Below are 72089 nucleotides of genomic sequence, written 5' to 3' on the forward strand. Positions count from 1 at the left end.
TGTGGGAGACAGATTTATCCTTTTGATAGACTTTTCTGTGTGAGACAGATTTGTTTATTATCAAGTCTGTGATTTTGGGTTGCAGCAACTCTTAGTTGTGGGTGAGATCAGCTAGGGGAATCAAGTACGCAATGTCCTGCTGGGATCAGAGGCGTAGGAGTACAACTGTACCTTGTATCAGTGGGATATTGGTAGGGGTTCAACTATAGATCATACTGAAGTTAGTTTACAGTAGGCTAGTGTCTGTAGCAGCTTAATACAGTGTGTATTCAATCTGTACTAGGTCCTGGGGGTTTTCTGCATTTGCGATTTCCTCCGCATTATATTTTATATAATAGAATTAATACAGGTTGTGCGTTAACTTCATCAAATTCTCTAATCCAACCTTTGGTTGTTGATTGTAGTTGATTGATCCTTGGACATTGGTCTTTGGTACCGTCCAAGTTATCTCTCTTTGAAAAAGACTGGAAGATTTCTATTTGCTTGAGTAAAGATCAAATCGAGAGATTGAGATATAAACTCTTTGATATATCTTTTTATTGAGTGAGTCTGATTGTCTAGTTGATTCTCATAAAAATTATATTGGAGTTTGTCCATACAGATTGCTAAGCAAAATATTGGGTGGTGTTGTTAGATCCCCGCTTTTTCAATTGGTATCAGAGCAGGCAAACACGTTAAAGACCTCATCAGTCTGTGTTTGTAGCGATCTGACTCGATGGACAGAGGTAATATCTCTATTAACGTACTACCAGTCTTCGATGGCTCAAATTACTTATGGTGGAAAATTGTTATGCGAGCTTTTCTTCAATCGCGTGATTTTCAATCATGGGTATATGTACTCAATGGCTATGATGCCCCCATTGTTGCAGGCGGAAACAGAACTGTTCTCAAGAATATTGGTGAATATAATGATGCCGAGATTCTTGCTGCAAAGCAGAATTCTGAAGGGTTGAATGCTATCATACATGCCATGCCCCAAGTCTTCAACACCATGTGTCTAATTGCACTAGGTATAAAGATGCTTGGGATATCTTAGAAACCTTATTTGAAGGAAACTCCAGTGAAAAGGAAGCTAGGCTTCAAAACCTTAATTCCGATTGGGAGAACCTTCGTATGGCAGATGTAGATACACTTGATGAGTTTAATCACAAAGTGTCTGAAATTTTTAATGTATCTTTTGCATTGGGTAAGACTATTCCTGAAAAGGACATTGTGATGAAAATTCTCAGATCGCTGCCATCCAGATACGAGTCTAAGAAGCATGCCATCGTTGAGGGGAATAACCGTAATAATCTCTCCAGAAACACCTTGGTTGGGAAGCTAAAGATCTTTGATCATGAGCATACATCCAAAGTCGGTAAGGATGTTTCCTTTAAAGCACAGAAGAGCACTAAATTACTTTCCAAAGGTAAAAGTGTCCACGTCTCGGAGGATGATCAGTCTGAGAATGATTTTTTAGATGAAGACCTTGACAAGTCGGTCTCCTTGGTCACAAGACAGTCTAGGGATATTTTGTTGAAGAGAAGTAAACGGTTTTCAAGAGACAAACCTAGGTCATCAGACAAACCTCACGGTCGCGTACCTCCTAAAAACAGGGATGCTGACGAGGCTGCTGACGAGGACATGCCTCAGTGCTTTAAGTGTAAGGGGTTTGGCCATTTTGCAAAAGAATGCCCTAATCGCAGAAAATACACTGGGAACAAAGGTCTAGCTGTAGCACTTGATGAAATGTCTGATACCTATGATTCCGATGAAGATAGGAAATCAAGTGTAGGGCTTCTTGGTGAAAACATCGATTTTGATACTTGTAGCAATACATATATCAACCTCAATGGGTTCAGGGAAGAAGGAAACCCAATCAAGCTGGAAGATTCGATTGATTTATCCTGTGGAAACTATGATCGTGATGTTTCAGGATCTACTATGTGTTTAGCTACTGTCGCACCACAGATGCCTGAATATTATCCAAGATTGACGTGCTCGTTTTGTTCGATGAAGGGTCACGAACTATCAAGATGTTATAAGTACAAGCATCAAATGAGGCACGCTAACAAACTTCAACGAAGAGCAGACCGATTAGAAAGAATTGGAACTCGCTCAGAAGACGGCCAAGGTATGTAGGATCTTATCTTCATCGAAGAAATTGGTTTTCAGGGATAGAATTAGACCATTTGAAAAAAATATGGTCAAATCGTTTTGATAGACAGAGCCACAGATTCCTCTCTTGAGGAAAGTGGTGGACAAATTATTGTTCACCACAACACAAATTAATTGTGTTGTTGTGCAAATCTTGTCTCATGTGCCTGATCGAAAAGAGCCAAGATCGCAAACGTGCAGGCTTGTAGAAAAGTTTTTCTTTAGAGTTGTTTTTTTGTATCAAATAAAAGAAAGGGTTATTATCGACAATTCTACTCTTTATAGGGTTTAGAGTTAAACGACCACGAACCTGTTTATAGGTTTCGAACCCTACATTCCTTTTTCCTTATTGATATCCTTTTTATCTCTAGACCTGATGAGATTGTGAATTCCATCCACAAAAATCAGTTGGTTATAACTGTTCTCAAAGCATGTCTATGGAGATAAGTGATGTCAACATGATTGTTAAGCCATCAATCATGGAAAGAGAAAAATCTCATGTAACTCCGTCCCGAAAAAGAAAAAGGAGGAATACAAGAAAGCCAAAGGCAGTGTCTTCTAACTCTCAGAAGTTTTCCGATGTTATTGATGAGTTAAAGGAAGTAATAAAGGAGATTCGTGAAATAAAGGCTTTTGTGTCAAAGTCCTTAGAAATTCAGAGAGCCCTGGTACGACATAGTCAGCCAAGACAGTTCGTTGATATAAACTCCTATCTTCGTGAACCGTATGTTCCAATGGTTGTTGACAACAAGGAGTTCGGGAATGATGTTGAATTTCTCAAAGGCATTGTCGCCTAGGATGTCTTCTTTTTGGATTAGTTAGAAGAATAACTAGTGCTTTGGATAGCGATGATTGTGACTACACATAGCTATTTTTTGTTTTCATCTTCTTATATTATTTTTTAGGTTTATTGGATATTAAATTCTAAAAATATTTGGAGGATGATGTTATTGCAGTATTTTAACGGTTTGATATATTGCAATATTTTTATAGGATATGTATTGTTTGCGTCCGTGAACTTGAAAGTCCCGTATTTTTTCAAAAGTAAAGTCGTTCATGAATTAGTATTGATGAAAGGACGGATGGACTTTTGACATATACAAAAGTTATGCCTATGCAATCATGTATTTGATGGAAAATAGGATTAAATCTTTTGTGTGACAAGGATAAAGTCTATTACGTTGTTATGCATACAATGATGCAAAGATAGAATAGATCCTTGTGTGTTAACCACGGTATTGATCTTCATTGATCCATCTTGCTATGTTTTACCGTGATGGCTCCATTGTGTGTCTTATGTTGAGCACCTTACAACTAAGTCGATTAACCTTGGTTTTGCTGGTTGTTCCGTAAGATGCTATGTGTTGAGAATTATGAACTAAATTAATCATCCTTGGTTATTTAGTTTGTACTCCATAAGTTTTCCTTCTTATGTTGAGTACATGCACGGTTAAGATGGTCATGTTCCATGATAATCTTAGTCGGGGTTCCGTAATCTCTTTTATGTTGAGCCCAAAATAATTAAATTGATTACTTTAGTGATTAGTTTGGTTGTTTGCTTTTCAATTAGATTAATTATAGGGTCTATTGTAATTAATCTAGTTGAGTTTTCATATATTCCACAAGTTCTTGTGTTGAGTATATGAACGACTACACTATCATGTTCTATTGGTTAATGTAGTCACGTATTCCGTAAGGTTTTCCTTATGTTGAATACTTGAACGGTTAAGTTAGTCGCCTCCATATGATTAACTTAGTCGTAGCCTGTTGCTCCGTGAGTCTCCTTATGTTGAGCACTTTCAATTAAATTGATCACTTTTGTGGTTTTGATTTAATTGCGTATTCCAACTAGAATATTCATGGGTTTACTTGTGAGTATTTTGGTTGAGTTTTGGATATAAAAAATCATTCACATGGTTTTTAGTGTCCAAATAAAAATCCTTCTTTTATTTTGAAATTAAGGTCGCTCTTGTTGTTCCTTTGGGAATGACATCGAATGGGGGAGAGTTCTTTTGAACTTGTGTTTAATGGTAATATCTTGCGGGGAGTGCAGTTGTGGAATTTTATAGGGGTTATCTTGCGTCTTAAAAATCCTTGATGAATGTTGTTAGCTTCGGCTATAAGATTGCATCTAAATTAAGATGATTTGTTGTCTTTCTTTTGGTCATGAAATGTCTCTTGTGGAAATTTCATTATGAACTCGTTCTTGTACCTTTGCCAATTTTATTGACAAAAAGGGCGAGAAATATTGTAGGTCACACTACAAATACATATGGTTTTCGGATCATTGTGTAAGGGGAAGTGGTTTCCATGATCGAGATGGAGTATTGACTAAGGGGGAGCGATACATATCACCATAGTATTATTGTTAAAGTCGTGATGCAATTGGACTTTGATGTTCATAATAATACTATGACACTGTATAATAATGATCGAGAATCTCGATTTCTCTCATTGTTATAGCTACGGATCTTCAACAACGGTGATACTAAACTTACAACCTTTGGGATCATTGGAGTACTTGGAAGGACGAAGATTTCAAGGAACGTTGAAGATTGGACTATGGAATAGGAGCCACTAAAGTTTATCTTTTTTGTATTCCATATGTATTAATAGTTTTGTCACCAAAATTGACAAAGAAGGATATTGTTAGAGCATAGCTCGGTCAACCTCGCATGCGTTGCTATATCAAGCATGTTTGTCAATGTTAGTGATCAAAACTATAAAGTCTTGATTTTTAGCCTATTAGCTAAGTCTCGGACTAGGATAAGAAAAGTGTAGTTGAGCTCAAGGAGTTCATGGTGATTTAGCGACAACGACGAAGATCTACACCATGGAACCGTGGAACTTCATCAACAAAAAGGTATGTGAAGACTTGAACTTATTTATCACTCAAAAGTCTATCTATTCTTCTCCTACTTCTAATGAGACAAAAGTCGTATGCTATATAGACTAGATCATATACACTTGATATTTCGAGCTGAGTATTCATTGCTTATCTTTTACTCGAAATCATGTGTTGGTAAAGCGTTTCGCTTTGATCAAGTTTATCTTCACCTAGTGACGAAAGTCATGAAAGTTTCAATCACTTTGGAAATTGCTCTGACGAGAAAGGTCTGTTGTTCTTCACGACTGAATATCGCCCTCTGAGAATGTTTCAATGATTGAAATGAGAGTTTAGCTTATATAACCATGTATTCCTTGAATCGAAGTTTTCGAACTTTGTTGACCAAGATAAATCGGTAGGATTGTGGAATTGGCTTGCCAAGTCCGCGAACCCAGTCCGCAGACTCAATCCGCGAACTGACGGAAGTTCTCGACCGAGAATTTCTGCTGGGATTTCCAAAACTCGTTTGTGTGCTAAGTCTGCGAACTCAGTCCGCGAACCCAGTCCGCGAACTGGCGGAAGTTCTCGACCCGAGAATTTAAGCTGAGTTTGGAAAACTCAAATGATTAACTTAAGTCCGCGAACGTGTTTTTGAACTTAAGAGGTTATGATCTAAAGGTGTGCTCTGAACATGAAACATTAATTATTAAGGAATGCTTTATGCAAACCGTGGCTATAATGTTCATGAGTCGATTCTAATCGAATCGAATCATCTTTGTTTCAATTGTGTCTTGTGTAGTTACATAAGATCTCATAGCAATTTAACAACTCTTAACTAGTTTATTTGAGTCAATTGGACTAGTTATGGTGAAGAAAAACATGATTAATATGAGATGCTCATATGGTTGACCTTTTGGGTTATCATGTTGAACCAACATACGTGTACTCGTCTGGGCTTGGTTTTCTCAAACCCAGTAAACGTGTACCCAAGTGTGTGTGACAAGCTATGTCTTCCGATCTAACGGTTGAGAGATATTGGCTTGTATCTAAATCAGGTTTTCATCTAAAGGTGGATAGAGTTTGCTTTGTGCCTAAGGAAAAACCCTGAATTGAAAGGATATATATATGAGACATCTAGCTAGAGCAAAACTTAATCCCCACATGTCTGTGTGCTACTAGTGCGCTCGCTAGAGTCGATATCCATTAACCCTTGATTTTCTTCTCTAAAATCGGGTTAACGACTTAAAGACTTCATTGGGATTGTGAAGCCAGACCGATACTACTTTTATCATAGTCGTGTGATCTGATCTTGCATCTTCTATCATACAAGCACAATATGTGATTGGCTTGAGATCGTGAGAGTTATCCGATAGGCAAGATAAATAAGTCACAAACATCTTCGTCTCACTGTTTGTGATTCCTCGACAATCCGCTTGTGTAGTCAGGAAGGATTGCAGAGAGGCGATTGATTAATCTAGGCTGTTCTTCGGGGATATAAGACCGAATTATCAATTGGTTCTTGTTACCTTGATTTTATATCTAAAGACGGAACAAAACCTAGGGTTTATCTGCGGGAGACAGATTTATCCTTTTGATAGACTTTTCTGTGTGAGACAGATTCGTTTATTATCAAGTCTGTGATTTTGGGTTTCAACAACTCTTAGTTGTGGGTGGGATCATCTAAGGGAATCAAGTATGCAGTGTCTGATCGCTGTCGTATGCGTCAAAAATAAATTCACTTTCTCACTCAACTAGATATAAATATAGTACGTGATAAGAAAGATTTCGTTCCCACATAGAGGACTAGGTTGTCAATATGTTTCGGTTTCTTATGTAAATCCAGGGGGATTTTCTGATTTTTATATACTAAAATAAAATAAAAGCAAAACAAAGAAATAAAGCACACAATTCAAATATGTGAAAGGATTGGTCAAGGATATCGTTTTTATCCACAAACATGCTTTTCAACAATAACTAGAATTCATTTTAATCTCAACTTTTATCAAAAGTCCTAGGATATCTTGACCACAAGAATATCCCGCTAATTTCCTCTTGTCATCAACAAACACATTAAAAGATGCGACAGTGAATTCTTCCTAGAAAGCAACCTAAAGTGTAAAAGCACAATTAAGTTGAACTCCCTAAGAGCACTAAGTTCTATGAAATAAGACTAATCAATGCAAACGAACGTGTAAAAGCACTAATCCGTTTTAACAAAGGTTATGACTCACATGTGACTTCTAGGATGTATCACTACAAGCAATAATCACAATTGTGCTACTTGTATTCAAGGTGTGTCACGTTTACGTATAATAAACCCTAAACTAGCAATAGATATGATTACGAGTTCTACCAATTTGCAACTTGACGAAACTAACAATCAATCATACATGCGATATTTCTAGTGAATCATAATCGATAATTGTGAGACAAAACTAATTTATTGAATGAAAACCCATATTTGGAAATCCAACTTATTCCTTAACCAATAATAAAATCTAGGTACTCATGGCATAGGAGTTCATCACAAGAATAAAAAGAAGTTTCATGTTTCTAAACCCTAGAACAAAAGTATAGAAGAAGATAATCCCTTATGGAGATATCTAGGTTTAGAGAAAGAGTTTCCTATTTATATGCTTCTTCCAATCCAAAAGGATACTCTTTCCAATATTAGGTCTTCTCAAAACCCATCTCCAAGTGGTCCACCAAGCCCATGTGTGAGAAATACATCTCTGGAATTTTGGGTCCAAAACTGGTCGTCGGATTGCTGACGTCATCTCCGGAATCTGACCGGAATTCGCACCGTCGATCACCTGAGAACTGCCGCCGGCTACTGGAATAGGCCAGAAACGGCACCGGAATCTTCTACTCTGCTGATGGTATATTTCGTCACCGACCGGTCAAAGTTAACGGTCAAGATAACAGTCTTCGTTAGTCCATAATTCAAGGAAGATAATGAGTCAGCCACTGAGTCAGCTGTCTACCTCGGCTAACTGGTCTAACTGGTCTGAGTCAATCGAGTTGAGTAGGCGAATCACTGAGTTAACTCGCCAGTAAGAAAATCTGGCAGAGTTCCATTTGTTTTCTGGTATTTCCTGGCCAAATACAAGCCATTATTTTGAGTCTTTTCCTGTTAAGAATCCTAACATACATCTAGTTCATTCACTGCAGTATCAGTAACATCAGTTCTTCTCAGGCCTTCCTTGTTCTTGGCAGAAAACCCATCTTATTTGAGTCTTCAAATTCATCCTCATACCCATGAAAATCAAAAACATCAATTGAGTTCTTCAATTCTCAAAACCCATTCTTCCTCTGAACCAACAACAACTACTTCCCATCAGTGCTCAACCAACACCATCTTCATTCGCCAGTCTCAAAACCCTTTACTGGAACCACTGCCATACAGCTTCAATCTCTATTCCCTGTAACAAACCTAGCATACATCTACTCAATTCAAACATTCATTCTCGTAAACATTCATCTATAACCCTTTTTTACCAACGACCCAATCTTGAATGAGCAACGACAAGAGCTTCAACTCATCACTTCATCTTGAATCCTCTCTTCGATAACAACAGCAGAGTTTTCTTTTCTCGATTACAATCCCATCAGTTCTTCCACCAGCATCGAGATTCAACGGCAGCAAATTTCGGATTCTAACTTGTGGGTGCCGAAATCACCATCTAGCTACTCCAGATTCAAATCCATCTCTCTGTTGAACTCAGAATCGGCATCCATTTCTTCTTCATATCTGTGCATCTCGATCATCTTCTCTGGATCTCAACCACAGGACCTTCTTCATCTGATTTCGAGAACAAACCCATGTTTCATCTTCCTCTTTTGGTAGCAGTAACACCGATTTCTTCAATTCCCAACAATCAACACAAACCCATCTTCCTTCAATTGAATCTCGAATCAACCACCAACCCATTACTTCATTCTTCAACTGCAGCGACCACCATTAGTATCACATGTATCTTCTTCTTCCTTCGATTCCCATCTTTCTTTTCTCAAACCCTAATACATCTAGCCACTGATTTATCCATCTGTTCCATCATCAATTCATAGTAACAGCCCATTTTCTCCAGTAGCGTCATCGCCATCTCTGCCATTAATCTTTCTCTTCGATTTCCCGATCTGGTATTACCAGCAGCAGCTGCTGCCTCCTTTCTCTCTTGGATTCAGGGACGAAATGATTGAGAGAATAAAACTTCTCTCAATTTTACAGGGGGTTAGTCGTGGGAGAGTTTGAGAGATTTTAATGTATCTAAATCCCTAGGGATTTAGAGGGAGTGTATGAGAGTCTAGACAATTTGGGGGAGTTTAACCCTAACTCCCCAGAAATCTCTTGTTTTTTGAGAGATTTGGTCCAAGCACAAAAACATTATGAAACTCCCTCAAACTCCCCCAAATTGTAAACTCCCTATAACTCTAGTGTCTTACGACTAACAGAGAGTTTAAGAGATTCTAATCAAATCTCTCACCACTAACAGGGGAGTTTAAGGGATTTTGAGGTAGTTTTAGAAACTCCCTAGAAATCTCTCACCACTAACAGAGATTTTAAAATATTTTGACAAACTACCCCACGACTAACAGGGGATTTTCCAACTCTATTGAAATACATTGAAATCTCCCACGACTAACACCCTATTAGGTTATACAAATTGGGTTTGGACCTGGGCACTAATATGGGCCATCCAATAACATCCCAAGCTAGCTTACACAGGTGCCTTGAGTATCTAACCAGATGCCTTTAACACTTAAATGGGTTTCCCCTTATCCTTAGCTGAGATGTCTTTAATTATTTCCTAAAAGAGAGTCGCCCCTTAACCTTGACCCGGCTCTAATAATGTTAGCCCAGGAAATGACCTTTTTGCGCTTTCAGCTCAAATTGAATGATTTCTCCTTCTTTTTCTCCGTATGACTCCAGAGTACCTAATAACTCAAAAACACGCGTAAAATACATAATTCACAATAAAAATATCAAAGAAAGCATAAACTCTATATAGTAAATACGGTGTATTCTACACCTATCAGTGTCCTGCTGGGATCAGAGGCGTATGAGTACAACTGTACCTTGTATCAGTGGGAGATTTGTAGGGGTTCAACTATAGATCAGTCCGAAGTTAGTTTGTAGTAGGCTAGTGTCTGTAGCGGCTTAATACAGTGTGTATTCAATCTGGACTAGGTCCCGGGGTTTTTCTGCATTTGCGGTTTCCTCGTTAACAAAATTTATGGTGTCTGTGTTATTTCTTTTCCGCATTATATTTTATATAATAGAATAATACAGGTTGTACGTTAAGATCATCAACTTCTCTAATCCAACCTTTGGTTGTTAATTGTAGTTGATTGATCCTTGGACATTGGTCTTTGGTACCGTCCAAGTTATCTCTCTTTCATAAAGACTCGCAAGTTTATATTTGCTTGAGTAAAGATCAAATCGAGAGATTGAGATATAAACTCTTTGATATATCTTTTTATTGATTGAGTCTGACTGTCTAGTTCATTCTCATAAAAAGTATATTGGAGTTTGTCCATACAGATTGCTAAGCGAAATACTGGGCGGTGTTGTTAGGCCCTCGCTTTTTCAGAAAGTCGCAACTTCTTCCATGGGAAGTATTCATTTTAAAATAATCATATCTTGGCTAAATACATCTCTACCTAGAATCGCACGATAATCTTGTATTTACAGTATTTTTATATCACTAAAAAGTTTCATATCATCTTGAATTTAATTTATCCTTAATTTATAAGGATAATATGTTGTACCTATAACTTGCATTTACTTTAAATATTATGAAATTACGTTGATCCAAATGAAAGGGTAGAATTTATACTTGAGTACAAAACCAAATGTAAGTATGCGTAACCGGGACGTAATAATCCTTAGTGTTGTGTTCACCGAAACGGCAAAATACATAAGTGGGTTGGTTGAAATCGATCCTTTCGTGTTTGCTCCCACAGATGGTGAACTTTTTATTACCAAAAAATAAACGGTAATTGTATAAAGATATTTGTATGGTCAAGGTGGATTAGGTGTTTTTTACATAAAAATAACTCAGGGTTTATATTTTGTTGATCACAGTGAAGGCACAAAAGTTTCCACGACAGTAAGACTTCAAAGCAAGTGCTTGATTTTTGGAACTGTTGAATATCGCAAACCTCGTAGCCCAAACCCGAACGGACCTTTCGCAAAACATATCAACGTGTGGGCACCTTAGGTTCCTAATAACACAGAGAACAATGAATTCGTCCATAGAGCTCCCAAGAGGCGCCGAATTGAATCATATGCAAACAACTTTTTTTATTCCGCCATGAGTCGGTCACCACGATTTTTTTCTTATTCTGATTTTATTTTATTTATGTCACCATGATTTTATTTTCTTATTCAGAATTAACACGCATCCACAACTCTAAATAACCAAATATGACCAATATGAGATTTTATTAGACAACATCAAAATCCATAAACAACTAATCGTCTGCACTGAAATGAAATACCATGAACTGTCTATAAAACCAACAAACCAAATAATCTATAAGTTAGAAATAAATTGGAAGAGCATAACTGGTTATAAAGCAAGATTACAAAATCTAAACCAGAAAGAATGGTGAATAATTATAAAACCGATACACTCTCAGGTATTCCCCGCTGGGTCTGCCCTTGCGAATCGACTTAAAAATGTACCCCCGTTTTTTTTTCATTTACAAACATAGGCCTGTTGGATGGTTTCCATCCAAAAACGTTAGAAAAGTCAATTTCTTTGTTATATGGTCAATTTATCCTTGACCGAGATTGCCACGTGTTTGTGAAAATGATGCCACATGTTTCTTTATCATTAGTACGACTTGTCACAGATCTCGGAAAAACATCTAGGTCAAGGAGATCCCTAAGATATCTGATGATATCCTTAAGGATATCCCTAGATAATATCTGTAAAAAAATTACACCATTTTTAACTTTTTAACATCAGTTCCCATAATGCTAGTACACTTCAAATAAAAGGAATAAAGAAAGTGGGTATGAACTTAAAATTATCTGGAATCTAGATTATTCTTTTTGGGCCTAAGCTTCAATTAAGCTTCAATCCTAAAAATCTCTAGATAGTGAATTGACAGATTGGTTATCTATATTATATGCTTTGGTTATCTACAACTTGGAACATTTCATTAAATGATTACAGTAGTTCATTGTAAAAATAGGAAAGGCGACGATTCTGTGTTTGATTGTTAATTTGTTAGTGTTCCTTTGCTAACGGTGCAACTCTAATCGGCCATGAACCATAACCAAGATGATATATGACAATCTTTTTGAAAATCTGGGCATGTACTTCACTTGAGCTAATATTTAGTTTTAATCCTACTAAAATAGTGGTGCCATCTGCGAGAGTCGAACCCACAACTACGGTATTCAACTCTGATCCAGGGTACCCGAAGCCCATTTTTAATCTTTAATCTCTTGAATGTAACATTTTGTCCAAAAAATAAAAAAACATATTACAATAAACAATAACTATTTGCTTATCTGAATTGGCAGTTGAAAAGAAACTGGATTCAATTGTCAATCAGGATCAAGCCAAACTAAACACAGATTACTTTTATGAGACCAATTTAAGTTAAAATAGCAAGAAAAAAATTGGTTTCTTTAATTACTGAACATTGCACATGTATGGTGTTGCCAGTATACATCTATCACACTGCACAAAGTGCAAAATAATTAAAAAAAAACAGCATAAACAAAGATTTGACCTGCTAAAACACTTAGAAAACAAAACGTTCCTATATATTAGAAAAATGACATTTAGATTACAGGCACTTTGTATCCTCTATACTAATATGCAGTAGCCATTGTTTAGTGAAATTCAAATTTTCCTTTTTATTAGATTCTATAAAAATTACTCCGTGCTAACGTTAAAAATATGCGAGACAAAATCCTTATTTTTTGAACAAACTCAAAGAGTTCCCATCTATTCTGCCAAGGCCTTCCTTCGTTGATAACAACCTTAAATATTATAAGGAAGTCGTAGAAACTCTAAAGAACAGGAATGCTAAAATTATTTCATGATTCAAGTGGAATTCAACATACCTAGTACAACAGCGGTGATCCATGACAGACATCCAAATTTCTTGGCTAAAACCAAAAAAAAACAAGAGTATGTTATAAGAAGCTTTGTAAACAGACATAGCAAATGTTACAGACGCTGCAATGCGAGTGCAACATATCTCGGTTGCATTCTCTGTAATCCCAGAATACTAATTTTTGAAGCATACTTCTTATAACAACGCATCATAAAACCTTTTAATATACATAACTTATCGTTTCGTATGTTTTTGTGATTTGGATACCTTGATGCAGGAAAAAAAAAGATTCAAGCAGACCATTCAAGTAACCAAAATCTAATGTAGCTTTAAGATTAAAAGCCAAATTTTTATGATGATACTTATCAAGCAACATAAAGCCTTTGAGTTGCGTGGTGTCACCGTACTAAAATAAAATGCTAAGAATTTCATAGAAAATATAGTAAACCATGTAAATATGTGAATTTAAAGTTTAGATAAAGTATAAATTGGCCTTTAGCTCATCACATGGAGAAGTTACAAATATTAAGTAAACATTATCTAAAAAATCACAAAAAATATGTCAAAAACAAAGTACACAATACCTATAAAAAAAGATAATCAGGTTGGGAATCATAACTATTTTATTCGCTCTGAAAATATTAGAGTCTACTGCTCCCAAGATGCATTTACTCATACGACAGGAGATCCATTTGAATAGAAAAAAAAATAGACTAAGATCCTAGCATTATCAGTAAAATATCAATATGCTTCAAAAAAAAAGTAAAATATCAAGTTGACTCTTCTATCCGGTTTAAATCAATGATGAATTGATGAGTGTGTAAAAGTGTATTGTACGAAACGCTTACCTGCACTTGTCCAATCTGTACCAGCTACAATGGCTTGAGCAGCAATAGACCATTGAGCATTTTCACCCCTTTGAACATTCGATACCATAATAGCACCAACCCTCATCATCTGCTTACTGATCTTTGGCTTCTTAGATCCCTTAAGAAAATAGATCCACTTGAAGACATTAAATTTATTACATGCATTATTGGAGTAGAAAAGAAAAATAGAAACACCCAGTTCACAAAACCAATTACTGTAAGTGATTGAGAAGAAAATTAAATTTTAGGCGATAAAAATATGGAACCTATAAGGTTGTCGAAGAAACATAATTCTTTATTATTTGCATGAATTTATCTATAAGTACTGCACATATCAGAAAACAGTTCTACAACATTTTTGTACGTTTGGAAAAGCACAAACTAAATCTATATGTAAAGACAAATCAGTTGACATTTTACTGCATATATCAAAACGTACAATATATACTTGTGGGAGTTGCAAACAAAGTTACAACACATGTAAGCTTCCACAGCTTGATAAGCTGCAGCCTTTGAATTATAAATTTTACTGATAATTAAAGTTTGATTAACTTAAATGCCAACGTATATTCAATCTGTTATCATTGCCACATACCCATACCCATAATAGAAGATGTCAAGATCCTAAAATCAGGACGACCCATTGTATCTACCTGATATCTATTAAACAACAATTCAAAATTGTAATAATAATTAAATCTTAGAGTAGAATAAATATTGGACCACGGTCACACGCAAAAGTAATAGAATGACGACTTCCATACTTGCTAACAGAGAGATAAATGGTCCGTCATTTCAACTTATATAGATTATGCAACATGCATTAGAAAAGCAGTTGTTTGCGCATGTTTTTCCAGCTACATTTCAGTTAGTATTCATATTTCCTATCGAGAATACTTAGAGAAGCAATAAAGAGAAGGCATGCAAACACTAACGTCGTTTTGTTACAATTAGTTTCCCCCTTAGTAGAAAGCAAGTAATTAATGGAGATGCTGAACTACCACAAACCTTATGTTCTTAATGGAATTGCTTTCTAGTGTCTTATATTCCGAATGGAGCAACAACCAATGAAGTTCGCAATGGATAGTTTAGAGGAGATGCTAAAAAAAAATGCGGCAATAAAACAGATATACCAAAGTTTGCAGTTCTAGAATGTAGACTAACTTACATTGAGTACAAAGATACGTTCTTTGGAAATTCTAGTTCAACCAAATAGCAATATGAGCAAATGGCTTCAGGTGAAATCAGCTGAATATAACTTGATCACTGGGAACATATTTGATTTCAACATGAGTTTTTTTTCCAACCACAAAAAATTTATTACAATAAAGAAGTAGGAAGAAAGCTTTTCCGCATCATCTGCTGCAAATATTATAAAAAAATTCAACTTATCAGCCTTGTTAAGCAATAAGCCTTCTTCAATTAACTCCAACAACAAATTAGTGTTCAAGCTTTTGTTCAAGCTTCTTTCATGAGCCTCATCTACAATGATGCATGAAACCCAAGTCAGTTTCTCATCATTCATGTAATGTTGCAGTAATCAGTGATAGAACTATTACCTTGAAGTTGAAGTCGAATTTCTACCTAGATGAGCAAGACTGGTAACAACTGATAGAACTATTATGTATACCCATTACTTTTTTCCTCTACCCTTTGAGCCAGTAAATCAACAACGATTTGGTGAGGTTGAGTGCACGCTATACATAAATCCTGATTTCATCGAGTTACCAAAAAAAAAAAAAAAAAAATCTGAATCACCCAATTACCATGACATTCTCAACTAAGAAAATTTTAGAGACTTAGCCTGTATCGTGATCATTGCCACTGAAAACACCTCCACAGTAATATATCGAAGTGGAGACATATAAGTTCTTCTCAACAAAAAAAGCACTGAAACTAACATAACAAATGATCAGTACAAATAAAGCACCGAAACTGCAGAAATATAGAGAAGAAGAAAACATTAGGGGTTAGGTTTCTCCTTTGTCGGTAAGAATTTCAGAGAACCAACAAAGATGATCTGTAAACAAAATCAAAAATTATATTAAAAGGTTTGAGTGAAAAAAGTTAGGTAAGTTCGCATTTCAGGTGTATACACACTTTTGATTTAGGAAATTTAGCCTATTCCAGAAAGTAAATATACATGCCAAAATTTCATTTATTTCCATTGCCAAATTTTGCATAAGTTGCCACGAAAGGACCGTCAGATTTGGCGAAATATAGCAGCACCTACATTTGCTTCCGAAAATATACTATGAGTTAGAGAAAAAATCAAAAAGTTTTTTTTTTTTTTTTTGAAAGATCAAAAGTATCTTGATTTTAATGTTATATATAAAAAAATCTTATATTTCCTATAATATTAAATGTTTATCAAGGAAAAAAAAGATAAGAGAAAAAATATACCGAAAGAATAAACTATAATTAAGGAAAAAATATCCAATATTATTTATTTGGAAATCTTCGGATTTTTCAAAAAAAAAATTGTTTTTCTCCAAAAGGTTTTCTTAGATTTTTCTATATATAGCATCTTGTTTGCAGTTAATTTTGAAGATCTGGATTTTATTAAAATCATGTAAACGTGGGGTAAAAAAATCCCAACCATATCGATCAATATGGAACATTAGATCGAGCCAATTTTATTAAAAATTAACGACCACGAAATGTAGGGGGTATAAGTTGCTTTTCGGCCAATCAGAAGCGATGGTTTTGTTCACCGGCCAATAGGAGGGGAGGTTACCGCAACTCTCGACGTGAAGCGAGAGGTGGCGTGGGATTTTTAGGTTATTGATGACTTTGTAATCTTGGTATGACCGGTATTTGAGCCTTTAAGTATCTGTTTTGTTGGAGCCACGAAGAATCACTACCCATTTCAGTAGTTCATATATATACCGGCCCATCCCATAAATCACTAAGCCCATAATCATAGTTGTAAGCATCCTGATCCCATGTTAAATTATACTCTTCTCCAGTGCATTTTAGGTACTAACAACAAACAAAATGAAATATGAATTTAATATTTTTCAAATACAGTAAAACATCTATAAAATAATAGGCTTCGGACCACCCAAATCCTATTATTTTAAAGAGAAATTACTTAATCGATGAAAGCTAATATTTCTCTCAGCTGCGTTCATGGATATAAGTATATTTTTTCTTTAAGTCAATTTTATTATATTTTGGAAATTTACACAAAGGAGTTTTTAGTTGGTAACCGAGCAACAAGTTGGGCAATTTTTATTATATTTTCTAATGAAATTATTATTTTATATTATATAATAATTGGGACCTATTAATATAAGGGAACTTTTGAAATATATTATATTATAGTTTTATCAAATTTATCATTTTAGCACCAAAATATGCAGAACAACTTTGATTGAATATAGCGTTCATGGGAGATCTTTATCGGAGATTAAAGACAATGATGGTCAAAATCACCAGGCATGGAAGAGAATGAATTTGCCAAACTATTTGGGTGATTAATAAATCGAGAATGCAAAAATAAATTTTATCTTCCTAGTTGTAAACGAGATCTTCTTTATGGCTTAAGACGGCTATAGAGGAGGGGTCGGAGTTCTTTTCTACCTCCCTACGATTACGGGTATTATATGGATTCCTCGATAATTCGCGGATTATTCGTGATCGCCAGTAATTCACCGCACTAATTCATAGCATATTTTAACACGCTTTAACACATTTCCAGTTTTTTAACATTTTCACACTTAAAATATAAGAGCTCCCAAGAGAACAAATTCAAATATTATATTAAAAAAATCAAAACTTTTCCTTTATTTAAAATAAACTCAATACGCAATACACCATATCAAGTGCATGAAATAAATAGATTATTTTATCATATTAGTAATGGCAAGAGAAATTCCAGTCAGCTGGAAGAAATCGCCATTTTGTTTGGTCAATGGAGAAGGCAAAGCGAGACCAAGAAGAACTTCCTCGAACTCATATTCACACATAATTGAAGCCTCCATGGCAGCACTCATTTGTATATTTGCACTACTGAAATCCTTAGTTTTAAAACTTGAAGTAGCTTTTTGAACAGAACGAATAGCATCCCGATATCTATTAAAACAACTGTTTACGGATGACTTTGGAATCGGTTGTGTTTTTCGGTCTTTCAAGAGTTGACCGATATAAGAATGAACAGAAGTTGCATTTTGTAGACATGTCTGCATTGATATTACTCCGAGTCCCCGAAGATCAGCATCTTTACTCTTAGGGTTTGCCATCAGAGATGCGACACAGAAATCATATTCAACTTTGAACTCTTTGACTGGAGGCGTGTTTTTGGAAGCATTCTTGCATACATCCTTAATTAAATCACCATTTACATTATGAAAGTTGAGAACAAGAAAAACAATGAAGAAGGAGGGTAATGAGAATGATGGATTCATCTTTTTGTTTGAACTTTTGTCAAATATGGTCTTTTATTTTTCCCCTCTCTGTAGAAAAACTGTGACAATCTTCTAGGTCGATATTTATCTACATCTATAAACCAAATTTGCTATATTTAAGGCTAAATTAATAAGGTATTAAAGAGGTAAAATTGGTATGACCACTATTTAAGAGTTGGAGATCTCAATAAAGATATTATGATGAGTAATTGGAAAATATCCAATCAAGGATAGTCAAATCGACATATATAGTATATATTCCCTAAATGGATATACGATATATATCTTCTTCTAATCAAATAACCTTCTGGCAATTTTACCAATTTATATATCCTTTCCTTATTAGTTCTTTCCTCTGATTTTTTTCTTATTCATAACGCTCTAAATAAAATACCAGTGGAAGATTTTTTATTTATTATTAGTAATTTTTTTTTTTACTCTAAATAACTTCCAGAAATCAAAAGATAAATTGAAGGGAGTAAATCACGAGGCAGCAGATCCTCTGGTGCCGGATTAGTACCTGTCCCTCTGTCCCCACCTATCAAGGCGGTTTTAATTTCAAAGTTATATAGTAACCATACAAATGTTCTTCAATTCATTCATTCATAGAAGAAAGAAAGGCTTCTTTTTTTTCTTCTTCTATCAAGGAAACATAGATTTCTGATTTATGTTTCAGTTTGGGTGCTGCTGAAAAGGTATTCGTTTCGAAACCCCAGATCTATTTGTTCTTCATAGAACAAAGTATATTTTCGTTACTCAATGATGGAACAAAGTATCATTGTTTTGGTACAATTGCATGATTAGGGGTTTTATTGATTTTTGGGCTTTTGATTCCAGGATTCACTATTAAGGTTATTCTCCATCTCTACAACGAAAAGGGTGGATTTTTACTCAATCTCTTCTTAGTTTTTCTTTTATCGCTCTTTCAATTCAACTGCGGGATTTTAATTTCAGGGATTTTTGGTTTCAGGGTCACTGTGAAGAGAAGAGCTGATGGTAATAACTAAACTAATCAAACCTATTTTTGATTCTTCATTTTTGATCATGATTTTAGGCATTCTAGAGTTTAATTTCAAGTTTAGTTTTGGACTTCTGGGTATGTTTTTATTTGATCTTATGGTTACGTCTATGTGGGGTTGGCTGTTGGCAGTGGACAGGGGCGGAAGCACAGCAAGACTTCCCCTGCATTGTCGAAGTGTTTAGTCTTTGCCAGTTCTGTGTAAATTAGGATCATGCACTTTAGTTGTTTGTGGAAATGCCCACGAGAGGGCAGTTGCAAGGGTGGGGGTTCTTGCTCGACCAATAATTGGTAGAGAATACAAGGAATGCTTTAGTGGAAATCATAATACTGGTAATTGTTTCCTGTAGCTTTATAAAATGAATGTGAAGTTGATAATCAGCCACAATTTGGGGAGCTATATGAGTACTGTTTTTCTCGAACTCTGCTCACTGTATTAGGCTAGCAGATAGCAATTCTTTTGTACTTTTGAATGAGACGAATATGTATAACATGTGTGCAATTTGATCTAAGAATCTCACTGAAATACTTAAATATTGGGACAACTACTAATTATGGTTCGTTTGCAATAGTGTTGGAGTAATCTAATTTTACTGCTTTATAGGTATCCATCAAAGAAGTGCATTAAGGAATCGCTGCCCCATATTTGTTGGAAACAGCAGTCGTCGTTAAAGAGAATAAGAGTGCCCGAAAAAGAACATGATGTACAGTTTTGCTATTAGGACTTTCCGATGTTCTTTTAAGAGGTAATCTTTTCTCTTTGCTGGTGAGCAATATTTTTTTCCAACCCCCCCTAGTCTTGAATCCTGGTTCCGCCACTTGCAGTGGATGCTTGGGTGGTGGTTGTGAGTGGTGAGGACAGTTGCAGTATATGAAAATCAAGAGTGGTTGAAATTGTACAGCCTGATTTTTTCATGTATTGCAATGGTAGTACTTGTTAGATGGTATTCGTGATGTTTCTTGGACGTGGGATATTGTGTTGTATCGGTTTGATATATATAGATTAATGAGTTTTTGATTGATCGTCAGGGAGAAGCTAATGATGGCTAAAGAATACCTGCGCAAAGGGTAAGAAACTTACTGTTGTTTACTTTTATTATATGTGCTACATTGATCTTCTGTTTGTCATGTGTTGTAATCTTGTTTCACCTCATCAATTAGTGTTGTTGTAATTTGAATCATTTGTCCTACTTAATGCTTTAACAACAAAACTTCTTGTATTTCTAACAAGGCATGCAATTATCAAGTATTTACCCCCTGGATTTTCCTATTGTGCGTGCAGTTAGTGTATCAAAACCTTCATACCCATCCTCCAAATCAGAGTCGGACTTGTTGATTGGGACAAGTTAAGAGGCAGTAATAATATTTTCTAACTCTGATCCATGTCTTTTTGCTTTCTTTTGTGATGTAAATTACCTGTTGACACATTGTTCCCTATACTGTGTTAGTTTCTACACATTTGTTTCATGTCGTTGCTGATATGCTTGTTGGTTTGAAGGTCAATGACTCGGTTGTGATATAGGTAGAGAAAGGAATTCATAATGTTGATGATGATGCCAAGCCGACATGTCTTGTTCAAGTTTGTGTAGCATCTATATGCTTGACTATGTGTTGTGATATAGTATAAATAATGTGCATTACCTTGTCCTGAATTTTCGTGCAGTACTACATTAAATTGAGCTGATTTTGCTGAATTTTCTTTTAGTTAAGTGGAAATATGAAGTACAGAAACTTGGCTTTTGGTTAGACCTCATATTACCTTGTAGTACGTCTTGAGATGCTTCTCTTTTAGCTTATGCACCCTTAACACTGTACATCTACATGTCTTGCATATATAAAATAAAAGATTCGACTATGTTCATTTGGAATTGAAGATTTTCCAATTTTAAGACTGAATTAATCTTTTTATCTTTTTGGTTTTAATTTAAGCTTCATTCCCGAGATCTCCCAACAGTGAAGGAGGATCTTATGACGTCAATGGAAAAGAGTTACGCCCATCCTTGGGTTGGACCTCAGAGATGGGTTGGACTGCACCCATATCCAAGGTGATTTTATATCGTTCATCTTTACATTAGATACCCCATATGAATAGTACTACTTCTATGTTAGTAACCAAATAAACCTTTTATGATATCTGCATGCAAGTACTGTACTCAAATATCATGATTGATTTCAGTAGAGTTCATTTTAATATCTATCTTATGGTTGGTATGTTGGTTATCTGTCTGCCTATTTAACCTTATTATTATGCAACAATGCATCAGAGGAATACAGGATGAGTTGGCGAATGAAAATGCAGAAACATCCAATCTAAGAAACAAGCTTGACTGGATAACTTTATGAGTGCATTTATTTACGGTTGGGTTTGCAAAGTGAGATTATTGGCATTGATTGAATATTATTTTCTCAGGGGATTCATGCCTTGAGGGCTCAACTGGAAGCAGCAAAATATGATGTGATTAAGTATTGCACTGGTACACCGTACACTCGTCTTTGTCTCTATGGTCGGTTGTCAGTAACTTAACTTAGAAACTAGAAAGTGAACAGATTCTGAGATCTTCCTGAGTACTTTTTAGATTTTAATATTTTGGTTATTTTTGTTGTAGGACTGAATACGATGATAGATGTGTGAATATTTTCTCAGCTGAAGGGAGAGTGTTTCAAGTTTAAGCTATTAAGGTAAACAACAAAACAGTAAAGACGTATTTCTATTACTTTGAGTCAGTCGATCAAGTTTTTCATGGATTATTTCTTGCACAAATTGATCGATGAAATTGAGTCGGAGATCTCAACAAAGATATCATGGATGATTAATCGGAAAATATCCAATTAAGGACAGTCAAATTGACATAGGATATATTTGTATTCCCTAAATGGATATTTTCTTCTAATCAAATAACCTTCTGGCAGTCATGATATTAATGGTTATATATCCTTTCGGACCTTTCCTTATTAGTTCTTTTATGTGATTTCTTTCTTGTTCACGACGCTCTAAATAAAATACCAGTGGGAGATTTTTTATACCTGGCATTTTTAGGGGCGACCCAAAAGGAATTAGGGGTGACACTAAAAGATAAAAAAGGTCACCTAAACGTAATTCTAAGCTACCTCTTATCTCTGATTGTTCGAAATGGCCAATACGCCCTTATATAATCGGGAGCATACACCACAATCGGTAGGTTAGAGGTGAATCGGTAGGTTAAATTGGAACTGTACCTACCGATTATAGTGTAGATATTTCGGCTAATAATACCTTTTATAATCGGTAGGTTATCCAACATATATGACTACCGATTATAAGTTGCCCAAAAATGAGTTTTTTTCTAAAATCCTTCATGTATTGAATTTTGAAACCTGGTATAATCGGAAGGGAATACAACTTAACAACCTACCGATTATAAGGAGTCCCAGATCGAACCCTTGCCATATTCCATAGGTTTTGAGTGTACACAGCCAGCCATAACCACTTGGTTCGTGTTTTGGACGCAGCGTTAATCGAGAGTTAAATATATTACAAAACCTACCGATTATAAGTTGCCCCAAAATGAGTTTTTTCTAAAATCCTTCATGTATTGAATTTTTAAACCTGCTACGATCGGAAGGGAATACAACTTAACAACTTATCGATTATAAGGAGCCACGGATCGAACCCTTTCCATATTCCATAGGTTTTGAGTGTACACAACCAGCCATAACCACTTGGTTCGTGTTTTGGATGCAGCGTTAATCGAGAGTTAAATATATTACAACACCTACCGATTATAAGTTGCCCCAAATTCAAATTTTGAAAGCTACCATAATCGGTAGATATGCTAAATACAATACCTACCGATTATTGGTTTCTCCACATTCAACTTTCGTCAAATTAGCCGTTGGAGTTTTTGGGAAAAACAAAAAGAGCCCTTGGACCCTAAACCTATATAAAGAAACTCATATCTATCACCCCAATTGCACTAAACTCTTTCCTCTCTTCAGTTTTAATTTTCATAACAAAAAACATGGATATTACTTTTGCCGAAGAAGAAGATTGTGCTATTTATAGAGCGTGGGTTGTGGTAACTGCTCATGATCAAGTTCACAAGCTCCACAAATCGGAATCCGAAGAGCAGATATGGAACCGTATCTTAATGGTATTTGAGGCCTTAGATGGTAATCGAATTCGAAGATCATAAACGAACTAAATCGGTAGTGTAATCTAATTAATAACCTTCCGATTAGCTATTTACAATCTGGTACAGTGTAGCTTCCGATTATGTAAGGGCATTAACGTATTCTCCGCGTTTTTGGACATCCCTTAACGTAGTGTATAGGTTGAGAATAAAAACGTCGCCCCTAATTCCTTTTAGGTCGCCCCCAAATGCCAGGTTTTTATACTATTAAGATTTTTTTTTCTTATTATTAGGTTTTCTTTTTTTACTCTAAATAACTACCATGATATGGCTTCACAAAAAAAAAAAAAAAAACTACCATGATACGAATGTGTTCAGTTTTTGGAAAAGAAATCAAAAAATTTAATAATTCAAGGAAGTAAATCGGAATAACAAGACCTTGTTTGTTTGTTGTTTGTTTGCCGCTGACTCGGCATGGATTTGATACAATAATCAAAGGTAGGCCTATCAATCTATGGCTGTTGTTTTGCTAAATAACTTTGGTTTGCTATTAATTTGAAGAAATTTTAATGAGAATCAAACTTTCACTCGTTCATTTTATTATTTATTTTTACTTCATACATAATACAACTGCAAATAGCCTTGCAATAATGAAAGATTTATATTGGCGCCATAATATCCCCAAGCTGCAGGTTTACATCACCTGATAGGAACAACTTCATTCTGACCCTGGATGTACATGTTTGCCCTCATCGGCACTGGGATGCCCATGTTCATGCACTTCTTTCTTAGGCTGATGTTTATGGCTCTGATTCTTAAGAACATATTTGGAGATGCCTCTAGCCATATTAACAAGGGAATCTACACTGATAAGAGGAGAAACTTTCTTCGCAAGTTCATCGTCGTTGATTTCATATTTTGTAGTCGATTTGATAGTGCATGAATCACAACCAACTTTCTCAATGATATGGAAGCTATCCATATAGAATGTTACCCCCATGTCTAAGTATCCTCCTTCAATCTGTTGCACTTCTCAAACACACCTGGAAGTAAATCGACGATCAGTTTAGGAAGATTAGGAGAGCTATAAACTTCCCATACATCGTCTGCTGATGCATTCACGTCGAATTCGTTCATAAGCTCATACCTCATTTTTCCTTGCAAAGGTTATCTTATTAGGCCGTATCTACGTATATTATTCTGTTTTGATGGATGTGTTCTGCTCTCGTAAAATATTGTGCTATTTATAGTGTAGTTGTCATGCTCAAACTGATTGAACAATTGGGAAGATGCATTTTTATCTTCATACTTTTTTCTTTTGAAGCATATTTTCGTACTTGATTATTTCACGGCTGTTAATGGGGGTGCTAATTTGCTTGGGGGTGTACCAACCCAAAAGCAAATTGTTGTTTTGTCTTATTTGTAAAGTGATACACCCCAAGTAATTTGGTACCCCTATTAGCAATCTGGGATTATTTTCACAAAAGTAACACGACAATGTTTAAAGTATATCGGCCTGAAAAAAGTGTAAATTGTTTAAGCACATGGTCATGGTTAGATCGCCAGCACAAGAGCGTTTACCGACTAGTCAAGTGCGTTGAGAATTTACTGACTAGTCAAGTGCGTTGAGAATTTACCGACTAGTCAAGATAACCGGGTTCTATGCTGTCAAGTAAGTTTGTAATGAAGATGCCTTTGATGATATGTTAGTTAAATTTGCGAGTTCCATGCGCTGGAAGTTTAAACCCTGAGATATGTTATTCCAATTGGTACGAACTGGATATTATTATTAACAAACACTCCAGTCATTTTTTGAAATCAGGCTATAATCAACTGCTCCCTGATATATAGAGATTTTGGAGGAAGAAGTAAAGACTCCCAGTATCCAGCACAAGAAAAGAAGATGAGACGCAACAAAACACATAAAAATACATTGTAGTGAAACATCAAACACAAGGCCCTAGATCACACGTTTATTTTTGAGCCCTTGCTTACCAGCCAAACATCACATTTGCATGTTTGTTTTATGGTTAATTAATAGAAAAGCAAGTGGACTTTCTTAAACACTACCAATGCAAACACGAGTACAATCTTTCTTTTGATGGTCCTGCTGCCATAAGCTCATAACTTTAGCTCGATGACACCTTATACATCCCCTTATTATCTGCAAAACCAAACAAACAGAATAATAAACTTCTTACTCATTTTAAGTACCAAATGTGAATTCCAAGAACAGTAATGATAACCAGAATAAAATGCCTGTTAGTTTGCGTTTCAATGATTCTACTTCTAGGGTGTGTTAAAGATCTTCCTCTCGTTACCTTTTTTTTAGATGCAAATTTGCTGGTATTAAGAAACACAAACACAAATAAAACGGAAAATACTGCATAGCTCATACACAGTTGCACCAATGCTTGGTTATAACCCTTGTAACCTGCACCGAAATAATTTCAGACAACAGTTAGTAGAATAACCCTAAAGGCTACACTTCCCGGGAATTGTGAAGTTGATTCGCGTACCACATCAGTCTTTATATAGACATGCATATTTTTTTCACAAATTTCGATCTGGGTTCCATGGTGGTGGTGACTTCAATTTCCCAACATACCGACTTCAAACAGTAGTCAAGTGAAATCATCTGAACTTTCACAAGGAGCAGCATTCCCTGTACTATAATTTCCAATTGGAACATGCTATAAATAAATATTTAGCTGGGGATGCCTATTTTTCTCATTACTAGCTTTTTGTAATATTTTAGTTATGCTCATATCTTGAGTAACCTACGCATAATCAGTATCTTTTTTGATGCCCATGCAAAATATTCTCAGTTCAATTCAACCTTTCTTTCTCTCTCATCTCAACAAAAGGAAGAAGTAAATCTTACTAATTGTCATCGAAGACAAAAAGGACCGAACAAATTGATGAGAGTTGGCTCTATTACTTGATGAATTGTATATACGCACACAACTACATAGTGTTTGTATATATGGTTGCTGCTATCTGGGATTGCCTACATAGTATGTAATCTGACATGATAGGAACCAATTTCAAGATATGATATTGTGAGCATACCTCTTACAGTTGCAGTAGTTATAGAAAACGAAGCTAAACCTTATTCTTAAAAGATTACATCACATACACAAAGGTATGTTGCACAGCCGAAAACATGGGATGAGTGCATGCATCTAGCAAGGGAAGGTGCAAGTCTTAACTCAAGAAACAAGTCTCTACATAGTATGTAATCTGACATGATTGGAACCAATATCAAGATTTGATATAGTGAGCATACCTCTTACAATTGCAGTAATTATAGAAAACGAAGCTAAACCTTATTCTTAAAAGATTACGTCACTATGTAGCACAGCCGAAAATGTGGGATGAGTGCATGCATTTAGCAAGGAAAGGTGCAAGTCTCTAACTCAAGAAACAAGGGTCAAAACTAGTTAATACCATAGTGTAGTGCCCTCAGACCAGCTTCTGACATTCATTGACAGTTGAAACTAGAGGGTCTCATTGCAGGCCATTATGCCTCCCATCACGGGATATTAAGAAAAGTGGACCGATAAGAAAATAAGTTATGGAAACCCACGCAACCGCTCGTCAACGTGAATTTTCCATCATTGCACAATGAAGAGTGCCATATATTACTAGATAATAAATTAAGAACAATAATTCAAGAGCTAACCTGCAATTGCAATGTGAAATCCTTGCAGAGCTGATACAATCACATCTTCCTCTTCGGTTCTTTAGCTCAAATACCCAGTCTTTGCTCATAATAACCTCTTGTCCCATGGCAGTTGATTTCCTGATGCCCCCAGATCTCATAGCTATAAAAGTCATTCACAGTGTTTGAGCAAAGGAGTTTTCATAACAAGCCTGTGAGCAACCTTCAGGAAAGAGAGAGAGGAAGGAAGAGATAAAGGTGGAGAGAGACGGACAGAGGGATTGATAAGAGATGGTGGTGGTGGTGATTCAAGGCTTGTGACGAAAACTCCACGCAACTGTTCAACAAAGCGAATTTATCATCATTGAGCAAAAAATGACTTAACTAGGTCAAATATTGCATGCAGATCTTTGTCAAAGACAAAATTCATCCAGAATTTATGGGTCTGAAATATCAGTTTCTCTTAAAGCAAATTAAAACCTAAAAATAGATACAACATAGTAACAAGCTTACGTCAAGGCGCTCGTATATTTGGTATATTTGTCCTGATTCAATTAATTTAATATGCATCTCTTTCACATGCGTCTGATCTGTCGTTTAGAATACTAGCACTCCAACTCAGCTGATTTGTTTTTCAAACTTACACGCATGTCATTTGGACTCTGTAGACACAAACCACTGCAAGGAAAAAAATCAAGCTTCATAATGCCAACCATGACTAGGGATGTGTCATATAAAATGCTAGAAGCTTATGACTACGACAAATAGGTAACAAACTGAGACTCGATGAGTGACACTGATTTCCAATTTTTTAATGCCCTCAGATCGTGTAGCATCTGACATTCATTGGCAGTATAGGCAAAAGATTATCATTAAGAGGCTTCACACATCTCACGTTAATGATAATAAAAAATAATAAATGAGGAGGAGAAGAAGAAGAAAAAAGATGATGATGACGACAATGATGATGAAGTGGAGAATGTAAAAGCTCTTAACGACAACTGCTCGTCAATGTGATATTTCCATCATAGGGCTACAAAGTTTACCAAATAGTGCGTGAAAATAAAGGAGCGGCACTAGAAGAAGCAAAAGACAAATATAAGACATCAAAATGGTATATCAAACATGTAGTGTATAAACCTTGCCTGGTAAATGCAATGCCCAAGTAGAATACACTTATGCTGGATACACTGAAAATCTAAAGAGGATCAACACAAAATTCTCCTAAAGGAAGTAAATATTCAGTGTAATTATACACAGTATAGTAGGAGATGGAGTTTCAACTCAATCTTAAATGCAAGTTTAATCCGAACTTAATTATTGTGTAGTCTATCTGTTATAGTATATGGTAAATGTTTATTGGGAGTGAACACATATCTATTTATCTACTTCCTCGTTCTTTCCATAGGGTAAAAACACGGTGCAATCTAACAAATTTAAGAATCATGGAAATCTACGCTAGAGATCTCTAAGCCGTAACCAAGTAGACACATACATACAAACTTGTAGTCTCAACTCAATTGATAGATATTAAGCAAAATCAAAGTCTCAATGAAACATTTAGTTTTCTGTTGACATTACCCTCATTACTTTTTAGATCTTAGCCTGAGTCTACTGGTGAGTAAATTCAATCTTCAACTTTAAGATCCATGTCATCTTGAAAAGGAGCTAAGTTTAATGGTTTCAAACAGATACTAGTAATTTTCGCCAAATGGTTTAGAGAAACACATCTGACTACTTGATAAAAAAAAGGTGAACATGGTGGTCCCCTCCATCACTATACAAGATTTGAAAAATTGAAAATAAATCTTATAAAATCTTCTGCCTGTCATGGTATAGCAAGAAGGTGAAAAAGAATTCCCAAAACTATTTAGCGCAAAAAGCTTGATTCAAGATTCCGTTCAAGCATTCCCTTTAACCACAGGTTGAATCTAGGGAACAGGCAACGGTTTTTCAAGTTGAATCCTCAATTTGAATGACCACTAGACTCAGCCTTAGAATGCTAGAGAACAGTACCATACCAACTGATAAAATAAATAAATGACACCCTCGGATTTCATATAATAAATCATTCGCAGTATTGGCAAAGAGTTTTCATAAAAATCCTTTTGTCGCCACCATTTTAGAGAGAGATAACAGTGGTGATACAAGGCTCATGATGAAAGCTCCATGCAACTGTTCAAGAAAATCATCTAAACTATCACAGGGAAGCGGCATTTGCGGCCTTCCATTTCCCTTTGGAACATGCCATCTATATACTTAAGTGGGAATGCTTATTTCATTGCTAATTTTTGTAGTACTTTACTAATGTGCATATCTTGGAATTTGGACAACTGATGTACTCGTAAGTTTCTTGAGAAAATAACTTTAACTGCCAATAAAATTTCAACAGAACATCAAACCACACAAAATGTCTTCTCAGCTTGCTAACAGAGCTAGTTTACAAGACAAAGATCAAGACCGTGGCTGTTCATGTCAAAGATCTTTCATAAAACAAAAACTACTTCCATACCCAAAATAGACACATAAAGACAAAAAGCATACCCCACTCGAGTAAAGACTTGATTCAATCAAATGAGCACAATCAAAAGTCCAATGAACTTTATATTTGTATTCTAGATTCTTAGAATGCAAGAGAATAGTTCCACAACATCATTGAAGATCTACGAAACGACAATGTAGTTGATGCCCTCAGATCTCATAGCTATAATAAATCATTCACAGTATATCAGCAAATGAGTTTCCATAACAAGCCTGTCATCAACCTTCAAGAGCGAGAGAAAGGAAGAGACGAAGAGAGAGAGAGAGAGAGAGAGAGAGAGAGAGAGAGAGAGAGAGAGAGAGAGAGAGAGAATAAGAGATGGTGGTTGTGGTGATTCAAGGCTTGTGATGAAAACTCCATGCAACTGTTCGATAAAGTGAGTATTCCTTCATTAGGCAAAAATGTCTTAGGACTCTTAACTAGGTCAAACATTGCATGCAGATCTTTGTCAAAGACAAAATTCATCCAGAGATTACAGATTTGAAATATAAATTTCTCTTAAGCTAATTAAAAAACTAAAAGTATATACAACTTAGTAACAAATTTATGTTGTGATGCAAGCGCTTACATTTGGCCTGATTCGATTTATTTGATCTGCATCTCTTCCATATACAAGTTGAGTTTGATCTTCCCTTTGAAATACTAACACTTCCACTCTCTTTCTGGACATATCTTGGCAGAGTACTCAGAGTCTCAGACAGCTATTACCTTTTTCAAACTTACACCCATGTCACTTGGATTCTGTAGACATAAAACACTGAAAGGAAAAAAATCAAGCTTCATGCTCACAATGAACTAACTGCTTAATTCATTTGAACGAACAACATTAGAAATATTTATCAGTTCCGAGACACTACTAACATGTCAACCAAATGATGGTGTGAGCCGTAACACATCTCAACCACAACTTAGGACGCATTATGTAAAATGCTAAAGCATATGACTATGATGCCAAGTCAAACCAATCAAACTGAGACTCGATAAGTAACACTGATATCCGATTTCTAATGCCCTCAAATTGTGTAGTATCAGACACTCATTGCTCAGTGTAAGCTAAAGGTTATCATTAAGAGCCTTCACACATCTCGCCATAATAATAATAAACAAGAAGAATGATGATGATGATGATGATGATGACGATGAAGAAGAAGAGGAAGAGGAGAATGTAAAAGCTCTTAATGAAACTTCTTGCAACTGCTCATCAATGTGACTTTTCCATCATAGGGCAATGGAATTTACCAAATAGTGTGTGAAAATAAAGGTGCAGCACAAGATGAAGCAAAAGATAGATATGCGACATCAAAATGGTAAATTAAACATAGAGTGGAAAAAAACCTTTCCAATTTTGGTAAATGTAAAGCACAGGTACAACACACTGGATATACTGAAAATCTCAAGAGGATTTTAAACACAAAATTGTTCTAGAAAAAGCAAATATCCTGTAAAAGTGTAGCATTGTACCCAGTATAGTAAAGAGTCATGGAAATCTCTAAACACATAAGCAACACTGCATACAAACTTGTTATTTCAACTCCATTAAACGGAAAAAAAAAAATATTAACATTTTTACTTCTAGATTCTCAGAATGCAAGAAAAAAATTCCAAATCTTGAACAGAAAAAGTAAACAATGATGCCCTCAGATCTCATAGCTATAATAAATCATTCACGGTATTAGCAAAGAGTTTTCATAACGAGTCTATCATCACCACCTTGTAGAGAGAGAGATGCAGGGAGAAGAAGAGATGAAGAGAGATAGAAAAAAAGGAGAAGAAACGGGAGAGGAAAGAGATGAAGAGAGAGACGGAGAAAAGACGGTGGTGGTGGTGATTCAAGGCTCATAATGGAAGCTACATGCAACTGTTCAGGAAAATGAGTTTTCCATCATTGGGCAAAAAATCTTTCACCAGATAAAAAAATTCACACAAAATTCACAGATAAGAAACATCAATTTCTCATAACAATTTAAGACCCTAGGAATACATGCAACTTACCAGAGAAACAAATTAGATGCTTAAAAAAAATAAAAAATAAAATTAGGGTTTATCTACATATTAGCAGAACGGACCATTCAGATAAACTTGATGAGTCAAGCCGCAAATTGTACCCAATCCTCCCTATCTCATTGCTATAGAAATTCATTGAGACTTGTAGCATCATGCAGAGAGATGACTATAATTGAAACCCTAGTAAACAACACAACCAGTACAGAAATGGCGGAATACCCAAGAGATTTATTAGATCGAAGAAATCCTAGTAAAATTGTAATGTCACTTATGTAGGCATGCCCCTCGGACACATCAGCCCCACTTAACCCTCCCTGAGCAGGTCCAGCCACAAGTCTCAATTCATCATGTCAATATGATTTTGCTGGGTTTGATACTGATTTTGGATCACAAAACAAAATTTTCAGTTATGATCTAAATTTAGGGCATGGGTTAATATTTTTGCCACTAAGTAGGCTTCAAATGACGGGGTATATCTATTAGTTAGGATAATACCGTCTAATCTCCATAAATAAATAATTTTGGATCACAAAAAATATGTTCGTTTAACGAGGTTATTTATCTATTTAGATTTTTTTTTCTTTTTAATTTTTTTTGTATACGCTATAAAGTTGTGATAGACGTCGAACATCTTTTAAATTTATCGATCCTAACAAGTATATACGGTTATGGAATCACCTACCAGTGAAGAAATTACTGAGCCCGTAATAAATGATGAGAATGATCCTTGAACCATGTAATAGCAGTGTAATATCAAGTGAGGCCATAGGCGGAGCCAAGAGTTGGCTAACCCTGATTCTAGCCCCTAAATTTCTAAAATCTTCTACTAAGCCCTTGTTTTGACACACTAATGTGTGTTTAGCCCACCAAGCATACATAATTTGTCCACTTGGGAGGTTTTTGTACCACATTTCTATCCTATTGCATATACAAAATCAATCAGTATAATAGAGCTTATGTAGGGTTAATCATTTTAATAATTCAAATGTAACAATAACAAATATAAAAAAAATGCAAAAACTACGTACACGCAATTTGGGGATATCAAAACTAATTGGGGATAGAGAATTTGGATCCAAATATCAAATCAGAGTCACCCCTTATTTAAGTACTAGAACTTGGCCCGTGACGTAACAACACGGCCACGAAAAATAAGTGAAAAAATTATTTTGACCGGTGTTATACTGTTATTCATTTGTTGTTACTATTTAAAGTGACAACTGCTCTTCATACACTTTGATTATTATGTTTTCTTTTGTATTTGACGGAGCTTATTTTAACACCTAAAAAATTAAGCACAACTTGTAAAATATAATGTTATTTGTGTCATAACGACATCGAATAAACATTGCACACTACTATATTGACTAATTGTGATACCACCACCAGAACCACCCATTGCCACCACGGGCTCCGTGCACCGCCACTCACAAATATCACCCTGATTACCCATAATATCTATTGATGTAATTATTAACATAGTTGTTATCTATTGAGTGGGAGTACATATTCATTTAAATAATTAATAAGATATTTATCATGGGAGATTAATAAAATATTTATTATGAGAAATTAATGAGATAATAATGATGTGCAAAGATTAAGACCGTTAGATATGAATTTCTAACTTTCAATCATAGACGTCACTTATAAACACTTACTTAAACAACCATTGACTTATCTTCTCCCTAAACAAATCTTGAGGATGATACTATAAACAATTGATAAATTAAGGATCATCAAGGAAATAAGGTTGAGCGAAATCATGTTTTTGGATTTAATTTCTTTTGTCTCTTTAGTCTATCACTAATTCCCAAATTTATTTCTGATTTAGGTTTGCTCAAAAGTGGAGAACTAAAGTTTTTAAGTCCATTCCTCCTTCTAGATGTGAGTGAGAAAAACAATTGTTTAGTTTTATGGGAATGTAGGTTTTTTATTTTTAGTCTATCAAATTTCTCCACTTTGTTTTTGATTTTTGGAATGGGAAAAGGAGAATATATAATTCATTATTTCCAAATTAAAGCGTGTATTCATGGGATTGACCACATAGGTGGATTTATCAATCGGGAGGGCAAATCAAAATCTCTCTTTATGTTAACTTACTTAGTTAAACTTTGTTTTAGCTATGATATAACTCGTGTCATAACCGTGCGACTTAGTAATAAGTTAATTTATTGTGTATTGATTTTGATTTGTACCGTTCGTTTGCAGTTATTATTTTAATTATCATGTATTTTTACCGAGTTTATGTTATCATTAAAACGATCAATAAGGTTAATCAATTTGTGGCGAAACATTATTAACAAAATATATTACTTTCACCAACACCCATCACATCCAAAATATCACATGATACCACTTCTTTCCCCCACATCACCGTTGCTTCCATCCCCAACCACCGGACGTATTTTTCATTTTTTTAATCACAAACGTCATGAGAAAAGTTTATATTGAACAAACTTAAGTCGTCAATAAATTTATTTCACTATTTTTTTTATTCCATTGGTTTGTTTTTATTAAATTCTCTTTTATATTCTAATCAATTTTATTTAATACTAAAAGGCACGAACTCCGTCGCCAGTAAACGGTGAAACGCCTGTAATATCCATACACATGTCTTTGTCGTTCTCCCAGTTGAGCACCAGGATATCAGCTGGGCGAAGATCCTTATTATTCTCTGACACCAAACCCAAAGAAACTTCTTTGCGCGCTGGAACACCGGCTTTGATAAAATAATAATTTATTATTTTATATATATAATAACAATATATTAATTTTAATTCTTAGTTTTAATAATATCCTTGGAAAAAATGAGAATTTCCATATTAAAAACTAAATTAAAGTATCTTAGGATAAATACAGAAATAGATTTTTCAAAGTCTAAAATATAGAAGAAAAAAAACATAAATGGAAATAATTTTAGAACGACATGCACTTGTTTTTAAAGTAATAAATCTTATTAGTTTCCATGAAAAAATATTTTTATAAAGATTTTTTTTGTAATTCAAGAATGTGATTCCGGGTCTTAAGAGTGCACTACGAACTATTAAGGATGAAATACAGCTGGATTTGAACTTCAAAGAAAAACAAACAACATTGAATCATATTTTGAGAAAACTTTATGTGTATGAAAATTATTTTTATTTTCTAATGAAATTATTATTTTATTTTATATAATAATTGGGACCTATTAATGTAAGGGAACTTTTGAAATGTATTATATTATAGTTTTATCAAATTTATTATTTTAGCACCAAAAACACGAGTCGGGACTGAGAAATTTTATTATTTTAGCAAGACTATTATATTATCGAGTATTATTTTAAAAAAAGTTTGATTGTACAATCATTAGTAATTGAGTTCAGATATGCATAACAACTTTGGTTGAATATAGCGTTCATAGGAGATCTGTATCGGAGATTAAAGATAATGATGGTCAAAATCACCAGTCATGGAAGAGAATGAATTTGTCAAACTATTTGGGTGATTAATAAATCGAGGAAGCAAAAATAAATTTTATCTTCCTAGTTGTAAACGAGATCTTGTTTATGGCTTAAGACGGCTACAGAGGAGGGGTCGGAATTCTCTGTTTTAAATTATTTGCTCCCTCTTTTCTACCTCCCTACGATTACGGGTATTATATGGATTCCCCGATAACTCGCGGATTATTCGTGATTGCCAGCAATTCACCGCACTAATTCATAGCATATTTTAACACGCTTTAACACATTTCCAGTTTTTTAAAGTTTTCACACTTAAAATATAAGAGCTCCCAAGAGAACAAATTCAAATATTATATAAAAAAAATCAAAACTTTTCCTTTATTTAAAATAAACTCAATACGCAATGCACCATATCAAGTGCATGAAACAAATAGATTATTTTACCATATTAGTAATGGCAAGAGAAATTCCAGTCAGCTGAAAGAAATCGCCATTTTGTTTGGTCAATGGAGAAGGCAAAGCGGGACCAAGAAGAACTTCCTCAAACTCATATTCACACAGAATTGAAGCTTCCATGGCAGCACTCATTTGTATATTTGCACTACTGAAATCTTTAGTTTTAAAACTTGCAGTAGCTTTTTTAACAGAACGAATAGCACCCCGATATTCATGTAAACAACTCCTTATGGATGACTTTGCAATCGGTTGTGTTTTTCGGTCTTTCAAGAGTTGAGCGATATAAGAATGAACAGAAGTTGCATTTTGTAGACATGTCTGCATTGATATTATTCCGAGTCCACGAAGATCAGCATCTTTACTCTTAGGGTTTGCCATCAGAGATGCGACACAGAAATCATATTCAACTTTGAACTCTTTGACTGGAGGCGTGTTTTTGGAAGCATTCTTGCATACATCCTTAATTAAATCACCATTTACATTATGAAAGTTGAGAACAAGAAAAACAATGAAGAAGGAGGGTAATGAGAATGATGGATTCATCTTTTTGTTTGAACTTTTGTCAAATATGGTCTTTTATTTTTCCCCTCTCTGTAGAAAAACTGTGACAATCTTCTAGGTCGATATTTATCTACATCTATAAACCAAATTTGCTATATTTAAGGCTAAATTAATAAGGTATTAAAGAGGTAAAATTGGTATGACCACTATTTAAGAGTTGGAGATCTCAATAAAGATATTATGATGAGTAATTGGAAAATATCCAATCAAGGATAGTCAAATCGACATATATAGTATATATTCCCTAAATGGATATACGATATATATCTTCTTCTAATCAAATAACCTTCTGGCAATTTTACCAATTTATATATCCTTTCCTTATTAGTTCTTTCCTCTGATTTTTTTCTTATTCATAACGCTCTAAATAAAATACCAGTGGAAGATTTTTTATTTATTATTAGTAATTTTTTTTTTTACTCTAAATAACTTCCAGAAATCAAAAGATAAATTGAAGGGAGTAAATCACGAGGCAGCAGATCCTCTGGTGCCGGATTAGTACCTGTCCCTCTGTCCCCACCTATCAAGGCGGTTTTAATTTCAAAGTTATATAGTAACCATACAAATGTTCTTCAATTCATTCATTCATAGAAGAAAGAAAGGCTTCTTTTTTTTCTTCTTCTATCAAGGAAACATAGATTTCTGATTTATGTTTCAGTTTGGGTGCTGCTGAAAAGGTATTCGTTTCGAAACCCCAGATCTATTTGTTCTTCATAGAACAAAGTATATTTTCGTTACTCAATGATGGAACAAAGTATCATTGTTTTGGTACAATTGCATGATTAGGGGTTTTATTGATTTTTGGGCTTTTGATTCCAGGATTCACTATTAAGGTTATTCTCCATCTCTAAAACGAAAAGGGTGGATTTTTACTCAATCTCTTCTTAGTTTTTCTTTTATCGCTCTTTCAATTCAACTGCGGGATTTTAATTTTAGGGATTTTTGGTTTCAGGGTCACTGTGAAGAGAAGAGCTGATGGTAATAACTAAACTAATCAAACCTATTTTTGATTCTTCATTTTTGATCATGATTTTAGGCATTCGGGGTTGGCTGTTGGCAGTGGACAGCGGCGGAAGCACAGCAAGACTTCCCCTGCATTGTCGAAGTGTTTAGTCTTTGCCAGTTCTGTGTAAATTAGGATCCTGCACTTTAGTTGTTTGTGGAAATGCCCACGAGAGGGCAGTTGCAAGGGTGGGGGTTCTTGCTCGACCAATAATTGGTAGAGAATACAAGGAATGCTTTAGTGGAAATCATAATACTGGTAATTGTTTCCTGTAGCTTTATAAAATGAATGTGAAGTTGATAATCAGCCACAATTTGGGGAGCTATATGAGTACTGTTTTTCTCGAACTCTGCTCACTGTATTAGGCTAGCAGATAGCATTTCTTTTGTACTTTTGAATGAGACGAATATGTATAACATGTGTGCAATTTGATCTAAGAATCTCACTGAAATACTTAAATATTGGGACAACTACTAATTATGGTTCGTTTGCAATAGTGTTGGAGTAATCTAATTTTACTGCTTTATAGGTATCCATCAAAGAAGTGCATTAAGGAATCGCTGCCCCATATTTGTTGGAAACAGCAGTCGTCGTTAAAGAGAATAAGAGTGCCCGAAAAAGAACATGATGTACAGTTTTGCTATTAGGACTTTCCGATGTTCTTTTAAGAGGTAATCTTTTCTGTTTGCTGGTGAGCAATATTTTTTTCCAACCCCCCCTAGTCTTGAATCCTGGTTCCGCCACTTGCAGTGGATGCTTGGGTGGTGGTTGTGAGTGGTGAGGACAGTTGCAGTATATGAAAATCAAGAGTGGTTGAAATTGTACAGCCTGATTTTTTCATGTATTGCAACGGTAGTACTTGTTAGATGGTATTCGTGATGTTTCTTGGACGTGGGATATTGTGTTGTATCGGTTTGATATATATAGATTAATGAGTTTTTGATTGATCGTCAGGGAGAAGCTAATGATGGCTAAAGAATACCTGCGCAAAGGGTAAGAAACTTACTGTTGTTTACTTTTATTATATGTGCTACATTGATCTTCTGTTTGTCATGTGTTGTAATCTTGTTTCACCTCATCAATTAGTGTTGTTGTAATTTGAATCATTTGTCCTACTTAATGCTTTAACAACAAAACTTCTTGTATTTCTAACAAGGCATGCAATTATCAAGTATTTACCCCCTGAATTTTCCTATTGTGCGTGCAGTTAGTGTATCAAAACCTTCATACCCATCCTCCAAATCAGAGTCGGACTTGTTGATTGGGACAAGTTAAGAGGCAGAAATAATATTTTCTAACTCTGATCCATGTCTTTTTGCTTTCTTTTGTGATGTAAATTACCTGTTGACACATTGTTCCCTATACTGTGTTAGTTTCTACACATTTGTTTCATGTCGTTGCTGATATGCTTGTTGGTTTGAAGGTCAATGACTCGGTTGTGATATAGGTAGAGAAAGGAATTCATAATGTTGATGATGATGCCAAGCCGACATGTCTTGTTCAAGTTTGTAGCATCTATATGCTTGACTATGTGTTGTGATATAGTATAAATAATGTGCATTACCTTGTCCTGAATTTTCGTGCAGTACTACATTAAATTGAGCTGATTTTGCTGAATTTTTTTTTAGTTAAGTGGAAATATGAAGTACAGAAACTTGGCTTTTGTTTAGACCTCATATTACCTTGTAGTACGTCTTGAGATGCTTCTCTTTTAGCTTATGCACCCTTAACACTGTACATCTACATGTCTTGCATATATAAAATAAAAGATTCGACTATGTTCATTTGGAATTGAAGATTTTCCAATTTTAAGACTGAATTAATCTTTTTATCTTTTTGGTTTTAATTTAAGCTTCATTCCCGAGATCTCCCAACGGTGAAGGAGGATCTTATGACGTCAATGGAAAAGAGTTACGCCCATCCTTGGGTTGGACCTCAGAGATGGGTTGGACTGCACCCATATCCAAGGTGATTTTATATCGTTCATCTTTACATTAGATACCCCATATGAATAGTACTACTTCTATGTTAGTAACCAAATAAACCTTTTATGATATCTGCATGCAAGTACTGTACTCAAATATCATGATTGATTTCAGTAGAGTTCATTTTGAATATCTATCTTATGGTTGGTATGTTGGTTATCTGTCTGCCTATTTAACCTTATTATTATGCAACAATGCATCAGAGGAATACAGGATGAGTTGGCGAATGAAAATGCAGAAACATCCAACCTAAGAAACAAGCTTGACTGGATAACTTTATGAGTGCATTTATTTACGGTTGGGTTTGCAAAGTGAGATTATTGGCATTGATTGAATATTATTTTCTCAGGGGATTCATGCCTTGAGGGCTCAACTGGAAGCAGCAAAATATGATGTGATTAAGTATTGCACTGGTACACTGTACACTCGTCTTTGTCTCTATGGTCGGTTGTCAGTAACTTAACTTAGAAACTAGAAAGTGAACAGATTCTGAGATCTTCCTGAGTACTTTTTAGATTTTAATATTTTGGTTATTTTTGTTGTAGGACTGAATACGATGATAGATGTGTGAATATTTTCTCAGCTGAAGGGAGAGTGTTTCAAGTTTAAGCTATTAAGGTAAACAACAAAACAGTAAAGACGTATTTCTATTACTTTGAGTCAGTCGATCAAGTTTTTCATGGATTATTTCCTGCACAAATTGATCGATGAAATTGAGTTTCCATGATACTGAGTGATTGAATTATGAATTAACTGATAGTACATAGTGTCACTGAGAAACGCCCATGAGAACTGATATTTTTCTCCTAAAGTTACTTGTGTCTGTAAGTTGGATCATGTAGTTTATTAGTCTGCTTTCTCTTCAGAGTTCAACTCTAATTACTCTTTCCCTCCTAAATCAATGTAGGTAGAGCACTGGCGAAGGCCTGTGTATGCAAATATTCAGTAATTCATTCAGTTCCAGCCCACAGTTGATGTTGCTGCTCTTCCCGATGATCTTTATGGATGCCGTCACTCTATTACCGATGGTCTCATGATCGAGGAGCACTGATGTCATGATTGTTGGTAAGATCCCTGTTGTTGCTGGATACGGAGATGTTGGAAAGGGTTGTGGTTCTGCAGTTCTGCTCTCAAGCTGGTGCCCAGGTGATGATCACTAAAATTGATGAAATTTTTAGGACTTGTAGCACTTCTTTGTAAGAAAGCTTGGACTTGTAAATTAGGAGTTGAATCCTTTTGTATGATTTTGAATTAAATTTATGAGTACAATTTAATGTAATGGAATTGTCATCTTGTATGGATGAATAAGGTTATAGATTTGTCATTTTAATTTTAGTGTTTGAATTTGAATTGTCATTTGATTTTTCATCTAAATTTAGATTTGAATTTCAGTGCAATCCGAGTTTCAATTAACTGCAGTTTGAGTTTGAATCAGAATTATTCAGCCGAGTCAGAATGGCTGCAGTCAGCCTGCTAGATCTGACTCGGTTTTTTTAATGTTTAGATAGAATAAATCCAGGACGCTGTCTGAATGTCTTGCTTAGTGACAGCCCGAAAGTATCGTAGATGAACTACAACTTGAAAGTGTCGTTCCAGAAAAAGACACTGAATCTGCGGCACTTTTAGCTGCACCTCGAAAGTGTCTTATAACTCGCTTATACAACACTTTCAGACTATCTTAAATCGGACTTTTTCCACTAGTGACGGGTGCCATGTGTCTTCATTATTGTTTTTTTTTAATTGATTGTTAACGGAGTTTATTGATAACTAGTTAAAAAGAACAAAAATTAAAAAGATTAAGTTATGTCTTCGTCTTCTCTCTATCTTCCCGATCGTAGGATCTAGATTTAACTTCACAAATCTTGTTCATAAGACAAAAGATAAGCAATTTAATAAAATCAATCACAGGAGATCAACACAGGTGAACTGCGATCTTTTTCATCAAAAAAGAAAATACAGTAAAAATAAAATCAATTCAGAGATGAAACACAAAATCTAACTTGATTATTGTTCATAAACTCAGATGTAAACTTCAAAATTTAAAAAATCCGTAATAGTTAATAATTGGATTTCTTCAGTTGATGAATAATAGTTCTCCCATGTATTTAGGTTGTGCTTTTATTTGCACCTATATTGAATGTTTTCCATACTTCATGAGGGATTTCGTATCGGTAAGTGTAAACCTGGGATTTGAACTCTTCTTCTTTTTTTCTTTTTCCTTCGAAGAAAAACTTGTTCATTTGGATTATTTTCATGTTTTCAATTAAAGAATATGCATAATATTTACTTACACGGAGAAATTTCAGTGATGGACGGAAAGTTAACGTTGTTAAAGTAGCGGCACGTGGCATCCATTGATAGGGAGGTACAGAGGGATAGGGGCTAATTGGGTACCGGAGATCTGCGCCCAGGGTTCAGATCTTCTATCCCAAAATTTACCTGTCTCCATATCCCTACTAATAAAAGAATGACATGTGTCTTAGTTGAAACAAACCAAATTAACTATATTTTGGTGGTTACACAAAATAAGGAAATCGTATATATTTAAAAAGGAAAATTTTTTGGTTGGTCCTGGGCCCATATAGTTATTTATAGTAGGGTCCAACCGGAATTTTCTTTTATCTGGAGGTCCAAAATTAATTGAAAACATTGAAATGACCATAATACCCTCTACTACCAAACGTGTGCGTGTCTACACCCTTATTATATTGAGTACATATCTGCTGCACTGCTTACAAATTTGAGTACATATCATATATACTTATATATTCCAGTACATATCTTCTGCACTGCTTACAAATTTGAATATGTATCTTCTATACTACATTGCTTATAAATTCGAGTACATATCTGCTACACTGCTTACAAATTCGACAATATATCTGTTGCTTATAAATTCGAGTAAATATTTGCTGCACTGCTTACAACCTTGTTATATCGAGTACATATCTGCTACATTGCTTATAAATTCGAGTACATGTATGCTGCACTGCTTACATAAATTGAGTACATATATGTTATATTGCTTACAGAATTTGAGTACATATCAGTTTAACCTCACACTCAGGCGATCCAATGTCACTGGATTTTAACCTTCAATATCAATTTCACTGCATTCAAATGGGCGTTCATACTGATATCAACACCTGCAACAATTCAATGAATTCATAAGTCAGTATTCGATGTATGTACTGCTAGATGATAACTTTAAGTGAATACAACAAAATCAAAGCAGTTGTTTCAGTACTCCATATATGTACTGGTGATAAACAAAGAAAAAAGCTATACCAAACTAGCACATATTTCAGTATTTCGCATACGTACTCATGGATCAAACAAAAAAAGTGTCAAAACTCTGAATAAAACAGAATCAGAAGAAGTTCTATCAGTACGTCATATACTTACTGCGTATTCATGAACTAAAAATCAACTGCATGTCAAGAAAAATTGATGAATCGATGAATATAACATAATCAAAGCACATATTTCGGTATTACATATACGCATTAATGGATCGAACCCAAAACCAGTGGAAAAACTCTGGATATAACCGAATCAAAACACATATTTCAGTATAATTTAATGAATCAACGAAAAAAATATAATCAAAACACTTTTACTTTAGTATCCCATATATATACTTCTGGATCAAACAAAAAAAAGTGATGAAAATATAAATAATAACAAAATTGATTCAGCAGTTTTCAGTACGACATATATGTACTGCTGAATCATATAAATTAAGTGATGAATCCATGAGTAAAACAAAATCAAAGCCGATCTAAAACCTAATAAATTAATAAAAAACTGTAAATCATCAAAATCAGTTGGGAATACATCTATAACGATTACCAAAAAGTGATGAAAATATAACTAATAACAAAATTGATTCAGCAGTTTTCAGTACGACATTTATGTACTGCTGAATCATACAAATTAAGTGATGAATCCATGAGTAAAACAAAACCAAAGCCTATCTAAAACACTAATAAATTAATAAAAAAACTGTAAATCATCAAAATCAGTTGGGAATACATCTATAACGATTACCAAAAAGGAAAAAAAAAATATAAAACATCATGAAAATCGATTTGATCCTCATGATTCGGTCGAAAAAACAAATCAAAAAAAAAAAACTAACAAAGAATCAAATAAGATGATTATAAAACATACATGGAACAAACAATCTTCAAAAACCATGTCGAGATTTCGAAGCTGCATCGAGAGGAAAGAGAGAAAAAAATGGATCTGAAAAAATGAGCTCGAGTAGAAATATGAAACTGATTATAAACCTCATAGAGAAGGGGTATTTCGGTGATTTTAAAAATGTACAGAAAAGGTCCCGCACGTGTATGGACCAGAGACTAAAAATTTGGGTCCAATTTTATTGTTTTCTTTTTATTATGGACCTCCAGTTACTGGGCTTTAGTGGGTGGACCTGCCACTAACTAAGAACACCATAATAGTACCTATAGGTAATTCCTACATTTAAAAAATATTCCCTCCGTCCTAGTTTAGATGCAAAAATTGGATTTTGCACAAAGATTAAAAAAATAGAGTGCAATTTTGTGCATACTCCTTTAAATAGCGTGCACAAAACAAAATGATACTATTGGCTCATCTTAACTGTCGGTTAACTAATTATTTTTATTTTTATTTAAATTTAATTTTATTTAAATCTTAAAAAAGGTAACAAGATATATATAATATCTAACAATACCTAAAATATGGTAATATTTTGAAAAATAAAACTCTTAATTTGTTAACAGAAATGCAATGATGAATCAGATTTGTTATAAAAAAAAAGGTGATGTTGAATTGATCATCATACTAAGTATTAGATATCAACAATAAGTACATCTTCCCATTTTATTTTATTTTCATTTTTTCTTAGTTGTATCTGGGTATTATCAGTTTGTGGGCTTCATTTCCAAGCAGATCTCCAAGCTTGGTTTTGGTCGGGTATCCACGGTCTTGTATAAGAAACTTATTCCTCTTCATTGAAAATGCAGGAAACACACTCTTTACTTACGATCATGGAGTATTATGCTCCTGGAAGTGGCCGGGGAGGGAGAATCTGTTATACTTCAATTGTCAAAATTTTACTTGATGGCGCGTTGGTTAATGGAGACAATAAAGAACAAGTTCCTTTTTCGATGTACTGCCTACTTCTGATGAAGAACAGAATCTTAATGTATTTTATTGGTCACCAAATAGGGATTATATTCGTTTTTCACTAAGTTAATGCAAATATATTTTAGGAATCCTATATTTTAAGTATTATTAGATTTGAAATATGTTTTCTTACCTTTTTTAAGATTTAAATAAAATTAATATAATAAAAAATACTAATTTTATGAATTAGTTAACAAGTTGTTAAGATAAGCCAATTGGATCATTTTGTTTTGTGCACACTCTTTAAAGGAGTGTGCACAAAATTGGACTCATAATTACCCTAGGTTAATATTTAATGTTCCCAGTTTCTATATGTTTAAGTTTTTGTTGTTTAGTTGGAAAAATTCAAATTAGAAGAAATATATAGAGAAAAGTATTTAAGTGTGTGTCTTGAAAATTGAAATACACAATTCTCCATGTTATGGCATGATTCCATGTTAGGGGCAGGTCAGGATAAAAGGTGGAAAAATATGAAGTATAACAAGTATTTTAAGACAAAAAAAAATCCGTAAAAGGAAATATATATCTTCAGTAAAAATTTAAAATCTTTCTTTTACTAAATATATCATTTTTATTTTTTTTATTATCTTCATATATTATTTTTTGTACCGACTATCACATAAGCTGGTGAAATCTAGCAATAGAGCGTTTATTTATCTCGTATTTGTATCAACTGATTGATCAAAATAAAATATGGCTAAATATCTCGTATTTTTTCTATATTGTTCAAGAGAAATAGTAGTGAAAAGGACCTACAGTACTAGTAAAGAAATGAATGTAAAGTACTACTGAGTATCAAGTCTAGTGGATTGTATGCTTCAAAAAATAAAAAAGTTCAAGCATTATTCAATTCCAAGTAGATGGTTACGGCTCCCTCCTTGAGTTCAAGCATTGGTTTTCAACTCCATGTAGATGGTTACAGCTCCATTGTCGAGTTCAAGCGTCCGTCTTCATCCATTCCTTGTATAATTCACATGTGTTCCTGAAACCAAACCATGTCTAAATTCAAATATCTATCACTTTCTACTACAACAAAATCTATACATTATAAACTCAAATGAACGGGCCCCTAGCTCAGCTGGTCATCCCCGTTCCCCAAAATTTCATGCGTTCCAAAATGTCACAGGTTCGAGCCCCGAATAACGTAATATTGCAGGAATTAACATGGATGGTAGAGTTAACTTGCCCCCCTTGTGACACAATCTCAAACCCCCTTCCGCTTCGGTTTCCTTGACTAGGTTACCCATGAAGCTCGCTGGTAGGTTGGCTTCCTTGGCTAGATTACCCATGAGACTCGCTGGTAGGTTAGCACGGCAACCTGTTCAATTCATGTAGTAGTGCGTTGTTGGAGCTTAGCTTGTTAGGCTTCCAACTAGTTAATGTAATTCTCTTTGCAAGATTAATCTAATAAAAAAAAAGATGTTGTCTTTAATGGTGTTACTAAGTGAACTTTCATAAAAAGAGCCCGTGTATAGTACCTGCAAAATCTGAAGTTTGGACCATGCTGGAGGAGTAATGTTGATTACGTTTGGAGTATTATAGTTTCCGACATAGTATTGCTAGCACAAATAACATATGTAAACAAATGTGAATTGTTTGAAGAACTAACAAGCAACCATGATATTATCAAAAGAATATTACCGGTAAAAAGTTTAACAAATGGTACAGAGCATTGGGTACCTGGAATTGTAATCATAAGCCAGTGAGTAACTATAGTAATTCAATTTAATGAACAATATGCAAACCAGATGTAACTTCGAAAAAATACAGTAATACCATTCCCATTTGCGTGTTATCGGAAGATGACTTTGCGTATTGAAAATTGGCAAGGTCTCAACAATGTTGTTTTGAGGAATGGATGTTTGCTTTCGAGACCTTTTCTTTGGTACAGTCTGTTCCAATGCATTCATAAGAATCATAACTAGCAAGGACTCAACAGTGGTGTTTTGAGGAATAGAAGCTTGCTTTCGGGACTTTTCTTTTGTACATCGACCTCCAACGCGTTCGGCGGCCTCATAGCAGTTGCGGCAACTACTTTTGACATTCCATACGCAGAGAATTTTTAAAGCGTGGGAACATAAATAACCAGCAAATTCAAATCTTCTGCAACTGCACGAAATATTATTCTCTTTTGAATCAAAGATAACTGTGCGGTGATACTCTTTCTTATGAGTAATGACTTTATATGTGCTAATTGTTTCATTCTCACTAGAACAAGTGAAGGCACAATCATGAGCTCTACATAATTGTATTTTAAACAATTCAAACACTGCTGGAGTATAGATTTCTGCGGCATGTTTTAGGATTTTCATTGGAAATGGCAACGCAGGAAAAATTTGGCTTGCTTCGAGGATTTTCCATGGAGGCAATGAACTGATTTTTCATTTAATCTTTCCCCATATAAGAACGACTTTTTTTAGAGCAAATAAAGGAAGATCCTCGTGAGAAATAAAAGATAAAGATAAATAAAATTTTTAAATTTTTATCGAAGATATACATTTCTTTTTATTTTTCAAATATATACGATTTCCTTATTTTGTGTTACTTAATTTGGTTAGTTTCAACTAAGACACATGTCAATCTTTTATTGGTAAGGATAGGGAGACAGGTAAATTTTGGGACAGCGGATCCGAACCCACATACAACCGAACATAATGTAATTATAGTCTATATATACTATATGTTTCTGTTTTTTTTTTAATAGGAAAGAAGAAATTTTATTAAGCTACTGAGAGTAATTGATTACATCAGCGTTAATTGAACCTGTAAATTACGCAGGTCAATTATTACACCATTCTTCAATAAATATTTCGCATAAGCTGCTATTTCATGTGCAACATTGTTTCCTAATCTTGGGATATAGGAACATATATAGTATAGGTTTGTGTACTACCCTGGTTTGTGAGGATCTTCCCCCTCTTTGTGAGGCCCAACTAGCTTCTTTTTATTAAGTCTACATAATAATTAGGATAAGTGGCTAACAAATCCTGTACATTTGCTATTTATGTGCTTGGACATTGTAGTTAAGTTGTAGCACTCCTTTATATAGTAGGCCTATCAGTTTATGGTTGTTGTTTTGCTAAATAACTTTGGTTTGCTGATGAAATATTTTTTATTAGTGCAGTTGATCAACAAATGAAACTAAATACTCCCTTTGTTTTTGAAAAAGAGATACTTTCATTTTTTGAATTTGGCCTAAATTTATTTTTTTAAAAATAAGCCAAATTGAAAAAGTGAAAGTATCTCTTTTTCAGAAATGGAGGGAGTATTAATTTTGATCGATTAAGATGACATCAAAAACTTTCGAGATTGTATTAAACCAAATAATTAGCATTCCAGAAAAGCATTAGCTGGAACCTTGAATAATATAAGAAAAGAAACAAAGAAATCTAGGATTCCTTATACTGGTACTATAAAACTTTCTAAAATATGTTCTTCCGTAAATGGATTTCATTGATAGAGAAGGTAGTGGAGGCCGTCGTCATCCACGAGAGAAATCAAGATTGACAGAGAGCTCGGAGGTATATAAAAGTTTTCACATCTGATGGGACACGAAGATGGATTTTGTGGGTATAACTCAAACTAACGTATTTGTAGGTTTGTTTGTTGTCTTCGAGACTTTAAATGGTTATTTTCATTATCTTGGTATCGATATTAATTATCTTCTTGTATGGTTGTTATTTTCTTCAATCTTTTGATTTTGTAGGTTTACTTATTTCCCTTGACTTGTCATTTGTACCGAGTGAACTAGGGATGACTGATAAGCATTGCTATTTACCAAGTTATTTTTCTGTAATTTAAGTATTGCTTTAGGTTAACAGATGTAGGCCGAGGGTTCATTTGCCTCTCTTCTCCATTAGAGATTAAACTCTAATTAATTTTTGGTTTCTGTTCTTTCTGTGCTTCAGAAAAAATAGGTGGATTCACGGGTTCTATAGATAAAGAAGTCTTGAACTTTGAGGATGAAAATTTTCCCCACAGATTGGGTGATGTAGCGCGGTAAAACGGTTCCCTTCGGGAAATTTGAACTTTCTTAAAGTTGATTTTAGGGGGATTGTGATAAAACAATTTGCTGTTTTTGATCCATTAATATGTTTTGATGTTAAAAATGCTGTGTTTTATTGCTTATGCATGTGTGGCTAAACAGATCTGGAGTGATTGAATATGAGAAGAAATAACATGCACAAAATTTCGAGCATGGGAAGGGAATGCAAAAGAATTTGTATGCAGTGGCTCACAAGGTAGAAAAGCTAAGAGAGGAGATGGCTAATTCTGAAAAGAGAGCACGACCTTAAGAATTTCAAGCAGGTCTCTCTTTATATCAAGCTTAAGAATATTTAACTAAAAATCTCCATTGAACTCAAATATTTGTTTTTATAAGTGTGTAGAGTTAAGTTAGTCTCTAAGCAGGTGTCTTGGTCTTGTCATTGTTGGCATTTTAGTTTTGCTTCCGTTGCATGGATAGTTATACACTTGCAATACATGGCGATCTACCCTACCACTTCTTTATGTAAGATAAGATAAGTAGGAGGAAAATGACGTGGTACATGCATGTTCATTTTATTTAAAAAGCAGGAACAAGGTTCGTTTAACACTGACATTTCTACAACAAAATATTATAGTTTTTGGACATTTTTTCCTTTTTGTCTCTTGAAAATTAATTTTTCTTTTGCTAGGAGATATGAACGCACATATACATGTAAAATGATCAAAAATAGAATGAGTTGAATTTCTTATGTGGTATGGACTTGGGAAATTGCAGTGTTAGGCTTAACAAAAAAAAAAATTAATGCGGTCACGCACATGCTAACTACTTCTGTTACTGATCAGATGGTTATACAATTTGACTATGAGGAAAACACGCATCTTGCTATAGAAGATAATTTCTTAAACAGGTGGGATGGGTTCATCATAGGCGTTGTTTTTAATCATGGAATTGTGGTTGCTTTTTTTGTAGCCAAATACTGCACCATAAGCTAAGGTGAGTCAATAAGAGCCAAATACTGCACCATCAACAGTCAGTAAGCTAAGGTGAGTCATTCAGTCAATAAGTTAAATATTTTGGAGCATTTAGTTTGGATAGCTACTCTTGAAGTAAAGTAATCATTCTACTGAAAATGGTTAATGTTGTTTGATAAGTTATTTTAGGATCTGTTTGCCAAAATAATGGCATTGTGTCAGCGTCTTCAATGAAAAATAAAAATAGAATATTAGTTGCGTGGTTTCACAATAGTTGTTGTACTTCGAGCGTTCTTCTCATTTATATATAAATTTTTTATTTTTTATCGGTTCTGTGGATATGCATCGACTGATGTTTTCTCATGTTGACTGGATGATTAAGTTGTGATTCTTTCCATTTTTTTTCATGTTGAAATTTAAGATTTTCTTTTGTTTGACTATGGAGTTTTCCTAGTACTCTTCATGTTTTTCTTCCCTGCTCAACGGTTTGGGAAGTTAGTAGCACATTTACTCAAATCATTTATCTATGGTTTACTAATTTTGTTGTTTCCCATACTCATAATACTGGTATGGATCCCATCGTAGCCGGAGGCCATTTTGGGTTTTAATCTCCCATGGAGATGACATATTTTGCATTCATCATTCATGCTAATTCTACAGATGCTACGGAGGGAGTAATTGCTTCTCATAGATGAACTTGGTTATCATTTGTACATATAAGGTGTGTTGCATTAAAAGCATATCATGTTAGACGTACTAATGCTAACCCAATTCAGTTTAGGAAAACTAATACATTCCAGATTAATTGTTGTCGGGCAGCTTCAGATTCAAGTAAAGCTAAATAGTCAAGCTTTTTTATGTGGTATTCGTTCATTTCAACGTCCATATTTGGTGAACTGGTTGATACATGCATACATGAAAAAAATCCTACGTTTCAGCGTCCATATATGAAAAGGCGAGGGTACCCAAATATACCTCAAGTTAAAAATTTTCCTACCTATAAGTCCTTTCTCCGAAAGTGATTGTCTATGGATTGAGTCGAGATAATATAACTAACAGGTTCACACTTCGTGTGATCGTCTATGGATACGAGATCGAGACAATACAACAACGAAGTATGTTTACTTGATACAAAGGTTCGGACTTAACCAAACACAATAAGATTTCTTATCAAGTAAATAGGAATTAACGTTTGTGTGATTTACTTTAATTATAATAAACAATTATAATGCGGAAAATAAAAGTAAATGACACAACAAGATTTTGTTAACGAGGAAACCGCAAATGCAGAAAACCCCGGGTCCTTGTCTAGAATTGAATACTCTCAAGATTAAGCCGCTACACAAAATTACACCTAACTTCGTATAGTTGAGACCAAGTAACTAAACTTATAGTTCACTTAGTTCCGTATGTATTTCCACGCCTCCGACTTATGAATAAGTCACGTACTTGGAAAAATTCCTTTGGTTCGTATTCCAAACAGTAAAGGAACAACAAATCCGTTTAGTATAAACTTTATTCAACCAAGTGATATGAGTTGGACAAAGGTTCTTCCGTTTATCTTAACATAAACTCATTCGTCAGGTCCTTAGATCTATCTTATGTCCAATCACCCAAAGTTAATCATTTAAGATTAAGCCAACACCACCTTTAATCCGAAGAAACGTGTTGATGCCGATCTACTCAATTAATCAATCTAATCTACCACAAGGATAAACTGATTATTAATTGGATCCTCTTTTACATAAACAAGTATTGTGCACACCAAAGATTATAAAACCCAAGTCAGATCTTCAATATCTTCTTTTTCTTCAAAATCTTCTTAAATCTTCAATAAAAACCTGCACACAATCACTTGAATCTCTTGTGATCAATCACGCACAGAACGGATTATGTTAACAATGGATTATCACAAGATCGTCTTTAGAACTAACAACAGTCTAAAGATCCCTGTCGAAACTCTGAACTAGTTTGAGTGAATCTTATATCAGAATAGAAGATTCTCAAGAATAAACAAACTAGGTGCAATCAGATTTCAACCACCGTTAGTCAATCAAATCAATCGAAAACAAAGATAAATGGCAATTATCTAGTTTCCCACCAACGGTTCGCGCTAGAGATTATCAATCCCAATGAAGACTTTAAAAAGAGCGGCCGTAAGAGATTTCACCTAATTAGATTACTCTCTTCTCCGATGGGCGGCTACACCAGTAACAAAGACAAAAGAGGAAGTCTGTTGTTACGAAGGATTGGTTTGCTAGAAAGGAAAACTTCGTGTATTTATATACAAGTAAGTTTGGATACCAAGGAATTTCCAAAACCGAAAATATTCTCAAGATATTCATAAAAGCACATATTCGGTTTTCATAATTCCTGGAAATGCTCTGTCCAAAAATAACGACCGAAATCTCTCGGAAAATCTAATTAGTAAATGCACATTACTAATTCTGTAATTTCCCTACAAAATGAAATTAATAACCTTAATTAAAATATTCTTAACTTACTTATGTTCCGATCCTGGGATTCTCTTCCCTTAGCCGATAAGGAATATCTTTGAACAATTATAGAAATAAATATTCATAGCACGTGTTCAAAGTTTGTCGACGTCTTAACTTTGTAAGTTCTCTTTCACACTTACAACCTTGAAACCGATTTGCCACACTTCCAAACAAGTTTAGAATTGGTTCATATGACTTTCAAGAACCATGTGATTGATCAAACCAACATTCAATCACAATCATGGGTTTACGGTTCTACCAAAACAAGTTTCAGTTCTACCTCCATGTGAGTACTGCGTATAGTCACACTAGCTTCCCAAAAATTCGGTTGACTAGGTACTAGGATCGGTTCCTCACATATATATGGTATCTAACTTATATGTGTTGCACATGCCCATAGGATCGGTTCCCCTTTCTGCTATAAACCTTGTTGCACCCAATACAAGGATCGGTTCTCTTTGATGTACTGCACCCCTTACTAGGATCAGTTCCCTTTCCCTTAGTAGGATCGGTCCCATTTCCCTTACAAGGATCGGTTCCCTTTCCTTTACAAGGTCAGACATACAGAATCCGATCATACCACAGGTGATTACTTAAGATCGATTTTACTAATAAAAGTTATACCAATACATAAGTCGGGCCATTGTGAACAATTCTACCAAGAACACAACAATTTGTGATCGGTTATACTCTATCACACATATTGGTTGTTCATAAGATAGGCAATGAATAACAAAACCAATAACACCTGGCAATTTCCTTTTCGGTTCAAAAACAAGTTTATGAACTTACTTCCTTAGAAAACATGTAAACATTGTTCCCTAAGATGAAATCCTCACCTCATACCCATACATAATCACAATAACATTCAAATGATTATGGCGATATCTTATCTACAAAGTTTAATGGTTAAGAATTAAACCTCGTATTGTATTCCTTAATACTATGTCTATCTAGAGTTCAAATATGCTTCGCAGTTATGTTTTCAATATGCACGACTTGAAAGATACGTTAGGGAATGAAACAGTTCAAGTCAAATATCACTAACCTCAAGTGGAAGGATGATTGTTGTTGTTGTATCTCCTTGCTTCTTCACATCTTCAAGTCTTCGCAATACTTGTAATGTCTCATATCCTAATACTTTCAAGCTAACCTATACGAAGTTTAACTCTAGTACATAATCAAGCGACTCTTAACATGAGTTTTGATTAACTAAAATATGACAACCAAACTTGACATACCAACGCTTGGTGGGTTCAACCGAGCCATGCTCTAACAATATATATATATATATATACGTATATAAACTGGTTTATACAGGTGTACAAAAAACTAAAGGTTTCACTTTCTTTGAATTTAGCAAATGTTGTTGGAGAAAAAAATAATTCGATGTATAATTCTTAATTGGTTTTATGGCTCAGTTTGAGCATGGGAGTGGTTCCATTTGGGTCAAAACAAAGGTTAAAATGTTATATGAAAATGAGCCAGACCATATAGACTCACATTGGGGCACGTCTATCTTTGTAGTGGTTGTCCGATACTAATTACTTTGTTGTGTGTTGCTATTACTTTGTTGTGATTGCTATTAGAGTTGGGTTTATCATACATTGGACCCATACCGATATAGGGGTGTTGATGGTTCCGGTGGAAAAAGTATGTGAAATATCTGTACAGGATTATTGTTAATGAAACTAGCAGTGGCGGAGTTGGTTCCTTGAGTGTTTGTTTATGCAAAAAGAATGACTTTATTATTTGTTTTGCTATTTTTCGATTATGATTCGACAAACTTAACATGGGTATACATAATATCGTTGCTGAGTAGTTCACCGTGAAAGATTTTTTTCTTGATAAAGTTGGTACCATGTCACTTGAATTTGATTTAGAAATAATGTTAGATTATCTTCTAAAAACGATATTACTACATATTGGAACTAAAAGTGTCGTGAAAAGTATTGTCGGACTTGCGTGATTTTGACACCATCCTTATTAGTTTTTTTATTTTTTCTGATTACAGACTGCTAAAACCAGCAGACAAAAAAACAAAACAAAAACACTTAATCATAAGAATCATCAATTTGTTCCATAGAGACATCAAGAAATACATGAAGGATGAGAATCCACCATCCTTAATTATTATATATATATATATATATATATATACACGTTAATTATTGGAACTAATAAGCAACACGAAGGGACAGACGCCAGCTACAACAAAACAAAGCCGCACTATGTTATTTCATGGCTTACGACGAGTTATGGCAAAACAAATGTGGAATGAAGGCCATTTAAGTAATCAATTAGCCTAGGATGCCTACTTTGGGATAAAGCTTGGTGCGATGGGCTTTTTAATGTGGACCTTTCATTGATACAACATGTATAGGGGGAAAAGTCTTTACTTGAATCATACATGGTATAACCGCCAACTGATGTGTGTTCTTGTTTTTCTTTTTTAAAAATTCAAAAATATGCAATATTTTGTGCTTATGTTTGAATTAATTCTTTTTATAATCGTACAACTCAGTTATGGACATTGGAAATTTTATAGATCGAGTTGCTAGACATTAGGGAATTTTATTGATCAAGTTCTTATATGATCTCTATTTGATGTCATGAGTCAGGGTACTCATATACCGACTAACCTGGACCATAATACAAACCCATGCATTAGTTTTCTTACTCACGTCTCTATGATGCCTCTCTTCTCTTTGCAGAAACAACATCTAACAAATGTTAAACGAGCAGAATAAAGAACGTGGAAGAAATTTTGTTATTCTGAGGTTTATCAATCATCGTTAATATATTGTTTGTTTATTATATATCTTTAAGAATGTTTTTTTATTTTTATTTTTTAGGATATGGTGGTGACATATATGTTGTGTATCTTTGCAATTTAAATTCGTAGATCGTACTAAGCTTGGGCAAGACAGATTATGGACGATATATATGGTACCATGGCATAAGATGGCTAGGCTTCTTTCCAGAACATATTATATGCCGCTTTCCTGGTAATATTTTTATTTTCCTACTCCAAAATAATTTGTTCCATAAGTATATTACCATATTTCTACATTTCATACATGCAACAAATACCTGCAATCAATAAAGAGATTGAGAAAATAAAACCAGATTGCAACACAGATTTTTTTTTCAAACGGTGCAGTGTATTATTATTATTTGTTCCAACAGAGAGTTCAGTTGAGTTTGCAATTCACGTTGTTGGATACTCAATAATATTAGCAGAAACATAGACCATATGGTCCAAGAACATCTTTTTTTTTCTTCGATTTTTTGTTGTGTTCAGTCTTTCTTCTTACTTGATATATAATTCTTTATTTAGTATACTGACATTTAGTTGATTGGAATTACAATTGTGTACTGTAAAACATTATTCTAGAATTTTAATCATGAAAGCATAATACTAATGTGAATTATAAACTCTTATGAGTTTGCCAGCTTCGGTGCTTACTTTTATAGAAACTGTGAGGGATCTCCGTGTTTGTGTTAGTTGAAGAAGTAAAAATAACTGGCTTTTTCAATTGAAATGTAGCCGAATTGAGGTCTTATTGAGGCTTTGAGCTACCACGTGTCCTCTTTTTCAAACGAAACTCATGCGGAAAATATTAAAGGACTGAAACATCTTTAAACTGAAGCATAATGCATGAAACCAAGCCTACTCAATCAGTTGTTCATTCCATGTACAAATAAAGGTTCTCAGCTTCAGATCTTCAAGGCTTGAGTATTATTATAAGATTTTTCGCGTTATTTACAAGATCCGGACTTCCACTTTTTAAATTATTTTTAGGGTGGGACTTGAATATTATAATTTGGCTTATTTCTGATCCATCTATAACTTTTCCCTTCTATAGTTGGTTAATTATGTTGGAGTTTTTATGCAATTCCGATTTCAAGGATAACAGTTTATTTGGTGCTCCCAGATTTACCGAAACACACAAACTAACTCAACGACATTGATTTGATCTTCAATATATTTGTATATTTACTGTGTGTGAGTATGTTGCTAGGAATTGAGCGAATTGATGAACCATTATGGACTTGAGTGGAACTAATTTTGTGTTTTCTTGATTTGTCGTGTAAATATGAAGAAAGTTATAATAAATTTGTAGTTACAGTGGAATTTGAAGACTTTCAGCACTTCATTTGTTTACTACTTGAGGGTACATTAATTATCTTCTGTCATAAGTTTAATAACATTTTTTAGTTTAGTCTTTTCCTGAGTTACATGATATATATTTCAATTTTTAGATGTTGGGTTCAACCACTCTTGGGGTAGAAGGTAAAATTTTGGAACAGAACAAAATGGTTAACTAATGTGTGAGTTATTTTCCATAAATTTAATACCATTGAATTTTTATTTGGTCTGGGATTGTACCGAAGTTGAGCTTCATTTAATTTTGTATACTGTAAATACCATTTTCTTGAATTTGACTAAAGAATGGATGTGATTATTATGTTGGCATTATTTCGAATGAATGTAATTAATACTTAAATTATTCTTGAACATTAATCTTGGAATGCAACTACCTATATGTTGGCATTATTTTGAGGCATTATTTTCTCCCTCGAAATATCATAACCCAAACTAACATATTTGTAGGTTTTTTTGTTGTCTTCGAGACTTTTAATGGTTATTTTCATTATCTTGGTATCAATATTAATTATATTCTTGCATGGTTGTTATTTTCTTCAATCTTTTGATTTTGTAGGTTTACTTATTTTCCTTGATTTGTCATTTGTACCGAGTGAACTAGGGATGGATGATAAGCATTGCTATTTACCAAGTTATTTTTCTGTAATTTAAGTATTACCAAGTTATTTTTCAGTAATTTAAGTATTGCTTTAGGTTAACAGATGTAGGCCGAGGGTGCATTTGCCTCTCTTCTCCATTAGAGATTAAACTCTAACTAATTTTTGGTTTCTGTTCTTTGCGTGCTTCAGAAAAAATAGGTGGGTTCACGGGTTCTATAGATAAAGAGGTCTTGAACTTTGAGGATGGAAAATTTCCCCACAGATTAGGTGATGTAGAGCGGTAAATACGGTTCCCTTCAGGCAATTCGAACTTTCTTAAAGCTGATTTTAGGGGGATTGTGATAAAAACAAATTGCTATTTTTTGATCCATTAATATGTTTTGATGTTAAAATGCTGTGTTTTATTGCTCATGCATGTGTGGCTAAACAAATATGGAGTGATTGAATATGAGAAGAAATAACATGCACAGAATTTCGAGCATGGGCAGGGAATGCAAAAGAATTTGTATGCAGTGGCTCGCGAGGTAGAAAAGCTAAGAGAGGAGATGGCTAATTCTGAAAAGAGAGCACGATCTTAAGAATATCAAGCAGGTCTCTCTTTATATCAAGCTCAAGAATATCTAACTAAAAATCTCCATTGAACTCAAGTCTTTGTTTTTATGAGTGTGTAGAGTTAAGTTAGTCTCTAAGCAGGTGTCTTGGTCTTATCATTGTTGACATTTTAGTTCTGACCCCGTTGCATGGATAGTTATACACTTGCAATACATGGTGATCTACCCTACCACTTCTTTATGTAAAATAATATAAGTAGGAGGAAAATGATGTGGTACATGCATGTTCATTTTATTTGAAAAGCAGGAACAAGGTTCGTTTAACACTGACATTTCTACAACAAAATATTATAGTTTTTGGACATTTTTTTCTTTTTGTCTCTTGAAAATTAATTTTTGCTTTTGTTAGGAGATAAGAACGTACATATACATGTAAAATGATCAAAAATATAATGAGTCGAATTTCTTATGTGGTATGGACTTGAGAAATTGCAGTGTTAGGCTTAACAAAAAAAAATTTAATGTGGTCACGCACTTGTTAACTACTTCTGTTACTTATCAGATGGTTATACAATTTGATTATGAGGAAAACACACAGCTTTCTATAGAAGATAATTTCTTAAATAGGTGGGATGGGTTCATCATAGGCGTTGGTTTTAATCACGGAATTGTGGTTGTTTTTTTGTAGACAAATACTGCACCATAAGCTAAGGTGAGTCAATAAGAGCCAAATACTGCACCATGAACAGTTAGTAAGCTAAGGTGAGTCATTCAGTCAGTAACTTAAATGTTTTGGAGCATTTATTTTGGATATCTACTCTTGAAGTAAAGTAACCATTCTACTGAAAATGGTTAATGTTGTTTGACAAGTTATTTTAGGATCTGTCTGCCAAAATTATGGCATTGTGTCAGCGTCTTCAATGAAAAATAAAAATAGAATATTAGCTGCGTGGTTTCACAATAGTTGTTGTACTCCGAGCGTTCTTCTCATTTACATATAAATATCTTAGTTTTTCATCGGTTTTGTGGATATGCATCGATTGATGTTTTCTCATGTTGACTGGATGATTAAGTTGTGATTCTTTCCAAATTTTTTTCATGTTGAAATTTAAGATTTTTTTTTGTTTGACTATGGAGTTTTCGTAGTACTCTTCATGCTTTTCTTCCCTGCTCAACGGTTTGGGAAGTTGGTAGCACATTTACTCAAATCATTTTCTATGGTTTACTAATTTTTTTTTTTACCATACTCATAATACTGGTATGCATCCCATCGTAGACGGAGGCCATTTTGGGTTGTAATCTCCCATTAAGATGATATATTTTGCATTCATCATTAATGCTAATGCTACAAATGCTACGGAGGGAGTAATTGCTTCTCCTAGCTGAACTTGGTTATCATTTGTACGTCTAAGGTGTGTTTCATTAAAAACATATCATGTTAGACGTACTAATGCTAACCCAATTCAGGTTAGGAAAACTAATACATTCCAGAATATTAATTTTTGTCTAGTAGCTTCAGCTTCAAGTAAAGGTAAATAGTCAAGTTTTTTTATGTGATATTCGTTCATTTCAACATCCATATTTGGTGAACTGGTTGATACATACGTACAGGAAAAAAATCCGTCCTTTCAGCGTCCATATATATATATATATATATATATATATATATATGTATTTAAACTGGTTGATACAGGTGTACAAAAAACTAAAAGTTTCACTTTCTTTGAATTTAGCAAATGTAATTGGAGAAAAAAATAATTCGATGTATAATTCTTAATTGGTTTTATGGCTCAGTTTTAGCATGGAGTGGTTCCACTTGGGTCAAAATAAAGGTTAAAATGTTATATGAAAATGAGCCAGACCACATAGACTCATTTTGGGGCACGTCAATTGCAGTAGTGGTTGTCCGATACTTATTACTTTCTTGTGTTTGCTATTACTTTGTTGTGTTTGCTATTAGAGTTGGTTTATCATGCATTGGACCCATACCAATATAAGGGTGTTGATGGTTCCGGTGGAAAAAACTATGTGAAAGATCTGTACGACCTTATTGATAATGAAACTAGCGGTGGCGGAGGTGGTTCCTTGAGTGTTGGATATGCTATTTTTTGCGATTTTTCGATTATGATTCGACAAACTTAACATGGTTATACATAATATCGTTGCTGAGTAGTTCACCATGAAAGATTTTTTTCTTGATAAAGTTGGTACCATGTCACTTGAATTTGATTTAGAAATAATGTTAGATTATCTTCCAAAAATAATATTAATACATATTGGAACTAAAAATGTCGTGAAAAGTATTGTCGGACTTGCATGATTTTGGCACCATCCTTATTAGTTTTTTTATTTTTTCTGATTACAGACTGCTAAAACCAGCAGACAAAAAAACAAAACAAAAACACTTAACCATAAGAACCATCAATTTGTTTCATAGAGACATGAAGAAATGCAAGAAGGATGAGAATCCACCATCCTTAATTATATATATATAACGTTAGTTATTGGAATTAATAAGCAACACGAAGGGACAGATGCCAGCTATACCAAAACAAAGCCGCACTATGTTATGTCATGGATTACGACGAGTTACGGCGAAACAAATGTGGAATGCAAGCCATTTAAGTATACAATTAGCCTAGGATGCCTACATTGGGACATGGGAAATTTTATAGATCGAGTTGCTAGATATTAGGGAATTTTATTGATCAAGTTCTTATATGATCTCTATTTGATGTCATGGGCCAGGGTGCTCATATACCGAGTAACCTGGCCCATAATACAAACCCATGCATTAGTTTTCTTACTCACGTCTCTATGATGCCTCTCTTCTCTTTGCAGAAACATCATCTAACAAATGTTAAACGGGCAGAATAAAGAACGTGGAAGAAATTTTGTTATTTTGAGCTTCATGAATCATCGTTAATCTATTGTTTGTTTATTATTTCTAAGAATGTTTTTTTATTTTTATTTTTTAGGATATGGTGGTGACATTTATGTTGTGAATCTTTGCAATTTAAATTCGTAGACCGTACTAAGCTTGGGCAAGACAGAATATGGATGATATATACGATACCATGGCATTAGGATGGCTAGGCTTCTTTCCGGAACATATTATATGTCCCTTTCCTGGTAATATTTGTATTTTCGTACTTCCAAATAATTTGTGCCATAAGTTTATTACCATATTTCTATATTTCAGACATGCAACAAATACCTGCAATCAATAAAGTGATTGAGAAAATAAAACCAAATTGCAACACGTAATTTTTTTAACGGTGCAGTGTATTATTTATTATTTGTTCCGACAGAGAGTTCAGTTGAGTTTGCAATTCACTTTGTTGGATACTCAATAATATTAGCATAAACCGTTCAAAGACCATATGGTCCAAGAACATTTTTTTTCCTTCGATTTTTTGTTGTGTTCGGCCTTTCTTCTTACTTGATTTATAATTCTTTATTTAGTATACTGACATTTAATTGATTGGAGTTACAGTTGTGTACTATAAAAAATTATTCTAGAATTTTAATCATGGAAGCATAGTACTACTGTGAATTATAAACTCTTATGGGTTTGCCAGCTTTGGTGCTTACTTTTACAGAAACTGTGAGGGCTCTCTGTGTTTGGGTTAGTTGAAGAAGTAAAAACAACTGGCTTTTTTAATTGAAATGTAGCCGAATTGAGGTCTTATTGAGGCTTTGAGATACCACGTGTCCTCTTTTTCAAACGAAACTCAGGCAGGAAAGGGATGGAACAGCTTTAAACTGAAGCATAATGCATGAAACCAAGCCTACTCAATCAGTTGTTCATTCCATGTACAGATAAAGGTTCTCAGCTTCAGATCTTCAAGGCTTGAATATCATTATAAGATTTTTCGTGTTATTTACAAGATACCGGACTTCCATTTTTTGAATTATTTTTAGGGTGGGACTTGAATATTATAATTTGGCTTAATTCTGATCCATCTATAACGTTTCCCTTCTATAGTTGGTTAATTATGTTGGAGTTTTTATGCAATTTCGATTTCAAGAATAACAATTTATTTGGTGCTCCCAGTATTTAATGGAACACATAAACTAACTCAACGACATTGATTTCATCTTCTTATAATACAAGGATACTCAGCTCTAACCCTATTAAACACATCCAGATTGAAATTCTTACACTCCCTCAAAATTTCGGCATTACCTCCCTATTTTGGCACCAATTTTTAAGAAAACCCAAACAACAATGTATTTGAAGCTAAATTTCAGACATTTGTTTTCAACAACTAATTGTCGAAGTAATGGATAGTAGTGTTAAATGTGTCGCATTTTGCTAAGTTTATAATAACATATTCCTACCAAAAATTGTTACATTTCGAGATTCTAAATTCCACCATCTACCGATTTTAATTTTGACGATCATCAACGGTTAATTTTGGAATTGATAGATGGCAGTGTTGTACATTTCAGATTGTGTGTATTTTTGGTGTTAATGTAAAACTTACTAACGTATTATCGAAATGTTAGTTTTGGTGCGGAAATTGCAAGATAGCGTGATAATTACCGCATAAACGGATCCTTCCCTTTAATAATTTTTTATTTTTCGGTTGATAGTGAGTTGCTTTAATTTCTCATCATACGAATGAGTTTAAAAATATTTATAATGAGAAAAATTATTTTATAATCATTATTGTTTTGCGTGGATAATTAAATATTCCTATACCAAATGGACCAATTTTTTATATTAAGTAAAAAATAATTTACTAATTCACATATGTGGACTACGGGAGCGGGGCAAAGCCCCGCCACACCGAATCAACAATTCCCACCGGCCCCAGTGCGTAGCACGGATTACACACTAGTATCCCTAATTATTACATATTCCCCAGTCCTTTTTATAAATACCACGTACTTTTCTCTTTTTTCTTCGAAAAAGATACATTTTTTTTAATATTGTGTAAGCAACATATGATATACTATGTTCATCTCTTTGTAAGATTGCTTAAAAAAACAAAAAGGAATATGTTTATGAGATTTCCCAAGTGAAGTTCAAACATTACATCAAGAAATCAAAACTTTTCCTCAAAAAAATTTAAAATATAAGAGTTCGCAAAAGAACAAATTCAAATATGTCTATTACTATATATAAAGCAAACTCTCCTTGCTACAGTGTTTTTGGAGCTGCAATTTCTGTATGACCATTTTACCCCCATTTCTTATTTAAACAATAAATGATCTATAAATAAAAATGAGGGTATATTAGTAATTGTAAGCAACATTTTCTGTTTAGAAATTAGAAAGGACCCAATTCACGTGCCTTTATTTTAGAATGCACCCAGTCGTTATGCACGTGCATAAGCATGTGCGGACTTCTAGTATTATATTATACTATAAAGAAATCAAAACTTTTCCTTTATTTAATTAAAATAAGCTCAATACGCTGGTACAATATTATACCACATAAACATTATTATACCATATTAGTAATGGCAAGAGAGATTCCAGTCAGCTGAAAGAAATCACCATTTTGTTTGGTCAACGGAGAAGGCAAAGCGAGACCAAGAAGAACTTCCTCAAACCCATACTAACACATAACTGAATCGTCAATGGCATCACTCATTCACATATTTGCACTACGGAAATCTTTAGTTTTAAAACTTGCAATAGCTTTTTGAACAGAACGAATAGCGTCTGAATATTTATGTAAACAAGCCGTTATGTACGGCTTTACATCAGGTTGTGTTTTTCGGTCTTTCAAAAGTTGACCAATATAAGAATGAACAGAAATTGCATTTTGTAGACATGTCTGCATTGATATTACTCCGAGTCCCCGAAGATCATCTTCTTTACCCTTAGGGTTTGCCGAAAGAGATGCAACACAAAAATCATATTCAACTCGGAACACAAAGACTGGTCGCGTGTTTTTAGAAGCATTCTTGCACACATCTCTAAGTAAATCACCAATTACACTATGAAAGCTGAGAACAAGAAAAACAATGAAAAACAAAGAGATGAAGAAGGAGGGTAGTGAGAATGATGGATTCATCTTTTTGAACTTTGTGAAAAATACGGTCTCTTTTTTTTTCCCTCTCCGTAGAAAACTGTCTTCTAGGTCCTTTTTGGGCCAGATCTGAGCAAGATTTCTTTTTCTTTTCAAGTTTTAATAATCAAATAAAGTAGATTTCTTTTGTTTTTGATGTCATTTGACATGTTTCTTCGTTATTTGGAGCGATTTTTCTTCGCCATTTGGGACGAGTTTCTCTTCGCTTTGAGGGCGATTTATTCAAACCTTGATCGCTAGTTCGTGACTTGCTATTCTCGGTTCAAGAACATCAACAATCTTATATGGTGTTGCTTAGAATTTATATTCAATCTAAGTGATTCAGGGCATCCGGGTTTGTTTGGATCTACAAGATTTTGGGAAAATAACTCCTTTCTTACAGGAGTATCTCTTATTGAAGAAGAATAAAATCTGTTTAAATGGTCGGAATCGATTCCGGATTATACCATCATCCTTCCCTACTACATTTACAAAAATTGAGTATCTTTATGGTATATGGCTCTTTCTCTTCGCGATGTATTTGTAATTGATATCTTCATTTGTATTAGGGGTTTTATTATCTTGTACCTTGATGTTTTTTTTTTATTTTTGTAAGCGATCATGTAATCACGTTTTGATTTGAATGAATTGAAATTTGTTGATTGAAAAAAAAAAGTCGTGATATGTACATCTATAGACCAAATTTGGTATATTTAATGTTAAATTAATAAGGTATTAAAGAGGTAAAATTGGTATGACCACCATTTAACATCTTTCAACGTAAAACGTAAGAGTCGGAGATCTTAATAAAGATATCATGGTTGATTTATCGGAAAATGTCCAATCAAGGACAGTCAAATTGACATAGGATATATTTATATTGGGGAACTTTTTCTCTAGCCCAAAATCTTTATTTTTTACATTAATAACCCTTCATTAAAATTCTACTAGTGTGTGACCCGTGCTACGTACCGGGACCGGTGAGAACTGTCAATTTGTGTGGCGGGGCTTCGCCCCGCGCTCGTTACCAAAATGCATTTAAACAGCCGCAATAAAATCTTGATTAGTAGAATATTTTGAATGGATACCTTAAACTATATTTCGAGGCAGAATGCTATATGTATAGTTTAAAATGATTTGCACAAAGCAAAAGTATGAATTCTGGATACGTCTGTTATGTACACCTTTGAAAATAGCAACTAAATACATCAACTAAATCTTTTATATGTTGCAATAGCCTAAAATTTTATTTGAAATTATCCAAACTGGAAAGGATTTACAAACATCGTTGGTTGATCAATTACCAACCTGTTCACCACTGTCCATCTCGTGCCATCAAAGGAATAAGAACTAAAAATACCTAATAATTTCTTTTAAATTGTTTGTGTTTGGTCTAAATGAATATGAGAACAAACAGTTAGCTTAAATTAGAAACTACACAAAGTATAATTGAGGCATAAATACCATCTAATTAATGGTTTAATAATTATAATTAAATTCATTTAATTAAAAATTATCACAACTTAAGCCTAAACTTGATTATCGTCCTTAAATAATTACAATGAAATTCATTTAATTCAAAATTGTCACAACTTAAACCTAAATTTGTTTATAATCTTTGAAGCCTAGATATCAAATTCCATATTTTTATATTCATGTGTGTAATTTTACCCATTGTGTGATAATTTCTTTCTGGTTGGATTCATCAGCGGTACTAATTATTTGTGTTTTTTGTTGTACAATTAACATTTATGAGTGATTTTTTCTCCCTCGCAGAACTCTGTTATCGCATAAAAACATCAAAATCCCATATGATAACCAACAAAGATAAATAGGTAATATAAAAATACATAGAGCGCAAATGCACAAAGCTTTTACTTTCTTAGATTAACTGCTAAATGAGGGGCAACTCTGATAACATCTTAAGAAAATTAAAATTTTATTCATTTAAGTATAATAAGTTTATTTTCATACATAATTTTAATATGGTGTGGTGGTTCTCAGAAACAACGCCAACCCACTTGAACTACATAGCCAAAAATGAAGAAAAATAGTTACATAACCGGATGACCCTCGTCATGGGTTTGTTTTCTATTACTCCACCAACAATCTCGGATGATGCACCTTGCTCGAACACTACATGACCAGAACACCTACATTTTCTAGAAAAGTTTAAACAGATCAGAGACAGTTGGGAAAGTTTAACAAATAACTATCTCCTTGGACGATGTTGCGCATAAATTTGCCTTACTTCTCAAAAAAATGTGTGCTAATTTTTTTCCAAGTAGGTAAATTATTCTCAATTTAATCCAAAGTATTTGATGTACCACACACTTATCAGTTTCTTTGTAGTTGCAGGAAATCCAATACTACACCCCTCACAAGATTTCATTAACATTCGACTCATTTTCGGATTAACAATTTTAATTTTATTGATGAATCTTTGAACAATCTTACAAGAAAAGATAATAGAATCAAAAATAACCACTGATCTAGATTTTCTCTCTCCTATTTACTTGCTTCTTAATCAAAAAAGATCTCTCCCTTTTCCTTTACAACTGAATGACTATTTATAGGAAATTACATAGTGGATGACAGCTAATCTGTCCTTTATTTTCGGATATGGTTTGCGACATTCTCGCAACCTTACAAATACCAATCTCGCAAACTTTCTTATTTTCGCAGGATCGTCACACTTTTCTCATGATTTGGCTGATGTCGTTTATTTTGTCGTTTCTGAAGTTGTTCTGCGACACTGTCGTGTTGTGTTGTTAATAATTTCGCTAAGACATTATTGCTGCGAGATTCTGATCCTACATCTTGCCTCTTCTCATATCTTCTCTGCAAAGCAGAGAACGATGTTAGGAATGCCGCAGCTATCCATCACTTCATATTCTGTAATTATCACTCGTATCCTTTCTCCCATCTGTTTCTTGACACGTCTTCTGTAATCGCTGCTTTTCAACCGCTCACGTATTTTCGCATTAATTGTGTTTATCTTCTCGAAAATATCCTCTATATATACTCTTATTACTCTCTCTTTTCTTCTTTTTATTCTCTTTTTCATCTTCTCTACAACTTCATCATTTTCTCCGTAAATTCCTCTGCTGTAATTTTTCTTCTATCTTCCTTCTTCAATCTTCTTAATTCTCCTTCCATTCCTATATTGTTCCCTCCGTAGATCTTCACTGTTCGTAATTTTCTTGTTTTTTAATTTTTACGAATTAATCTTCCTGCTGGTGTATTCCATGGATTCATCGAGGTTAGTTTTTTTTTTCTTTCTTATGGGTTTTGCTGAAATTGATCTTGCTTACTGCCTTATTTGATGTTGTTATGTGATTCCCATACTGTTGTTATTTCAGCAAAAACGCCTCTAACACCAAATTTACGGTTCAGAACCCTAATATTTCCAAATCACAGCATAAGGTTGTTGTAAACAAAAGAAAGTCTGCGTATCATAAGGTAGTAAGAAACATTATTCTTTTCTAATAACAATATTGTTGCCTCTGTTTCTTATTTGGATTGTGATTCGCAGGGTGATAAGGATGCCAACAAACCTCTCAAGAAATCTCGCCACCTCAAAACCGTTGAAACCTCTGTTCCATTTCACTTACTTATCCCTTCAAAATCTCCTGCGACATCTTCCCAAGTTAAATCATTATCTCCAATTCGCGAAAAGGTTGCCTCAGATTTCATCCCTTCAACTGACCTTTCAATGATTGAAACCCCCCTTATTAATCCTTCTGTGAATGAAACTTCTTCTCCTCCTATTGGTAATGTTTCCCAATCTTCTATCATTGCCAGTTCTCTACCTGAGCCTCTTCCTTTAAATATTGCTTTCAAAGTTTTGTATGAGGTTCTGGATGATGTTAAGAAGTCTCCCATTGATCCTGTCAAGTCTGGTGTTTGTGAAATTCTGAGTAAGTATTTTGGCTCTGACTGAGCTGCTTCGCAAACAACTTTTGAAAAAGAGGTTGAAACCTTGAATAAGAATCTCCAAATGATGACTTTAGAGTGTAATGCCCTTCGTCTCGAAAATCAAAAGCTCCAGAATGTTTCGCTGGATCGCGACAATCTTCGCAAGAAGAATGATGAACCGAGAGGTATGATTTCCTTATATGTGTCTTCAATTCGCCTTTTTAATGATTTTATCCTTTCCATATTTAATTGTCCTTGAAATCCCTTTTTCGCATGTTAAGCCTTAAACCAGAAACGAAGAATGGAGAGATATCAATTTGAATCTGTTGTTGAAGAAGCCCGTGTTGATAAAGATATTTTGACGGATCAATATAACCAATTAGATAACCTCTATTCATATTTTGTTGATCATATAAATAATCTTACCAATGAAAATACCCAATTAGTTCAGAGGAAAAATTTATTAAGTAATGAAATATCTCGCCTCTCTTATTCTTTAACTAAAGCTAATCTAGGGATGAAAACTTTATCAGATGAGAATAAAACTCTATCTCAAGAGAAGCGAACTTGTTTAAACAAGATGGCGATATCTTCGCAACAACTTAGCATCCTTCAGAAAGTATGTGATGACCAAGAACAATCTCTTCGTTCTTTGAGAAATGAACTTAAAGAAGTAACAAAATCATCTATCGCTGAAAGAGATACACTCATTCAAGGTATAATAGATTTAAGTGTAAAGACGTACCAACTTAAAGAAAAATATTCCAAATTAGAAGAATCTTATTCTTCACTTGCGAAGAAAAATGACTTTCTTATTTCTAAAGAGAAAAATCTTCAGTCTCGACTTAAAGGTTTAGTTGGAGATAAATTTGATGATGCGATGGACCGTTCAGAGAATAGTTGTCTGACCTTGATTCAACATCTTATTTCGCAAAAGGAAGGTAGTCATAATAGTTTGACTGCCTTAACTATCTTTTCTTTGTCATACCTTTTTGAGTTATTCATCTTATTGAAATTTTGTATTCTACTTTTCGCCGAGTCTGAGAAAGATCTTCATTCCTCCATTTCTGTTTTGGGGGCTAAATATGCCAAAATTTGCAAAGAAAATACACTACTCGTCTCTGTCCTTACTGGTTCTCGCGACCGAGCATAAAGAAGACTTGATTATCTTGCTTACTTTAAATATATTCAAGATAGGAATCATCATAGAGCACTTCTTCGTCAAGTTCATCTTCGGGCTGAAGTTCTTGTGAATGATATTTTATCATCCAAATCTCTTCCTCCTACATCAATCAAACCTTTGGAAGTAGATGATGATGAAATTCCTCGTCCTGCTGACAGTGATTATGATTATGAAAGTGGTGGAGAGAATAATCTTTGGAAGATGAAGAAGAGATCCCTTCTAAGGAAGCAACTGCTGGCGACAATCAAGATGGCGGCTGAAAAGAAGTCCATCTCAAAGAAATTATTGTTGGTGAAGATCAGAATCGAAACGAAGAAAAGGATGACGATAATGAGAACATTGGCGAAGAGTTTCTTATCTAGTTCTATCTTCTTGAATTGTTTCATCTTTATTATTTCTTGCGAATAATATTCTTCAACCAACTTTGGAATTAATTTTCTCTTTTAGTATTTTGCTGAAGAGAAAGATAATGCCTCTTGTTTACTGATTCCCATACTTGCCTCTCATTATCTTTCTTGCGAGAAATGATTTGTTATGAATACTTATAAATATTTTGTTTTGTCATGTGGTCTTATTTTGCCTTCCTAATTAAAGGTCTAATTATGCCACCTCTTGTCATTGTGACAAAATCGCAGGACGTCCTTGCATTTTCATGCAAAAACCCATTGATCTTGCCTTAACTTTTTCTTTTGTATTATTGCCTCTTCAGGATTGTTGCGACAATATGACAGGCCTAAATATTCTTGCGAAAACAAAGCCCCATGACGTTGTCGTCGTGCGACGAAATCGCAGGACGTCTTCGCACTTTCATGCGAAAACCCATTGATCTCGTCTTAGCTTTCTCTTTAGTATTATTGCCTCTTCAGGATTGTCGCACAAATATGACAAGCCTTAATACCCTTGCGAGTAAAAAGCGTCATGACATTTGCGTCTTAAGACACTTATCAGCTCCCTAATGGAGGGTGCCGCCCTTATCTCCCCCTGGTTGCCTCTTCAAGGAGGCGTACCTCTACCATACAAGGTTGGCTCCTCCCATCCGGTCTTAACAACAACCAGTTGTTTTCACAGCCTCTTATCCCTTTTACCTATAGGGTTTATGGTTACGAGACTGCATCCTAAGTGGGGTTTTCTTCGGGCCGAGTTCAGTATAAGCCAAGACTTGTCAAGAATGGCAAGGTACGATCCAGACGCCCCTGACACTCTTGACTGAACCGTGTACCTCGGCGCCTTGGTAAGATTCTGCACTCCTTGGGAGAGTCCTTATTACCTTAGTCGCCCAACCTAAGTCATATGCTTAAGCTGAGAATCCAAGGTGCCTCTCCCGGATGGGCTTTATTGACCCCAAATCTCCATGACTCAGGTTCCGGTGGCGGTGTAGCCTTTCCCTGAGCCATGCAACAGGTACCCCCTTATATGACGTACTTTAGGTCTTACATTTTCCTCTTGCGAAATTTTATTCACGAACTAGGGTGTATGCTATAAAGGTTCGCCCCTTTCTCTTTTGTCATTGTTCTCTGATTGTCTTTTGTAGAATTTATTATCTCTGCGAAGTTCTCGTATATCATGATCTTGTTTTGATATGAATAATCTCACAACTATTCTTTCATTGAATGTTTATTCGCAATCGTTTTTTGCATCATACATTACTTCTCAAAGATTCTTATGGATAATATCTCTTTAAGTACAATATGTTCCATGGTTTGTCAAGTCTATGACCAACATCTCCCTTCTGGATCCATTAATTTATAAGCTCCTGTCCCGACTATGTCCTTAATGATGTAAGGTCCATCCCATTTTTCGCTTTTTCCCACCATTTTCTCGCTGATATATTGGTGTCTCTCGCAGAACTAAATCTCCTGGTTGAAATTCGCGTACTTTGACACGTTTATTATATTCTCGGGATAATCTTTGCTTATAATTCTCCATATGCTGTAAATCTCTTTCTCTTTTTTCTTCTAACTCATCAAGTTTGCTTAAGATCAAACCCGCACTAAGATTTTTCTCCCAAGCTTCTCTCTTTGTTGTTGGAATAACAACTTCTGTTGGTAGCACCGCTTCAACTCCGTATGTTAAACAAAAAGGTGACATTCTAGTATCTTCTCTCCTAGTTGTGTTATAACCCCATATTGCATTATGTACTTGTTCGCACCATGCTCTATGATGTCCTTCTAATTTTCTTTAATATATCTGCAATTGTTTTGTTTGTTGCCTCTGCCTGTCCATTAGCTTGTGGATACAAAGGAGTTGAATTTCCACATTTTATCTTAAATGCATTAAGTAACATTTCTATGTTCTGTCCTTCAAACTGTTTCCAATTATCGGATACCAACTGCGCCGGAATTCCGAATCTGCAAATATCTTTGTCGCGAATATGCTGTACTGCCTTTACTTCTGTCCATTTTGTGAAATAATCTGTTGCAACTATTAAGTATATTCTTTGTCCAGATCCTGGTAAAAATGGCCCCACAATATCTAAGCCCCACTTTCCAAAAGGCCATACACTGGTTGAAGATGACAATGGTGCTCCAGGTGCATGTATTTTCTTTCCGTGCCGCTGACAATCTTCGCAACGTCTTGATATTTTTTTTGCATCTTCGTGCATGTATGGCCAGTAATAGCCTTGCATTTTTGCTCTATGTGCCAAAGATCTTCCCCCTCAATGATTGCCAGCATCCCCACTATGTAACATTTTTAGCACCTTTTCTCCTTCTTCTCGTGTCAAACATCTGAGTGATGGTCCATTAAAGGATTTTCGTTATAGTACCCCATCTCTTAATTCATAATTTGTTGCATGGCTTTTTAACTTGTGTGCTTCCAATCTGTTTCTTGGTGTTTCTCCTTTCGCCAAATATGCATGAATCTCTATTCTCCAATCTGCGATATTGTTCGTTTGTTCTTCTTCTCCACCTTCCATCGTCATTACGTTCACTTCTTCTTCTTATTTATTGATTGATGGTGACAAAAGTGTCTGTATTTTTATGCATCTCGCATTTTAATTTGTCATCTTGCTTGAGATGAAAGCAAAAGCGTCTGCGAGTCTGTTGTCCTTCCTTGAAATGTGCCTGCATTTTATCGTTGGGATTTTCGCTGACAATCCTTCAACGAGCTTCTTATATTTCTTCAAGGATGGTTCATTTGTAGTACTCTCCTTTTATTTGGCGAATAACTAGCTGCGAATCACTAATGATCCTGGAATTTTCTAGTTTCATTTCTATTGCGAATTTTAAGGCATGTACCACAGCTTCATATTCCGTTTCGTAATTAGTGGATGCGAATTCCAATCTGAATGAAAAAGCCATCTTCGCTCCTTCTGGTGAAATTAAAACAATTCCAACCCCATTGCCTTCCCCATTTGATGATCCATCTACCAATATATCCCATCTATTTGGTTCTGTTAATAAGTCTTTTGGATCTCCATGTTCTTCTTGTATATCCATCATCTCCTCCACCGCTTCATCATCTTCTAAAGGAAATTATGCTAAGAAATCTGCGACAACTTGTGATTTTGGTGAAGATAATATTTCATACTTGTTTTCGAAATGTCCTACTTGTGCATTCCATCTCTCCACCCTACCTGATCTTTTTGAATTCTTCATCACTGATTCAATTGGTACTTTTGTTAGCACCCTTATTTTGTGTGCTTGAAAATATATGTGAAGTTTAAATGCGGCGTATACTAATGCTAAAATTAGCTTCTCAATCTTTGAATAACTCAACTCTGCAGCATTAAATGTTTTGCTGATGTAATAAATGGGATTTTCCACTCCTGCGTCCATTCGCAATAACACAACGCTTAAAGCATGTGATGTTGTCGCAAGATAGATCAATAGTTCTTCTCCTCGTTCTGCCTTTTGTAAAATAGATGTATTCATAAGGTGTTCTTTGATCCCTTGAAAAGCTTTTTC

The 72089-nt window shown here is 34.5% G+C and overlaps 4 protein-coding genes and 2 long non-coding RNA genes across 35 annotated transcripts; 2 read left to right on the top strand and 4 right to left on the bottom strand.

Moving 5' to 3' along the window:
* Window positions 1-17676: 17676 nt before the first annotated feature.
* LOC113286399 (putative invertase inhibitor) lies at window positions 17677-18387 on the bottom strand. The gene has a single exon (XM_026535033.1). The coding sequence runs from the start codon at window positions 18318-18320 to the stop codon at window positions 17757-17759; it is 564 nt and encodes a 187-aa protein (XP_026390818.1). The 5' UTR covers window positions 18321-18387; the 3' UTR covers window positions 17677-17756.
* A 345-nt stretch (window positions 18388-18732) lies between these two features.
* LOC113290067 lies at window positions 18733-22293 on the top strand. Of its 10 annotated transcripts, XR_003331352.1 has the most exons (10): window positions 18744-19015; window positions 19158-19199; window positions 19291-19316; window positions 19471-19671; window positions 19943-20084; window positions 20368-20406; window positions 20621-20694; window positions 21268-21383; window positions 21749-21812; window positions 21945-22293. XR_003331352.1 is itself a non-coding variant. In XM_026539573.1 (9 exons), the coding sequence occupies exons 5-9, from the start codon at window positions 20038-20040 to the stop codon at window positions 22006-22008; spliced, it is 318 nt and encodes a 105-aa protein (XP_026395358.1). In that variant the 5' UTR covers window positions 18734-19015; window positions 19158-19199; window positions 19291-19316; window positions 19471-19671; window positions 19943-20037; the 3' UTR covers window positions 22009-22282. The 10 variants fall into 10 exon arrangements, 8 of the variants coding, with proteins under 8 accessions (XP_026395354.1, XP_026395357.1, XP_026395358.1 ...); XM_026539573.1 differs by lacking the exon at window positions 20621-20694 and having other exon boundaries at window positions 18734-19015; window positions 20368-20405; window positions 21749-21801; window positions 21945-22282; XM_026539574.1 differs by lacking the exon at window positions 20621-20694 and having other exon boundaries at window positions 18736-19015; window positions 21293-21383; window positions 21749-21842; window positions 21945-22282.
* Window positions 22294-24011: 1718 nt separating this feature from the next.
* On the bottom strand, window positions 24012-24699 carry LOC113286400. The gene is made up of 2 exons (XR_003329268.1): window positions 24595-24699; window positions 24012-24490 (listed from the first exon to the last, which is right to left on the bottom strand). It is a non-coding gene; the product is annotated as an uncharacterized LOC113286400 (long non-coding RNA).
* Window positions 24700-25331: 632 nt separating this feature from the next.
* Window positions 25332-32035, bottom strand: LOC113290068. 5 transcript variants are annotated; one of them, XR_003331355.1, is made up of 7 exons: window positions 31720-32035; window positions 30222-30410; window positions 27625-27789; window positions 27133-27448; window positions 25967-26117; window positions 25769-25881; window positions 25332-25611 (listed from the first exon to the last, which is right to left on the bottom strand). It is a non-coding gene; the product is annotated as an uncharacterized LOC113290068 (long non-coding RNA). The 5 variants fall into 5 exon arrangements; XR_003331357.1 differs by lacking the exon at window positions 25967-26117 and having other exon boundaries at window positions 30222-30394; XR_003331353.1 differs by lacking the exon at window positions 25967-26117.
* A 3398-nt stretch (window positions 32036-35433) lies between these two features.
* On the bottom strand, window positions 35434-36166 carry LOC113286401 (putative invertase inhibitor). Its single transcript, XM_026535034.1, has one exon. The coding sequence runs from the start codon at window positions 36097-36099 to the stop codon at window positions 35536-35538; it is 564 nt and encodes a 187-aa protein (XP_026390819.1). The 5' UTR covers window positions 36100-36166; the 3' UTR covers window positions 35434-35535.
* Window positions 36167-36509: 343 nt separating this feature from the next.
* LOC113290069 lies at window positions 36510-40442 on the top strand. 17 transcript variants are annotated; one of them, XR_003331363.1, is made up of 10 exons: window positions 36553-36794; window positions 36937-36978; window positions 37070-37095; window positions 37178-37378; window positions 37650-37791; window positions 38075-38113; window positions 38973-39088; window positions 39455-39518; window positions 39651-39723; window positions 40013-40442. XR_003331363.1 is itself a non-coding variant. In XM_026539580.1 (8 exons), exons 3-7 carry the CDS (start codon window positions 37745-37747, stop codon window positions 39674-39676), a joined length of 321 nt encoding a protein of 106 aa, XP_026395365.1. In that variant the 5' UTR covers window positions 36510-36794; window positions 36937-37095; window positions 37650-37744; the 3' UTR covers window positions 39677-39723; window positions 40013-40442. The 17 variants fall into 17 exon arrangements, 6 of the variants coding, with proteins under 6 accessions (XP_026395365.1, XP_026395363.1, XP_026395366.1 ...); XR_003331362.1 differs by having other exon boundaries at window positions 36556-36794; window positions 36937-36950; XR_003331360.1 differs by having other exon boundaries at window positions 36546-36794; window positions 36937-37095.
* Window positions 40443-72089: the final 31647 nt, after the last annotated feature.

Source organism: Papaver somniferum, chromosome 6, assembly GCF_003573695.1.
Source record: "Papaver somniferum cultivar HN1 chromosome 6, ASM357369v1, whole genome shotgun sequence".
Classification (NCBI taxonomy): domain Eukaryota; kingdom Viridiplantae; phylum Streptophyta; class Magnoliopsida; order Ranunculales; family Papaveraceae; genus Papaver; species Papaver somniferum.

What these genes read in the sequence shown, in the direction of transcription:
- LOC113286399 (XM_026535033.1), bottom strand. Translation starts at nt 18,320, where the DNA reads ATGAATCCATCATTCTCATTACCCTCCTTCTTCATTGTTTTTCTTGTT.
- LOC113290067 (XM_026539569.1), top strand. Translation starts at nt 20,038, where the DNA reads ATGATGTACAGTTTTGCTATTAGGACTTTCCGATGTTCTTTTAAGAG. An exon ending in TAAAGAATACCTGCGCAAAG is followed by an intron (nt 20,406 to 21,267) that starts GGTAAGAAACTT and finishes TTTTAATTTAAG; the next exon opens with CTTCATTCCCGAGATCTCCC. An exon ending in CACTCGTCTTTGTCTCTATG is followed by an intron (nt 21,843 to 21,944) that starts GTCGGTTGTCAG and finishes TTTTTGTTGTAG; the next exon opens with GACTGAATACGATGATAGAT.
- LOC113286401 (XM_026535034.1), bottom strand. Translation starts at nt 36,099, where the DNA reads ATGAATCCATCATTCTCATTACCCTCCTTCTTCATTGTTTTTCTTGTT.
- LOC113290069 (XM_026539580.1), top strand. Translation starts at nt 37,745, where the DNA reads ATGATGTACAGTTTTGCTATTAGGACTTTCCGATGTTCTTTTAAGAG. An exon ending in GGACTGCACCCATATCCAAG is followed by an intron (nt 39,089 to 39,454) that starts GTGATTTTATAT and finishes TTATTTTCTCAG; the next exon opens with GGGATTCATGCCTTGAGGGC. An exon ending in CACTCGTCTTTGTCTCTATG is followed by an intron (nt 39,549 to 39,650) that starts GTCGGTTGTCAG and finishes TTTTTGTTGTAG; the next exon opens with GACTGAATACGATGATAGAT.